Genomic DNA, 72,089 nt, shown 5'->3' on the forward strand with positions numbered 1-72,089 from the left:
GGAATGTTTTTATGCATTCAGTATTATTGAACATAACAATGTCGGGTAAACGTATATGTTAATACGAAATCGTTTGTTTGTTTATTTGTTTTAGGATAAACAACCAAAACGGATGAATACATATAATAATCGATAGGCCTATATTATGCCGCTTACGCGCACTCTAAAAAGTAAAGTGATGTTCCTGAGGTGATATTGGCTTCTTAAAACCCAAATTAATTGAGCTGATGTAAACTATATCACCCAGAACACCTGCAGTTATCAGTGAAGTTTGAGGAAAGCTGGACAATCCTTTCAAAGTATAGAATTCAACGCAATATGACATTGAATGTTCAATAGCATAATGAAAAAGCACTTAAGAGCTTCTTGCAGAATTACCCTCCACATAATCATGTCAGTATTTCATAGCAAGACGGTAAACCAATGTAAACTGTAAGGAAAATGAACCTCCCACTGATGAAATGAAATAGAAGATGAAATTTGGTGGAATTCTTTTTATATTTATCATTCTCCTTTGACATGCACGAATAATCAATACTGATAAAAAAGTTTAACAAAAGTCAAATAAATCAAAGCTTTGGAACAGATCGACCGAATTTCCTCAACTTTCACTGGTGTGTTTCAGTATTTTGCATTCACTCAGTCGACAGACATCTATTTGGGATTTTATTCCCCCTCTTTTTAAGAGTTAGGAAAACGTGTACCCAAGCAGGGTTAAAAGGACTGTATGGTTGAGGTGAGGATTCAAGTTTATAAAATTTTTGGTGATATCATTGAGAAACCTCTTACGAAATATGAGAGAGCATGTAATTTCAAAAAGAGTTCAACGTTTATTTGATGAAAATTGGCCTTGAATTGGTTGAGATATTAACAAAAAAGGCAATCCTAATAAAAATTGACAGGCCACGCTTTTTTCTTTTATAGGATCTCTTTGTTTTTCCTTATTTGTAGATATCTCAGTCATTTCAAAACCGATTTTCATCAAATAAACTTTTGATTCCTCTTCGAATTGTTTGCTCTTTAGCATTCAAAGGGATTTAGCAAAACTTCAAAGCTGAGTCCTCAACTTAACTAGTACTGTACAGTCCCTTTAATCAGGCTTTGTTATATTGTATTTTTGTTTTGTCACTATGTTTCTTTTCGTGTTGTGAATGCTATCTTTTGGTTTGTATTATATTTTGTTGTTTCATACCATGTAAATTGATGATATTTTCGTTTCATTTCATTTATTTTTTCCATCTCCAATAGAACTTGTAAATACATCTTTCCTTCCACTAATACATATATGAAGAGTTTGTTTGCAAAAACCGATAAGTCCATTTTTGAAGATTTTGAAGTACGGTCTCTGTCATAAAGTACAAAATAATACCTTTTAATGATATATTGGTCACTACATATAAAGGTACATTTTTGAAGTTATGGTCAAAAGAAGCAAATTTTTTCTTATTATTCTCTTTATTTTTCTTGACCTTTAATCGCAAATGTTCTAGTATGTTTACATTTAAACAAAAATTGAAATTAATGTTAATAAATGAATATAATCAGTCTGATTAGAATATTTCAATGATTATGTTATATGCGCAGTATTCTCGTTCAATGTATATTTCTGGTTTATGCTCCCGTTATATAATCACTGCACCCGTATTTGTATTAACATTTTGAACTCATTATGAAGTTGATTATAGATAATGTGCACGTATATACTTGTGTACCTAATTATATATGCCATATTTTCATTTAGTTCTTATTCTTTGGGTTTTTGTTTTTTGTTTTGTTTTTTTTTCACTTTTTCTTTTTATTCTCTTATTTCTTTTTCCCTGTGTACTTTGATATTTTAGCTTTCATAATCGTTTCGTCATTATTACTTTGTGTCCTATCTCCATTGATTGCATATCAAATTTACACCGGTATTTTTTCATGGAACCTGCGTTTACAAGCTTTGCTTTTGCGGTTCCATCATATTTCGCAAGTTATAGAGAATAGTCTTATGTACATTATATATGCTGACACACTTTTTCTGTTCATGTCCCGACGTATGACATATTTTGTATCTTACTTGGTTTGTATTCTTTTTTTTGATGTATTTTGATGTCAAGTGAAATATGAAAATAAACGTGCTGGAACTGTTCACTGTGTCTTGAGTGCAAGACCAGTGCAGTTTCAGTTATTCAGTATTCAGTAAATATCTCAATTTGACAGATATGGACTTATCGGTTTTTGCAAACAAACTCTTCATATAATGTGAATATTACAAAATGTGATAAGTGGAATCAATGTAGATATACAAATGACAAGGTAAAAAAGAAAAAAGCAAAAAAAAATATCTGAAATTGCGAAAATGCAGGAGATGGGGAGGAATGCTGAAAAAGCAAAGCTTATATATACGGACTCACAGCCCTGAGGCCGATAGTGTTTTTTTTAAACCGTATTGAAAACAAACAAACAAAATGAGAAAATGATCAATTCTTATTAAGGATTGTCTGTATGAATGGAATCCCATTTTCCTTGCTCATTTTTCCACTAATAAAAAAAGAAGAAGTTATAGTTGCGAACCATCTTTGTGCCAATTAACCCGTTTGCTTACACTTATAATATTAGTTTTATTAATAAATATATTATACTAATTCTAATATTTTTTGATATATGACTTTGATGGCTAAAACACGACCCAGAATATATAAAGAGTATAGTGATTTAATAAAAAGGCACATTCAAGCACGAAATGTTGAAGTGTCTGTCGTACAGAAGATAAAGAAAGTATTTTTTTTCCTTATCAAAAGTAGAAAATAGAACCAAACATTGCACCACAAATCCTCCGAATGATTTTCAGGAAGTTACGGTACACGCCCCCTTTTTGGCGGAGTTTCTAGGAATACAGTAGTCTTTTTAACTAGTTGTTGTTGTGTCATAAAGCCTTTGAAAGAATCAATATCTGCGTACAAATCAACTTTCAATATTTCTCAATGCATAGATACGCTTTTTAGGGGATATTCCTGGGCATTGATAATGTTTTCTTTAGTTTACTGCTCCATAGTTACATTCTGAAATAGTGATTAAAACAGTTTTTCGGAGTTGAAGAGATCAGTATTGGCCCTTTTTCTACCACCTGCTTGCGAGCTCACCACCATTGCCTATAATACGGCACTGCTGGATGTGCGCCGCGCCGCGCACGCAGTGTCAGCAACCCAGTACGGATAAAACATGCACTGGTTATGCCAGAGGTGCCCGGGCGGCGTGGGTTGGGTTCTGGAGGATCGGGTAAACGGAGCGAGGTTCGGTACCACCAGTCGCTATAGCACGCTAGTGTAGATGCTGCGAATACGCATACAACGTATCCTGTCATTGCCCCCATACGTTTTACCTCAACCTCTATCGCCAATATCGGAACTGTTTCAACAGATACTTGTAGTGTTGGGTAGATGCCACAGTCCTGACTTGTAGTGACAGACTTTCTCTTTCCTCGGAAGCCAGACAGAAATATGACGTCCGAAAGGTAAGCATTTTAGAGCTCTACTATGATTTAGGTGATGCCAACAATAAGGCTAGACAAAGTTCTGTCTGTGACACTGCACTGTACGATTCCCGTAGCACGAGCAGACTCCGTGTGGGATAGTGTAGTGGTGGGCTGTGTGTATTCCCGGGGACCAGCTACACACCCCATCGACCTGTATCGAATACATACCTGGTACACATTTCATTAATTCATGATGATGTCTTCTATACTGGGGCCTGTCTTATAAAGACTTGTGATAGAAATCAATCACAAGTTTCATGTGAGCTTCAATGCAAGTTGCGATTGATTTGGGGACTTGTGATTGATTTGAAGGCTTTATAAGACGGGGCCCAGCTCTGCTGCATACGAGTGTATTCAAACGTCTACGTTGTATGGTTGGTACAAGCCTTTGGCACCCGAAATCAGTTCGTTTTGCAAATTTTGCCATATAAAGAATTGAGTATAAAGTCTACACTAAACTTAATATATTTTGTAAGATTTTTTAGCTTGAGATCCAACAACATTTTGTGCTTTTTGTTGTGTAGGTCTGCAGATACAAGTTAGAGTGTTTCAAGAAGTCGTTTATTTTTCTTTGAGATATCAATCCATACACACAGTCAATGAAGGACTGATGTCATGATTGGAACGGAGGTGAGATAATGTAGGAGCAACAGATGTCCTATAAAAAAATGATAAATTGTTGAAGCATTAAAAGTTTCTGTTTAAAAGTGAATCAAAATCAACCAGGAAAACTAGTGTTGATCACAAGAGATGATGCAAAGTCTAGAAATATTAGAATTGAAGAAAGGAAAGGGTGCTTCTTTTCATTTAGATGCTGTTTCAACCCAGCTAGGGGTAGCCTTCCTACTAGCCTGCTTAGACAATGTTGGGTAATCTTAATGTTGACAGTGCTCCACCACCACCAGCGGTAGAGGGTCCTGCCATAATTATCAACGTAATGTTGTCAGTTACTCATAATTTTACCAAACTGGATCACCAGGAACCTTGATATAGGGTAAAAAATCTTGCCCATTAGTGCACTTGTTGGTAGAACTTTAACTCCAGACCCCCACTTCAAAGTCAGTGGTGGTTTTTTGTTTTGTTTTGTTTAACCTTTTCTCTCCATATTTCTAGACATACATTATAAATATGTGAGAGATTAATAAAGCAGAGTTTACTACCCAACACTAAGTGTGCGAGTACCATATGAGAGTATCCGGCTTGATACACTTTTGTGCATCAAAATTCAATTGTTGGAACTTTGGGCAATGTGAAATGATATGCTGTGTTGATTTGCTGATTATAACTTTTATACGCTGAAGGGCCCTTTAGTTTATTGGTATATCATGCCAGAAGTGATTAAAATGTCTTTAACATTCTATCTACATCTAGTGCCAGTCAGAACCTGTGAAATGTAAATCACAGGCCTCCGAGGGTAGCGTCAGGAATGTGGGGTCAAGAGGTCAACACCAAACCATAGTCCTCTCTTCCTCCTAGCTGCTTCTCCCTCGCTTTAACCCTTTTTGTGCTGTGAGTGCTGATGTGGCACAGAAAACCCAATAGTATTAACACACACTGTCCAAAGTCCCTGGCACAGAAAAGGTTAAACCCAATCTTCTTATCTCTATGTCTGTTGTTGTTTATCTAACAGTGTGATAATATTGTCTACTTTTTACCTCTTCTTCTTATCTCTCATTCTCTTTCCTTTTAGGTACCGTATCGATGTTGTCGATCAGCTTATTAAATATTTTGGACCCGTCTTCAAGTTCATGTAGTACATAATGTACATACACGTAGAGCCTGTGATAGAACTAGTTGGTGTTCGTTGTTCTGTACATCTATCTGCAATTGTTGATCTACACAAAGTATCTTTGTGAAACTAGATATGTTACAGTGTATCCAGGCAATAATGTTACTTTTCAAATTTAGTTTAAAAAACAGTTTTGATCAGTGGGTTAATACTTTCAACAAAGTTCTGTACAGTCCTATGTAAAAAAACCTGCTACACGCAAGAAATTTTGTATAGCAGTCATATCATAGTCAATGATCTGAATGCTTAGCAAACTGAGATGCGATACCAGGAAAATTATTCCCTGTGTTTACGTACCTTTTGTCATCTTTATCTCTCATTCTCTGTCTTTTTGGATGAGATGTTACCTCGTAACCTCAATCAATTTATCCCCCATTTCCAACCTGTCTATACAATGAACACAGGTCTGATGTTCATTGTTTTGTGTATTACATCTCTCTGCATTTGGTGATCTATCTTTCTAAAACTAGATAAACTAGATATGTTACAGTGTATTAAACTATCAAGCTAGAGATTTCTCTATCAAGTCACGATTACCTTGTATTGCAAGTCTGTTGATGTATCTAGATAGCCATCTTGCTAGCTGTACTTTTCAGAGATCCCTGTGTTGTGAGGCTGATCATCACCTTTAAAAGAGAACTCCACACTTATGTGATCAACAAGTCTGAGAAATTCTAGAGGGAGCTCATTACAAGCTGAGAACATAATGCCGCAACATGACTCTCCAGCGGTGATATCTAGTTTGCACACAAAGTACTTAAACCACTGCCAAATGAAAAGAATTCAACAGCAATTCAAACTAATTCATCACAGACACAATAGGCAGTGATAGTTGTCGGCACTTAAGAGTCTGGGTGCAGTCCTGGTATTGTAGCACATTTAGCCAGTTATTTTTTAACTCAATTTTTTCTCTTTTCCCCCTTCTTTTCAGTCATTTATATTTTCCATGCCACAGATGATGTCATGTGCACTAAAGTGTAGTCCCAGTAAAATTTGTTGTTGCTTTCGAGTGTGAGATTAAACAGACTTAAATTTTAATATGTGTACTTCTCGAAGTCCCCCAGTCTCTCCCCCTCCCCTCTCAACCCCTCCTCCCTCCCCCACCAACCCCCCCTCCCCGACCCTCCCCCCACCCTCCCCCCACCCCCCTCACAACTTTCCCTCATTTATGCCTTTCTGTAAGTATTAGGGAATCTAATCTAGGGGAATTGACTCCATCACTAGAATGATTAAAAGATTCAGATATGAAACATTTGAAGTATGCTGCTGAATGTCTTGTTTCAAATTCTTTGACTTTCAGATAATATCGAGGTTAACTGCAAAAATATGGCCCTCCCGATCTCAGCGTCCAAGCTGTTTTGGTCAAGCTGTAGGCTATTTCCCCGCCTCCCAAGACTATTTTCGGCTCCATCTAGATTTTATGTGTCAAGAGAGGGAATGTAAGTGCTGGCAATTTTTCCTGTTCTTGTGCAAAATGCATATTGATGCACAATGTTGATGAAGCATGAATTTTGCTACCTCAAAGTCCCTCAACAGAGACAATAGTCCCCATGTAGTTAGGAATTTAGTTTGTTTGGCTCCTTTGGTGTTTTGCAGATTAAAGCCGAATTCCACTTGACTTTCAAGGTGACTGATCATTGTACAGTGATAAATTAAGGAAGCAGGAGGGTGGATGTTTTTAAAGAATTAATAATGACTTAGATACTTGTGAAATTTTAGAGTCACTCTTGCAAATCTGAGCCCTGTTTTATGAAGAGTTATAATTGATTATATATGTGATTTCTATGGTAAGTCTATGGCAGCCTGTGTGGTAAGGGAATTTATAATCGATTATATCTTTTGATAAACAGTGCCTGAATGAAGAAAAAAAATTATACTTCGTAATCATCATTTATTGCCTTACAAGTCTTGTGTTCAATTGGCTACAAACTGTCACTAAATTTCTTTAATGGCATGAATGTAGAAAGACTGCATTTTAAAAATATGTATTTTTTACAGTAAATCATTGATAAATCAGTAACATTAACCTCTGTGACTTCTGCAGTTGTAAATGTGAAGGGGATGTAGTTGCTATGGTTACTAACACCAACCAATGGGAGAGTTGTAACATCATCAACTCGTGTTGTATTCAGGTTGTGACTGACGCTTGATCCGTACAGTCTCCAGGCAATGTAAAGCTTTTAAATTCCATAACTTGCTTTAACTGATCAACCTATTTCACTGCAGTTTCTACCATTCTATAGGAAGGGCCATATTCTAGTCAGCAAAGTCAACTTGAAAATCGAGTGGCATTAAACACTGTACAAATGTACATTGTGGGCTCCATGCTTGCTACAATTTCATTTGAGTGTACATACAGAGTGGAATGCTTTTTAGATCATGTACAATGTGTAGACCCTTTGCCTTTTATTTGCCACTAGCATATTTGGATACTTGAAACAGCCATACAATTATTTTGAATGTATTTTTATAGTGAATAGTGAAGCATGCTGCATGCACGTACCTACTCAAAGTTCAAAGTCAGTCCAAAGTATGCTTCTATCTCTTTTCTTTCTCTTCACTCTCTCTCTCCCTCCCTATCTCTATCTATTTATCTATCCATCTATCTATCCATCTATCTATCCATCTATCTATACATCATAGTCTATCTATCTATCTATATCTATCTATCCATCCATCTATCTATCTGTCTATCTATCTATCTATCTATCTATCTATCTATTTATCCATCCATCCATCTGTCTGTCTATCTATCTATCTATCTATCTATCTATCTATATATCTATCTATCTATCTATCTCTTTCTCTTCATCTATCATTCTCCTTTCTATGGTCAGATCCAAAACTGGATCACAACTGTATATGTCAGTCAGTCGCCACACTAGGTTGTGACCATAGCCCTTAAATTAGCATCTGCTTGAAAAAAAAGAAAAAAGAAGAACAAAGACGGGTACCAGTATCTGCAAACCACAAATTATGTGAATTTCTCTTTTATGATGAATGATTATCTTCAGTCTTAACCTAAAAAAAACAACAGTTGTAATACGCATTGTATCTCATTTCATCCAGGGTAGTTAGTATACCTTTAGATTCTGGCGTGTACTCTGCATCTGCATTTACGCTGTGTCCTGACTTCAGCATCCAAGTTTGGAACAAAAAAAAATATCAGAAGAAGAAAGAATTGATGCAACTACACTAATGGAATGGCATCATGCTTTTAAGCTGCATTTACTTTGCTTGCCTTACAGAGAAATGTGATTAAAAGTGTGCAAAATTACTACTTCTCCTGATTGTTGGCTAACTTTTTAGTGTCAGGTTGCATCCCAAATCACCTTCTCTGATTTTATTAAGTTTTGTTTTGTTTTGTTTTTCTCCAAGGAGTGTTTAGTCCTATAGATGTATAATCTGTATAACATCAGTGTGTAAGGCTTGACACCTTTCATGGGTTTATTGTTCGACTTTCGTAATCTCTGCACATAGCCTATAGGCCACTCCCATGCAGATTCTGTAGTTTCATTTGTTTTTTGTTTTATTTTTTCTAAATAGAAAAACCTGATGCCTACTTACTGTGTATAATATAAGTGCAAATTAGTTTGTTGTCACTACTTGCTGTGTGTGTAATTGTGTGTGAAGAGTGTACACCTTGTGACAGTTCTTTTGTGCCATCTACATATCAAGTGCTTTTTACTAGCGGTTTACATTCATACATTTCTGCCCTACCCTAAGGCCAAAAAAAAAAAAGTATGTTGTATTGGCGTAACATGAGATTTTCAAATAGGGTCGGGCGGGCGGATTTTTTTTTTTTTCTTTGCTACCTGTATTTTACATGTAAAACTCATATAATTTAACAAAACCCCATTCGATAGAGAGGGTCTGTTGCATCCAAAGTTTGTTATATCACCGGTTTAAAAGCCGTCACGACATACTGGTCAGAATACAAACGAACAAATTCCTGGGCTAAATCACCCAGCGCCACAGACAAATCGATTCTCCGAATAATATTAAATAAAATCTTCGAACCGGACTTGCCGGTCGCCGACACGCTGTACTGCGCGGCCATTTTCTGACACCAACTGTTGTTGTTGTTGATAATTCGCAAACCCGTGTTGCGCCCTCTCTCGGTAAAAACGATGTATTTCCTTTTCTTTTTCTGAAAAGTTCAGGGTCGGGGTTTTTTTTAGGGTCGGGCGGGTTACGCCAATACAAATTTTTTTTTTTTTTTGCCTAAATGTATAACCTGTCCTCTTTGGTCTGTGGCATGGCACGGTGTGCTCTGTCAGTAGCCCAGTTCTAGATCTATAGAAAGAAACATTCATGATACAATGTACTGTATCTGTGAAGGAAAGATTGTACTGGTCGACCTGGGCACTTCCCCCGTGCTTGCCGATCAGCAGCTTTTGTAGTACTTGCATGATTCCATATTGATGATTATCTATGTTTACAATCTGAGGGAATATAGAATATGATTCCTGCATCTAGGGTTTAAAATGCTGTTTAAGAAAATTTTTAAGAATTTGCATTAATGGACTTGTAATCCCCTGAAATAGCACATGAAATCCTATTCTGTATGTTCCAGACAACAGTATGCTATTAAATGTGGATTAGTGTTACAACTTCTTCAGGAAGAGTAGCACATTTCATATAGAAGTACCTGAAATCTTTCCAGAAACTATAAAGTCAAAAACCCACTCTGCATTGATATGTGCATTGTGTCCATGCTCAAGACAGGCAAAGGCTAGTGTTTATTCCTTTGTACTTGCCCAACCATAAATTTTAATTATTGCCTCTAGAGAGCAAGTGCGCTAGTAGGCTTGTTGTAGCACCAATCTGCTTCGTTACTATGATATGTGTGTGCATGACTGCATGTGTGTTCATTTAATTAAGGTACATCAACTGCTCAGGCAAATTTGTCCCATTCTATTTACTGACAAGTTTCTAACCTATACCTACACATTCCCTTTGGGGTTCTTTTGTAGTGACTACAGCACGGTAGCAGTTGCCGAAGCCGAATCTTTCATGAAGAGATGTATGTTGGCCACGGGGGCGAATCCTGACCACTGCGCCGTCCTAGCTGAGGTGCTGGCCTGCGCTGACCACAGAGGGCACTATAGCCATGGCATGAACAGACTAGGTAGGTCCTCACTATATCATTTCTGTACCAGAGACTTTGGACAGTGTGCATGATGTTTAGGGTTTTCTGTGGCAATTGCACTCAAAGCACAAAAAAGGGTTAATATCATAGTCTTATCACAAGCCACCAGCTTCTTTTTTTTGTGTGTTTTTTTTTTGCAGTCACTCTTTAGTAGTCAAGTTTCATATAATTGAATTATTTTGCAACTGATTGATAAATTTGTGGTAGTTTATCTAGTATTAAATAAGCATTCCCTTTGCAATTTGCTGTCATGTACCACATTATGTTCAGCCACACTGATGTTAAAGACTCATAGTAGGGCAGATATGTAACAAAATTTGGCCGAGATGCTCACATCCGGCGGAAAGTATGAAATTTTGCATATAGGGGTATTTTGGGGCGCTGATTTCAAATATTGCCGGATCCAAGAGATCTGGCCACGGGGTCGGCCGCCATTTTGAATTCCAATATGGCCACCATCACAAAACAAATCTAAAGATCCCTATCTTCAGTTCTGAATGACCTGTGGCACCAAAATTTGGTACACATGAGCGTTTTGACATATTGAATTTGATAACAGATTGATTTGAAGTGTCTGACAAACAACGAATGGCCGCCACTTTGAATTCCAAAATGGCCGCCTCGACGAAATATTCAAAAACCTTATCTCGATTTCTAAGTGGTGAGTGACGCTGAAATTAGGTGTAAACAAGTATTTTAACATACTGAGTTAAAATACTAACTAATGTGATGTGTCTGACAAACGCAATGCCTGCTATTTTGAATTCCAATGTGGCTACGAAGACAAACACCAAGACTTAACATTCACGGGCATGTCAAAAAGTGCAGCAAAAAGGAAGCATAATGCACCTTTCACTGACGTCACAATGTAAATACAGCAGCGCGCACTCAATCAGTTACAAACGCGCGCTCAATCAGGTAGCCTAATTTACAAACCCGAGATAGAGATTTTCAACACTCCAACATGACAACTTTGTATAAAAATTCAAATTGGCTGCCGTGCAGCTTGTCAGACATATGAAATAAGTCCGTTATTGAAGTCATCATATCACCATGCTTTTATGTATCAAATTCCAATGCCATTCAGAACTGAAGATAGGGATCATTGACGGCGGCCATATTGGAATTCAAAATGGCGGCCGACCCCGTGGCCAGATCTCTTGGATCCGGCAATTTTTGAAATCAGCGCCCCAAAATACCCCTATATGCAAAATTTCATACTTTCCGCCGGATGTGAGCATCTTTTTCACATATCTGCCCCACTATCACAGTTAGTGGATATGCTACATACACCCTGCTATTTGTTTGCTTGTCTGCAATTTGGACAGGGGGCTCATATCTGTGCTAAGCTTGCAGGGAATAGTGACTGATTTACCGTCAGTTTCCGATTGCTTGAACCCTGTGTGAAGTTTAATAGCTTGGGCTGGATCGCAAACATTGCATGTACATTGCGTTACTCATAATCCCTGTTACGCATATATGTCAGTGACAAATAATGAGCTTAGTCAATGAAAATGAGAATTTATTTGCATTCATAGCCTTACGTTCATTATTCCTCTGTACGTTTTATGCAAAAGTTGAATATTGCTTGAGTTGATGCATTTTCTTCAGTCTTGTCATATTGTTTTATGTATTTCTGTAAAGGGAATGACAGCCACTGGCTCTACTAGCCACTGGCTTTTAGTGGTTTCCTCGACATTTGATTAATGTACATAAAATATTGGGCTGTATTGCTTTTATGAAATCAATAAACTGAAATTGAATCAAATAAAAAAAAAATAAAGATATTTCAAATGGGGTTGACTATATTTCTATTGCATATTAAGATTTCCGCATCCGATGTTTACAATACAATGAAAATGATATAGACTGGAGGAGTAGGAGCCATGAGGTGTCAAAAAACCTGCCATTCATCTTGTCTCACATTCCCATGTTTTTGAAATGAGGAACTTGCCATTTGAAATATTTCATGTGATCTTCGGTATGAAATTCTTTCTTCCACATGTACGGCAGAAATGTACGTCAACGACGTCGAAGGAGGCATGACGGAGAAAGACGGACAACCAGTTGTGCTGAAAGTGAGGAATTGTTCTCCTTTTATTTCACATTTTATCTGCACAGTTTTCAATCCATCTCCTCCATATATTCTGTTCTATTCAAATAAACATCCTTCACTCAGAAAAAAAGAAATCATGGAAAAATATCCCACGTAATATAATGCTTTCCAAGGTCAAACATTTCTCCAAAATGCTGGTAATGAGTGTGATAGCTTGGTTGAGAATTAGCATATTGAATAAGTGTCATGACAAAGTGAACAACAACAGCAGTGACTACTACAGTAATAACAACAACAATAAAACCAAACAACTAAAAGAGCATCAACAAGACACACAGTTATGTGCAAAATGTATGGAACCACATGTATGAAATTGAATTAAATTGCAATTGTCCTGCTCTTTCATACTCATGTTCCAAAACAGTACTTGATGCATTGTGTATTTTTTCTCCCCCTCCTCCCCAATTCTTTATCTCACTTTCTCTGTACAAGCACCGCCTCATTATACTTTCTACCTGTAATACCATAGTAAAAGGGTAGAATGACATCATTTTGTATTTAAGTTGTTTGATCTATTTGCTTATGTTGGAATGTATTATGCATATTTATATAGACAGATTGGTTGATAGCAGAGGCCCATGACATTGCACAAAGAATAATTACAAGAGATAGAGAACTCCTGCAACAAGGATTTTATCAGAGCATGCATTTAATCAGGATTTTACATGCATTCTACAGCTGTTTATAAATGATTCCTACTGTTAAAGTGGAAATTTTCATGCATTTTCCACCATCCAGAAGCTAGCGTGAAAATATAAGCGTGCGAGTAATTTTGCATGCTACATGTTCCAATAATTAATGTCCTGATTACGAGGAATCAAAAACGTGAAATTTGTCTTACCCAGCTGAGTGCGAAAAATTTCTCATTCAAAAATACCCACTTTTACAGTACCATTTAGTATACAAGAAAGCAAAGAACAATATCCAATTGCCCATTGTGTAGTACATTGACTTGTAGCCCTATTTGTTTGGCTTGGCTTGGCTTGGCTTTTGTTTCTGAAGGAAATGGCGGGCACGGCTTGGGTTGATGGACGGAACCTCCTGGGCCCCGTGGTGGGAAAGTTTTGCACGGACCTGGCCATACAGAAAGCAAGAGAAGCCGGCATTGGCTGGGTCGTCGCGAAAGGTCTGTATGCCCTCAATCCGTGTAATACAGTCACACACGGCCGGATTTCGAACCGGGTCCATAAGGAATTAAAACCGTATCGACCCTGTTCAAGCTGTAGAGATCCGCATTGACCCACGTCGTATCCCATGTCAATTCCTGATGGATTCCGCGGGCTACAATACGGCGGTGCAAATTTTTTGGTCATGTCCAAAATTTTCTCGCGGATTTGAATTCTGTATTGATATCCGAATTGACGCGGTTCGAACCGCATTGACTCTCATTGACTTGCTGCAACCCACATCGTAAAACTGTCTGGACCCTTGCCGTATAACGCATTCCCTTCATGCAACAGATGATGACAAGGTTTACATCCGGGTCAGTATGGGTCGAAGCAGGTTGACACGGGTCAATAGGGGTCGAAAAGGATTCAGTTAAGGATTTTAAGCGGATTTTTATACGGTTCATAATACGGGCCAATATGCCCGTGCCAGTGTGCATTGTTAGCTAAGTGTTGTCACTTTATGTATCTTTGATATCGTCTACATTTCCCTTTTTTTCTCAAATGGAAAGCCACTCATCGTTCCTGAAGTGTATGCCTTGGCTTGCTTCCCTGCATCTTGCAATTCATTTTTTTTTCTCTCCTCCAGGTTCAAATCATTACAGCATAGCAGGTTGGTACACCTTGAGGTGCATGGAGCAAGGAATGATCGGAATGAGTTTTACAAACACATCGCCGCTGGTTGTGCCGACAAGGGCGCGGAAGGTTAGTGTGATGGCAGAGTGGATGAAGTGTGAACAGATCTGCAAAGCTCACTGTATTATTGCAGGTCATCATTGGTGCAAACTATTTCAAAACATAATAGGTATGGGGAGTGTGAACGCAGCTGATAGACTATAAATACCATGGAGGGTAATGATGCAAGCTAGTGTGATTATAGATAATGTTTGTTTGAACACAGCTATTAAACAGACTTGTAACTGGTCTGCTCGCGGCAGCAAATTCATTCATGCTACAGGACTATCGAACATAGAGAAAAATACCAATAACACAGCTGTATTAGTCCTACCCCTACATTATGTCAAATATATAAAATGATAATACGGGTACATTGTACGTATAATGAGAAAAACATTTCTGCAATTCAATTTCGTACTAGCTTCTTGTCAAGGAAAATTTGTGAAAATTTCCACCCCTCTAGAATTTCTAGTCTTACAATACACTTTTTTCATGCTGTCTGTTTCATTAATGTGTTTGATATTTCCTTTATCTTTGAAGCCTATGTTTGGAACCAACCCCATTTCTTGTGGTGCACCGGCCCAAAATGGTGATGGGTATGTGCTGGACATGGCCACTTCCACTGTGGCTTTAGGAAAGGTAAGTCCCTCTGACAAATTTGAAAGAGTTTTATTGAAAATGTAGACCAAAGTCAAGAAAAGGGAATGCTTTTTTTTTTCTCAGAGTTGAAGGAAAATTTTCCGATATATACAATTATTTCCTCACAATTTATCAGAGAAAGAGAGTGTACTTCTTTCTCAACTATCCTATGTTTGCATATATTGATTTTGTGAAGTCTTGAATTAATATATGATATTGTCCTTTCAAGTCTGATCTATTCCGATCATTTTTTCCCCTTCTTTCATAGAACTATATTGCACGTAATCAGTTCTGCTAAGTCTTTTGTTGTTTACTTTTTCTCAATGGATTGTTCTTGTCAAGTTTTCTTGTTCTGCAAAGAAAGTGGAAGCTTCACTTGATTAGAGCTTGTAGTTCTTCAGGTCATGTATTTGTGTTTAAAAACAGATGAATTGTTCATTTCTGTGTTGGTTGTAGATCGAGTTGAATGCAGTCAAGGAGATTCCAATCCCCAATGGGTGGGGATGCGATGCAACAGGGAGGGTGAGTGAATCATTCTTGGCTGGGAGATAATTCCATTAAGGGGGAGGGGAGTTAAGGTCCTGCATTCAGGCAGGACTAACCCATTACTTTTGAATGTACCTATACACCCAGCTAGCTTTGACTTGCTCAGTGGCGCTCAATGAAATCTCTCCCATATGTGACTGTGCACCTCAAAACGAACATAAAGTCGCACACACTGATTTTGCGTGAGGACTGAAAATAAGTGAAATGGGTCAACCTAGCCGAACTTGACTTTTTCATATTTTCTGAAAGAGCGGGTCTTCTTTTACATTATGCTAAAATTTGGTATCATAAAACCGGTAGGAAAGTGTGTTTTTTAGCAGTTTATCTCGAACATTTTTGGTAGAATAGTGTGATTAGGTGTGTCTTTAGAATCCCTTTTTCATTTCTGAAACACCTTGTCCACACTCTTCACTTTCAACTCTAATAACTTTTGAAAGGATAGTGCTACTGCTTTGAAAGTTGGCATAAATTATGGACAGAATGTGTTAATAAGGCATGCTTAATTTCAGTTTAATCTGATAATCCCTTCATTGTTGTTACTCTGGTGGTTTACTTCCTGTTTTTTGTCCCATTCATCGCACAGCCAGCACGGTTTAGCAAAGATTAAGCGCTTGAATAGACACCGTACTTCAAAGCCTCTTTTCTCAGTTCACACTTTTCCTGAGTTTGTGCTTTCTTTCCAATATTTAGATAGGTTAGGAGAGTCCATTTGACTTGAGTTATACATCATTTTAAAGCTTAAAGTCTGCTCTTTTAGAATATGGTCTTAACTAAAAATTCATGTCTGGCGACTTTTTGTTTGTTTTGAGGTGCAGAGTCACATATATATGGAAAGTGGAATAACCCAACCCATGTGTAACAACATCATTATCATGATAGGCATTGTCATTTTGTTCTGATTATAAGAAGAGTGCGTCAGCCCCATTCTTTGTTACCTGGTAGATAGTTTCTGAATATCTATGCAGTTTGTGGCAAGTAAAACACACGGGCAGATACATGCCAGTAATAGAGGATTTTTATAATACATCCACCACTGTGAATGGTAGAGATCACGAATATGGTGCCTTTGAAGGATGTCTCTTCAGATTTTGTCTGCTTTGTTTTCTTCTCATCACCAGACAGCCTGGCTGATAAAATGCCGGTAGGCTTTTCTGAGTCTCTATCTATGCTACCATTGAATATTTTGCCGAAGTCTTGTACAAAATCTAACATGAGTTGTGAGTGTTTGTACTAATCACGTTTTTCAATGGCAAAAGGTTGAGCATGTCAATCACTTCAGAGTATAAATTTATTTTTCTTTGACTAGAGGCATTTCTGTTCTCACCATCTGCTCATTTTCCTTTTATTCCTGATCAAGCTCATTTTCTTCACCAATATCATTTTTGTTTCCATTTCATTATCCTGTTTTGTTGTCACATCAAGTGTTACGTTTTGCATCATTATCAGCACCATTTGTCATGATCACACTTGCCATCATCAGTTGTACTCTTATTTCAATATTTCATTCTTGTCATCTCCATTGTCATCATTTTGTGATCATCATCATCATCATTGCTGTTCTGATTATCTTCTTTATTACCATCATCATCACCATCACCATCAACATCATCATCATCATTATATTCACCGTCAAATTTACTCTTGTTTGTCTTTATCATCATCATCTTTACATTCTTTTGTTGCTATGACAACTGCATGCATCCCTCACCATGCCATCGTCTGTAACGCTGCTCTTCGTAATCTGTGATTCCTCCACAGGAGTCCAATGATCCCAAGTCAGTTATAGCAGGTGGAGGCCTGCTACCACTGGGCGGGTCAGAGATATCCGGCGGCTACAAGGTGAGTGCAGAAACCCGGTTGGTCAATATCATAGTAGTTCATCTCATATGATCTTCCCCTCTGCCGAGCTAAGTCAAGCATTTTTATGTTATATTATGCTTTAAAAAAATATGTTTAATTTTCTTTATATTTTCTTTACATTGTGGCCCGACTGTGATGTCATGAGTGTTTGTAGTCTTTTTTTTTTTTCAGTGTTGACAACGCATATACAAATTTAAAGGCAAAACATGGTTAACTCACAAGGGCTCAAGATTAATCTTTCACAATTTTGAATTTGGGTGCGATAGATTGAAAGGGTCTCTCAATAAACTTGTCTCATTGATGCAATGTGCATTGATGACGAGTTTTGTTGGAGTATTTTGAGATCAAAGCGTAAAATAAAGGTTTACATACCCGACTTTTATTCCTGAAAAGCCCTCCCATTTCAGTAATATGTAGGTATACAGAATGCTTCAAATGTGATGATTGATCGTGCCGTAGCAATGTTGTTCCCCAACGAGCTGCATGAGATTCACTTTGAATGAGGTCCTTGGTTTTATTCTGAGCCACAGTAGCTTCACAAGTAGCCCCCTCTTCACAACCCACTCCAAGTTGATACTTGCCTCATTCCTACCTTGAGGGTCCGTGCATCTAAAAAAAAATCTGAGGCAGAATCATGATCCTAAACACGTTTGAGGCATTTTCGGGGGTTAGATAAACCTTACCGTGTTTATTTCAAACACTTTTAGAAATGCCAATTTGGTACACCCTTCAAAGGTCGTTTTGAAACGCGTTTATATCTCAAGGTCAATTCCCAGATGTTTCCGGTTGTGTTTTATACCCATTATTTGTGTGTGAATGATGAGGCACGTTTGGTAGTACGCAGTTGACCTTTATTTCTTGGGTTGAACGGTGCAAGCCCTCGAATCGCAATTGTATGATGGTTAGACAAATGTGGCACCTGAGAATTGCGTTTCAAAGCACATTCGCAAACACCATTCCAAACACGTTTTGAAGCATGAATCTGTCTCTGAAGTTCGATATTAAAAATGTAGCCTAAGATTCTCGAGGTATCTTTGATAGAATAAGGATTAATAGGAGAGTTACATAACCCCCTCTTTGATGGTAATTGGTATCGAGAAATCTGGGCTGACTGGCAAGAGGACAGCCTCTTGATAGTTGTACCTCTATCTGAGATTATCATTGACTGGACCTCCTACCTCCATCTTTCCCTGTCCCTTCTCCCTCCTCAGGGGTACGGTCTGGCCATGATGGTGGACATCTTCTGTGGTATCTTAGGCGGGGCACAATTTGGGCCCAATGTCAGGAAGTGGAAGGTCAATGACCGGGTTGCAGATCTCGTGAGTCTTTTTTTTTTTTTTTCCATTGCCTGCATTTTTCCCTTTTCTTCATATATTGAATTAAGATTTAGGGTCAAAGATGCGATCTGCTACATCTTTTTCTGATTTTTTGCAGTGTTCAATTTTTTATTTTTTACCCAAAATGCTGCAGATTTCATGGAAAATACTGCTTATTGCAATTTTTTAAAAATCACATTGTGTCTATTGCAGGAAAAGTAGAAATACTGTTTTTCCACCAAAAATACATTTTTTTTTTTTTCATACTGCAATGTCATTTACAAGGTTGGCATCTCCATGGGAAATAGACACACACACAGTGACATCATGCATGATCAAAGGAATTCATAAAAATTTTCAATCTATGTATGCACACAGAAAATTAGTGATTGGTGCTATGCCAGTTCTATAATCCATTGAAATCAAAAAATGTTTCTGTCTCAGTGTATGTGCAGATCAGTATCACATCACACATTTGACAACATCACTTGATAAGCACTACAGCTTGACTTTATATCATCTCAGTTTTCTATTTTTACTTCATTTCTTTTACCCAAGTGTTCAGAAATCATAAAGAAAGGAAAGGTAGTGAACACATGCACATTTCAGAAGAATGTATTTGAGATTTAGCAACCATGGTAATGTGCACCATCTTCATTTGGAATACTCTGGATTGGTTTTCTCTCTTCACCTGGTCAGGGCCAGTGTTTTGTGGCCATCAACACGGAGGCTTTCGCCCCAGGGTTCTCTGGGAGACTTGGTGAGCTGATGGCCATGTGCAGGGGAGCAGAGCCGGTGAGTAAAATAGAAAGAAGAAGAGGAGGAGGAGAAAGACTAAGAGAAGAAGAAAGGATGATTGATGATGAGTAGAATGAACAAGAGGCAGTGGAGGAGGAAGAGGAGGAGGAAGAGAAAAAGTTTGAAGGGTGATGATGAGTAGAAGGAGGTAATAGGCAAAGGAGAAAGAGGCAAAGGAAGAGGGGTAGGATGATGAGGAGGAGGTAAGGAGGAGAATGGGTAGGATGAGGAAAAGGAGATGGAAAAGGAGATGAATCATTGATGATGACTAGAAGTAAGAAGAGGTAGACCTCCCAAACATTCTGAATTTGGAGGAATTAATCAGAATTCATGCCATTACCACCTCTTGTTCCAGTAGGAGTTTCATATATATCTTGATAATTTTGATACACACTCCAATGGGAGCTGCTCTTTCTTTCCTATTTTTGAGCAAAATCATCAATTTTTTATTTTTCTGCCTCCGCCACGAAGTGGTGCCGGAGGCAGAAAAATAATTATGTTTTCGGGTTGTCCGTCCGTCCGTACGTCAGTCCGCTTTCGTTTACGCGATAACTTGAGTAATATTTACTTTACTTTCCCCATTAACTTGGTCCAAATATGAAGTATGATGAGACAATTATTTGATTAGATTTTGGGTGAAATTGGCTAAAGGTCAAAGGTCAAAGGTCAAATCATGAAATTGTATCCGTTTACGCAATAACTCAAGACTGGATAGAGCAAATTTAACCAAACTTTCTTGGAGGATGATGTATGATGGGACAATTACTTGATTAGTTTTTCAGTGAAATCGGACAGAGGTCAAAGGTCAAAGATCAAGGTCAAATCCTAAAATTTATCTGTTTACGCATGGCTCGACACTAATTTTTTTGCTTGGTGGCCCGATTGGGCCACCGAAATCCTAAATTTCAAATTTTTGGTGGCCCGAGAGAAAAATTTGGTGTCCCGAAAAAAAAAAACCAATGAAAAACATTAAAAGTCCTTCTTTTTTTAATGAGTCAAATATTTAAGATTTATGATAGTAAGAATTAGAAGTTGGACATATCTACTCATAAATAAACTTCAACAAACTTGCAACACTCACTCTCAGGCATTCATTCAGTCCTTTTCATCCATCCTTTGAACAAATTTAACTGCTAATTTCTAGCGCAAACAGTTACAAATTTATTGACATACTTTTCACAAAATTTTAGTGGCCCAAGGCGGGCCACCAAATTTGCCCTTTTTTGAAATTTGGTGGCCCGACTTTCATTTTTGGTGGCCCCGGGCCACCGGGCCACTGTTAGTGTCGAGCCCTGGTTTACGTGATAACTCAAAACTGGATGAAGCAGCTTTCACCAAACTTGGTCCAAGGATGATGTATGATGGGACAATTAGTTGAGTAGATTTTAGTGACATTTGCAAGAGGTCGAAGGTCAAAAGGTCAAGGTCAAATGCTACAAATGTTGCAATTTCCCCCATATCTATGCCCGAAGGTATTTTCTTGAAACTTGGTGTGGACATGTACTACTGCGTAAAGATTCTCCAGAGAGAGTTTCATGTCATAAGGTCAAAGGTCAAAAGGTCAAAGGTTAGGTGAAAATGTTGCAATATCATTTTTCTCGCAAATGGTTCAATGTATCTTCATGGAACTTGGTAAATACGCTTGTACTGACTGGCAGGGATTATCTAGGGAATTTAGGGTCATGGGTCAATAGTCAGGCATCAAAGGTCAAGGTCATCTCAAAATTTTACTATTTCCCTCATATACTAGTATGCAATGCTTGCATAATTAGTTTCAAAACTTAATACATGCATTACCTAATGGAGATTCTCTGGGAAATTTCCAGCCAGAAGGTCAAAGGTCAAAGGTTAAGGGTCAAAGACCAGGTTTCAATGTTCCCCCACCCCCCCCAAAAAAAAAAAAAAAATCCATTTTGTACCGTCATTACACTCTTTCTTCATACCTTGGAAATTAAATTACTCAATGCACAAACTTATAAAAAGGTCTGTCAGAATTCAAGTAAAAAGTCTCAATTCCCCAAATATGTGTACCTGCACTCTTAGAAGATTAAAGCAAACCCGGTTCAAGACATTTCTGACAAACCTGTCATTTCAATATTTTGCCAGTTACAATTGTATGTGAAAATATCATGGATCACACATTGTGAAGACATTGTACTATTAGCCTATTGGGAGAATCATGCATTATGGCGGAGGCATCAGTCGCCATAGCGACATTTCTAGTTTATTTTTTTGTCAGAAAGGTTTGGAGGTCTGGAGAGGCAATGGAGAGGAGGAGGAAAAGAATAAAGGATGATAATGAGTAGAAGAAAAAGAAGCTATGGAGGATTAGGAGATGAAGCTGGAAGAAGCAAAGGACAAGAGATGGAATGAGGATGAATGAGATGGAGGAGATTTAGGAGGTCTAAAAAAGGTGAAAGACAAGATAAAAGAGAAGAAAAAGGATAAGGAATTAAAGCTTTTACCCATTGAGATGCACACAACACACGAGTGTTACCCTGATTGCTGTTTAGAGTCTCCCTGATTGTGATGTGTGAACACTTGCATTCTTGCTCTGTGGTGAGGACTTTTAATCTATCACTGAACTGTGAAAGGGATGAAGTCTTTTAACTAAGATGGCTTCCTCTCAACGTTTCACTGAAACAGGCTGAGGGTGAGACAGAGGTTCTGGTAGCTGGAGACCCAGAGAGGCAACACATGGCTAAAGTAGCCAAGGATGGCGGCCTACATTATCATCACAACCTACTCAAACAGATGGTGAGTAAGGGCATGTTCACACTTCCATTACAACGTACACAGGTATAAAGAAAATTTAATCACACTGAATTTGAAATACTAGTACCGGACCCGAAATTATTGTATATCTATATCTTTATATACTTAATTGTTCAGCTAGTCAGAAATTCCAGTACATTTGCCCTATATTTACTGCTTATAACAATGATTGGGTGAAACTGACTTTGTTGAAAGTGTGGATTGCCAAGCATGGTCTGAGCTGTTTCTTTAGTGTTAAAATTAGATTAAATGTTTATTAGTTTCATTAGTAAGTTGGTGTGTAGTTACAAATCATTTTGTTCTTATTTCTTTGCAACTAGATGGCTGGCTGGGTGCTTGTTATTGCAATTTCTTAGAGTGGATTTGGTATTATGAACTATTTTACAATCAACCTTCCCTTCTTATATCTCTCTCTTGCCATCTCTTTAATTTCCATGCAATCCTTTCCCCTCCATCTGCCCCATCCTCCCTCCCCCTCCCTCCATTGCTCTCTCTCCCTTCTGTTCTCTCTCCAATCTCATCCCTATCCCTTTCCCCATCCACTCCCCCCTCACTCTCACCCCTCCACCTTGCCCTCTCCTCCACCTTGCCCTCCCCTCCCATTCTTCCTCTTATTTCTTCTCCACCCCATCATCTCCCATTCCCCCTTTAATCTCCTCCCCACCCACCCAATCCCTCCTCCCTTAATCCTGTTCCCCGATCCCCTTCCCATCCTTACAACATTTCTTCTCGTTTCCTTCTGTCACCCTCCTCATCTCATCTCTTCCCCCCATCCCCCTCCGCCTCCCCTCCTCCCCCATCCCCCTCCCCTTCAAACATCCCTTCCTCTCTATCTTTATCTTCCCAGGATGCACTGGCTACCAAGCTCAAGGTTGACCCCATACAGAGAGTGACCTCGACCTAAGCACAATCAGCACTACCCGGGGAAGCTGATTCTCCCTTTTTCTTTGTCTGCTTCCTGGGTTCTATGGCAACTGTGAGATGATGTCCCCTGCAAGGAGAAAGGATCTAACAATTGCCTAGAAATCAGTAGCTTAAAACATGATGATTAGGTTCTGGCCTCACCTGCGGCTGGTTTTCATATTCATTGAGTTATAAGTGGTGTGTGGTTTTAATTGACAAGTGGTAATGATGAAAGATGGACTGCTTTTAAATGTGCTCCTCATCAACTCATTTAATATGTGATATAAATGTGATTATGATTGCGCAGAAATCATTGAAATGTATTTCATTAGCCAATATGTGTCTTCCATCGATGTATCGCACAATTTTCCTGTAATAGTGTGTGTATTACTGTTTGTTTTTGATTCGCTTATTGCTGTGTTCTAAATCTCATGAAATGAAGATTTTCATGTAATCGACATGCAAATGCACAATTAGTGTCTTTGGTGGTCCATTTCATAAAAAGTTACCATGATAGCAACTTGTGCTACAATGTAAAGTGCTAATGACAAGAACCATGCTTCCTGATTGGCTGTTGATACAAGATGTTTCTGTTCTAGCAAAAGTTGCTATCCTCACATCTTTTATGAAGTGGTACCCCGGAGATACAGGTGTACGGGTACCTTTAGTCCTATTGCTAGACTTTCATGCTGCCAACGTCAGTGTGTGATGAAGAAGATTAGGGTTATTTTCTCAGACAAATGGGACAGTTATAGCAGTCACAGCATACGGAGGAAAGGGTTGAGTTACTGCCATTCAGGTTTTAGACTGACATCGATATGAATGTGTAGGACCAAGCATTTTGTGAAATCATACATACCATTGCTCATTGCTTTCTGCTGCTAAATACCTCAATCAATTGCTTTCATAAGTTGCCACTACTGGTGAGCAAATACTGTGTGTTGTGAACATATATACGAGAGGTTATTCCAACAAATTTGCTGAAAAGTCAAGTCAGTATCACATATATGCAGGATATGTTGCAACATCTGTGTTTGTCCATTTTCAATTTTTTGTCATTTTGTGTGCATGCGTTTTGAATACTGCTGGTGATTTTTAGAATAAGTTTAGCAGCCAAAGTGATACATGATTTAGATTTGATTTAAAACATAAGCATTTACAGTCTAATTTTATCCTCAAATGTGTTCATTCAGCTTAATTTCATTCACTGCTACGATGCAGTGATTGTAGCAAGAATTATTACTGCAAGAATTGCAAGGCCTGTGATGATTAGTCATATTGTACTCATACTGGAATCTGTGCCTAATTAGTGTGATACAACATGATCACAGAAATTGTGACCTTGATCCCAGAGTCCAGATCTCAGACAAGCTCAGCTAAGTGTTGTCATCCAACCTTGAAGCTATCTTTGATATAAACTGAAGGTAAACTATCAGAAAGGTAGAAATAGAAACACTGTTCTATTACATGGTAACTTTGTACCGATTTTAATGTGTGTGGTCAAATTTCTACTTCTTCTTCTGAAGTATCTAGCAAACTGTGTTCCCAAAGCATAAGAGCAGATCGAACTGGAAGGGCTTTGTAATATCATACACACAAACAAGAAATTTACCTCTGCAAGTTTAATCAATAATACACATTTCAGTGAAGCATATTATTTTTGTTATAGTTTTATCATTGAGGATAATAAGACAACTAATGTGAATGAAGTTAAACTTTTATGAAATACGAAGTGATGCTAAAATAATGCTGAAAAAGTTGGCACAGTGGAAACAAGTGTAACAAGATCCTTTGGATCAAGACAATTTGTTCTTTATGCCAGATATTTTGTTTTATCAATAGTCTAGAAACAATATAAAACAAAAGAAAGAAATTTATTTGGACTGGAGAAATTTGTTTGTTATATCAGGTATTTTGTTATATCAGTTCTCCTTATATTGAGTTTCCACTGTAACTGTATTATCGTTGCACTTTTTTTTTTTTTTAAATGGAAAACATATTGTAAGTAACTTTCAGAGATACCTTGATGGGCAATGTACCAGAAAAGTTTTTTACTTTAATGCTATGTCAGTAGATGGAGTGTGAGATAGTGCAGATGATTAAGTATATTAAAGAGAATATATCTGGACTTGCTGAAAATTTTAACATATTTTCCAAATTTATCCTTTGACATGTTTGCACTCAATTTATTTTCCTTCCTGATTAAGTTCTCCTGCATATTTGTTCAAAAATGTGTACATATATTTTCAACATCACAATCCAGCGTATTAACTCAGCAGAGTACAATGTCTTTACGGTGTTAATTTGAGCCCAGTGCTCACAAAACTGCTTTATTTAATAGACATGTGTCACATAACACAATCGTGAAGTCAACTCGAGTATAAAATATGATGATAGAATTCTGAAATTCTGAAATAGTTGATAGAAGTTTTCTAAAAGCTATGTATGTATGTATACATATATAAAACACTTTCAAATATATGTATATATATATATATATATATATATTCACAAACAGTTGGTATTTATGGAAACCATCAAACTGCGAAATTTTTGTATGTTTGTTATTAAAAGTAAAATGCACTTTCATAAGTGTCATTTGACCTATACAGGGATGATTGATCTTTGGAACGGTGCTCCAATGATGACCTTGTTGATTATGATTTTTTTTTAATGAAAGCCCCCCCCCCCCCCCCCACCACCCCCCCCCCCCCCCCCCCCCCCCTTTACTAAGATTGTGAGTGTTGGAAAGCTAGGGATTCTACTGCTGCATGTCATTCATGTCAGTACTGTTCATTGTCCCCGCCGAACGAGTTCGAGCAGGGGACTATGAAACGGGCTCCGTACGTGTGTGTGTCCGTGTCCGTCCGTCCGTCCGTCCGTCCGTCCGTGCTAACGAGAGTTTGCTTGTGTGGCTAGGAGAACAATAGTGCACAATAGATGGCCTTTATTCCGTCAGGCTTGTGTGGCTAAAATTTTTGCTTGTGTGTCTATTTTAACAAAAGGGAGAACAAAGGGGTAGACACACAAGCATATCACCGTGAGGTCGTGTGTCCGTCCGTGTGTGCGTCCGTACGTGTGTGATCAAAATCTTCAATTTGCTACTTCTCTGTCATTTATGACCCAATTTTGATTCTGTTTGCTTTATATGATAGCACTACATGGGAGCTTTGAAACTTCTACACAGAATTTCAGTCGTGACCTTTGACCTTGACCTTTGACCTATATTGTACATTTTGCTACAAAATGCTACTCCTTCGCCATTTCTAACCCGATTTCGATTCCGTTTGCTTTATGTGATGGCACTAGGTGAGGGCTTCAAAACTTCTACACAGAATTTTGACCTTTGACCTTGATTTTTGACCTGTATGGTACATTTTGCTACAAAATGCTACTCCTTCGCCATTTCTTACCCGATTTCAATTCCGTTTGCTTTATGTGATGGCACTAGGTGAGGGCTTCAAAACTTCTACACAGAATTTTGACCTTTGACTTCTTTGACCTTTGACCTTGATTTTTGACCCATATTGTACATTGGCTACAAAATGCTACTTCGCCATTTCTAACTTCCCGATTTCGATTCTGTTTGCTTGTACATGTGATGCCATTTCTTACTCGATTTCACTAGGCACTAGAGGGCTTCAAAACTTCTACACAGAATTTTGACCTTTGATCTTAATTTTTGACCTACATTTTCTTGTACATTTTGCTACAAAATGCTACCTTTGCCATTTCTAACCCGATTTCGATTCCGTTTGCTTTATGTGATGGCACTAGGTGAGCGCTTCAAAACTTCTACACAGAATGTTGACCTTTGACTTCTTTGACCTTTGACCTTGATTTTTGACCTATATTGTACATTTTGCTACAAAATGCTACTTCCGGCGGGGACATATTACGCACTGCGTAATTTCTACTTTTCCTTGTTTTTTTCTTTTTTGTGTGTGTGGACTACTGCTGCACATTATTTCTCCTTTTTATTGCCTCCATGCACTTTTTGCTCCTCTTTAAGGACAGACTGAATTTGCTGCAGCATGCATTTCCCATAGATACCTGCCTGAGCATACTCTGGACTCATCCTCAACAGGTTAAAGCTTTTTTTATGGTACCCGCATCAAGATAAAACTTTTCGGCCAGATAGGCAGCAGATTTAAGGTGATGAGAGCAATAAAGATGAAATAATATTATGATATTTGCACTGACAAAAATCATCTCACCCCCTCTCTCTCTCTTTCTATATATATATACATATATATATATATATATTTATATATATATATATATATAATACACACAAACATGATATTTATATAATATACATGTATATCCATCATGACATGCACAATATGTTGGCCTTTTGATTGTAGTTGTCCTGATAGGTATTCTGCTGCCATATGTTTCCCAGTAGGTTGACCATCTCTTTATCTCCTGAAATCTGGATATGTGAGAAACAAGAATAAAAGCATAACTATGTGATATCATCTGTCTCTGAGCACTGTCTGTCATATATATATATATATATATATATATATATATATATATTTATGTTTATACATCATTACAGTATATTTATATAATTGAGAAAATGAAGACAGTAGATGCCGCATGATGCTGGCTGGTGGTATAAATTTTCGACCTCGGGTCTTGGCTTTATAGTCTGTTTATACAAATTGGATTATAAGTTTTGAGCTTACCAAACCATATCCCACTATAGTATATATATATATATATATATATATATATATATATATATATATATATATATATATATATATACACACACACACACACACTCAACAAAATGGGATTGTTAACACTTTTTCAAGTTCATATTTCTCATAGAAAATTTGGCTAAATATTAATGTTTTATATACATATTAAAGGTAATTTAATTGGCTGACAACATGATAGTTCAATAAAAAGGGCAAACTTTATGCATAAGTGAACACATTCATTTTTTCTTCCAAGAACAAAAGTAAATATTGCAAAAATTGACAGTTGTCACTCATGTGCTCTTCCCTGGAACTGTAACAACAAAAGACAATGAACAACATCAACAAATACAAATCAAGTTTAAAAAATCATCCTATGATCTCTATAATAGCTTTTTAGCCCGCTTAGATAAAGAAAGGCAAAAATACTAGAGAAAATTAATAATCCTCTTTCAAACCCAAATTCAAATGGCATGAAAGGGGAAATTTATAAGTCAAAAATAGAAATTTCAAATGTTATTTCCCATTATGAAATTTGAAAATGATTATTTGGTCCTTGAATTTGTCTCGGGAGGAGTCCTTACATTCCTAAATTGAAAGAATAAAATAAAGAATTAAAGTATGCTATTTATGTCCGTTTTGTCACCTTTGCAGCTTACTACATGGAGTATTCCCTGTGTCTTTTCAAGAGGGGTGGGGGGGGGGCACACACACAAAAAAAATACTTCTTCTGGGTTTCATTTCATTAATTTTTCACAAAGATAAAGGGGGCGTGCCCCCGGGCCTGTCGGTCGGCACGCCCCCTCTGGATCCACCAATGTAAATACACCTGTAGGCCTACTTCTTACAAAAACTTTACAACAGGTTCCCAGAAAGCAGATCAAAGCAAAACAAGTGACGCGTGACCCTATGCTGGTATGACCAAGGAGGTACAATTTACTAGGCCTATAGTAACTCATGATAGATCAGGGAGCGGGGAAGAGATCAAAGGTCCTAATATAAGTAAAGTACCGTAAACCGGTATACACACTCCATAGTAAAGAGTCTTTGGGTAATGATGCACGACACTGCTGCACGTACCACAGGTACACCAAGGAGGTACTAGGCAGCTTGCCTAGTACCTCCTTGGGTACACGTCCGTGCGAGGTCACCCCACCGACCGCCTGGGCCTCGCGTTCTTTTGTGACTTCTTGTCGGGGGCTTAACAGTCCAACGAAAGAATGCTACTCTTTAAACAGCTCGAATTCTGACCATGAGCAATTGTTACACGTGATCATGCCAAACTAGTATTTGACGGCAGTTTTGCTAGACGCTTGTAAGTATCAACTTTTGATGCATGATGCAGATGTTATGTTATTATAGCACGTCGAGCAATCATCGTAGGTAGCGTTGGTCCAGCTCAGTCGGGGCAATTCAGGGGAGTCAGTCGGTTAGCGCTCGATCGCTGACTGAATTTATGAAGTGGGATGGGCTGCACACAATACTGCATAGATACTGCATGGTGTGCCCCAAAGACTACAGATGCGTGTGGTAGGAATAGGACAGCGGCATTTAGTATATCACGACAAAGGAAATTGAAAGTCGGCCACCACACTTGTGGCAAGATGGATCAGAAAGTTTCACTGAATGAACATTAAATTATGCATATGATTGCGCATGATTATGATATCTGTATTAAACTATAGTGATTGCTTCTCTCTGGATTCTCTCAGAGATAGATTCAACATTTTTGTCAGTATAAGGAGATAAGTAGAAAGAACGTCTATGTACTTTTATTAAATATGTAGATCATATCCAATGCACTCCAACCTAGGCTGGTTATAAAACCTCCTGCTCTGGATATGAAAAAATGACCCTTTGTTTCATTTTCATGGTAGCACACCAAAAATGAATTTATATAGATAGACTCTAGACTTAATCTAAAAAGACCTACAGTACAAATTTAAGTTCATTTACCCAGGCACTATCTTGACTCATCACTGCAGTTTCAGTTACCCGGTAAGTCAAGTGTGCTATAAATTCTTTCAAAACAAACTAAAGTACCTTTCTTAACTTGATAAGATATGCCTGCATTTTAGTGTTTTTTTTTTGTATGTTCTAGAGTATGTACTCTGTCAAATTGGACCTTGTCACCATGCAACTAAAAGTGAATAATTACTACCATAATTTTATCATTTGTAACTGTTGTAGTTTTTTATCGTTATTTGGCCTGATAAGTCCGCTGCACTGATAAGAGATATATTTAGGTGCATGGTGTCATCTTTATGTAGGCGCCTACTAAATGTTAACCTGTTGAGGAAAGACTGGTTTTACTACAACACCCCATTTTCCATAGACGCCTGCCCGAGTATACTCTTGACTCGTCCTCAACAAGTTAATTTGATTTTGTTACCAACATAAAGTGACTGGTTACCATATAAATTCAAGGGCTGCAGCAAGGGGCGGGAGTCCAGCTAGGGTAGTGCTTGTAGTTCCGTCAAGAGGGTAATGGTATCAGAACCCTCATTGATTTCGTTTTGCTTTCTTAAAAATAGTTTTAGTCATAGGGTGCCTAATTTTTTTGTGGTTTCTTTTTCAATTTGTATAGTGTGTTTGTATATATATATATATGTGTGTTTTTCCTTTTACAGTCAACTGTGTGTGTGTGTGGGGGGGGGGGGGGGGGGGAGGCAGTCCTCCACCCCCTATTTCCGGAGCTCTTGTGTATATGATGTGGTACCATAGTCAGACTTTTTTTTTTTTTTACTACTGAACACACGAAATTGATAGTGGCGCATTGTAAGCAATCTTGTCGATTAAAAGAAATTCTACTGTAGCCACTTGATGTGTCCACCCTCTTTTATTCTTCCAGCGTCCAGGAGGTCGTTCAACCTATCATCACCTCCCATTCGGGAATGGGCCACTAATTTCATAGGATTTGCTGAGCAGAAAGATTGGTTCTGAGTGCGGTCTGGGATTATGGCTGAAGAGTGAGTAAAGGGCAACATCAAATTTTGCTCTTTAATTTGTCATGCGTAGTATTGATACCAAAAGTATGTGCTCCCTTTTATCGATAACTGTAGGGCCTAGAGAATTACAAGGATCTCTACATGTTGTCTTCTCCTTCTGTTTAACAGTTTCCATTTACTGATTTTGTTTGAATGTGTACATTTATTTGGCTTGCAAAGTACCTGTACATGTAACAACAAAAGGATGGAATAGGGAGTTGTGGAGACCCTCTAAGGGTTAAAGGTAGGGAATCCATTTGCATGAAGAATTGTATAAATACAGTGGTATGTTGAAGAGAGTATCATTTAAGAAACTCCCATAAAGTATTGAAAGTGGAAGGTAACATTTAGTACACTTTTATTGGCCATTAGATTTTAAATTGAATTTTTTTCGGGGCTCACCGTAAATTCCAGTACTTGGTACATTACTAGGCTACCTTTGCAGACCCATGAACTGCATGTGTGTCCATCCTGTATATTTTGTGAAGAAAGTTCATCAAAACTTACAAACATTTCTATATACATTCTTGCCACACACTCTATATGTAATTACATTCAGCTCTTATACTTTTAGATTTGTGTTTATAGATAAAAAATACAGAAGACTGCAACAAAAAGGCTTAAGTGTGGCTGACATACAGAACTACTGAGTAGTTGAGTTTTGTGCATTATTCAAAGTGTAGATAACTGTTGACTTCCAAATCTCTCAGCAGTGGCCTAAACAAGTCCCCTGAGGTTCATATTTAATGTTTTGCTGCATTTTGGGAGGTCTGTAAAAGGTATCCCCTACCTTTAAAGGAAGTGTAGGGCAATGTTTTCACATTTTTTGTTTGTTTATATTATATGAAATAAACAATGTATGTTACATGAAAGACCTAGGATGTCTTCTGCATTTAACAAGAGACACAAGGAAAAGACAAAGGAAAATACAGTTGAACCTCTATTATCCGGCCTCCCTTTATCCGGATCTCTCTATTATCCGGACGCAATCTCGCCGTGATTTTTTTTAAATAATTGCGGGAAGAAAGGGGGATTCCCAACTCCTTGAGAACTCCTACCCAAACACACATGAATTACATATTACTTCCAATATGATTAACATACATTGCATCAAATTTCCTTCCAAATTGCTTACCTTCAGACATTTCAACATCCCGAAACATCCCCAAATGTAACAATGAAAAGGTTGCAGTATACACATTACTACATGTGGTACTACAATGGGCTACATCAGTAACACGTTTCATGTGTATGTATATGTACATGTATAAAGCATTGAGTCTCCCGTATCCGGCCAAATCCCTTATCCGGATGAGCCCCGGTCCCGACTTGTCCGGATACGAGAGGTTCAACTGTACAGAAAAACATGTGAATACATCTTACATGATAGCACACATTCAACAATTACAGTTTCATAATAATATGAACAAATTGACCAAAAATAAAAAAAATACACAAATTAAAACATGCAATATTTGATTCTAAAGCATACATTTCTATTCCACATTTTAGTACAACTTTATCTCATTCTATTTTTCTTCCATTATTTGAATGGCTGAGACATCCTAAAACAAAGTAAAACAAAGCGATCTTATTAAAAAGTGGGTCCCACCTTTACATCATTAGGATTGCACTTTCATCAAATGGGCAATTCCGCAGTTAGGTGGACATGACATGGATAAAAGAAATGTGCCTCTTTATCATACTCTTTAATTTAGGTTTCAACTAATGCCATGGATGTTCACCAATCATTAAGGTCTTTCAAATTCATTAGATTTTATTTTTCATATTTATTGATTTTGCGAGATCTAAAACCATCATTGAAAATGTACATGTGGGACTGGGGACGCTGAAATGCACTTAAATGCAAATTACAGTGGGTTCCTTTGAAATTTTTTCCTCAAAGTTTTGCTAAAGGGTAAAAGATGAATACATTTAAGTACAGTGTACTCCAGAAGTCATGTGACATTTTGTCAATTACAAAAGGGTGAAATGACCTGCGGAATTACTCCGGACAAATGTAACGTTACTAACCGTAACGTTACTAACCATACTTCTGGGGGTCTAGCTAAGAAATTATTGGTCGAACTGCTAAAAAAATTTGTGTGAACATTTGTCATGATGCGATAATTGAAATTAATGCAACACTTTGTTTGAAGTAACTTTAATTTTTGCACACTTTTTGTTACAAGACATTGATTTTTTTGTCATGTCCTTTTTTCGTAACGTTACTAACCAGCCTTTTAAGTTGCCATAGCAATTCTAATATTTCGTGGATTGTATCCATTTTTTTCTGTATCATAAACCTGGGAAAGATGAACATGTTTTTGTCATAATTTTGACTTGAAATGAATAAATGGTAATTTAGTAGTAAAAACAAATATCTAAATTTGTTCAAATGTAACGTTACTAACCGCGGAATTGCCCAAATAGATGTTGAATTTCTCTTGGAATTTACATGCTGTTTCATATTTTATTAGAGGTTTTTCATCTCACCAAAAAATGTTAGAAACCTGAAGTTATATTGGAGGTCTCAACCAAAACTATATGATCCCTGTAATTGGGTGTGTTATTGGCTTTATCTGCCGTCATGCATAGGAAATCATCAGTGGTAATGCTAGTTGTTGAAGACTAGGCCGCAGTATGCAAGCACAGTGTTTATGAAATCTGCATGATCTAGCAAAATCAGCTTCTCCTCAGTGGGTTCATAAGCAAATGATGCCAAAGGCTGAATATGATGCACGTGTCTTCAAATACAAGTGAACAGAATTGCCAATGATTATAAGAATGACAATATTGTAAGATTTCCACAATTAAGGTATTCACCAACAGAAAATAGCTTTGTGATCGAACTGAGATGTAAAAATACATGTAAGAGAGTGAAAGAGAGGGGTGGAGACAGAGGATGTCAGGAGAAAGAAGAGTTGTAAAGTGTGTGAGTGAAAGAGGGGACAAATGAAAACAAGCAATGATGTGGAAGAATTTGAAGATGAAGATGGTGAAGAAATGGGGGCTTGTCTGGGAAATTTTGAGATGGTAGGTGAGAGAGGAGGAATAGCATGAATAGTGGTCTGGCTTCCAGACTCTCTACTTACACTAATTTCTTTCCCAGAATATTAGTGCGCTAGTTGACAAATGAAGTAGCAGGTTCAGCTGGATGGTCCTGCCTTCGGCAAATGCCGCGATTTTGACGTCGCGGAGGGCCAATTTTATAGAAGGTAGTACAGTTGGCAAAGGATCTTGAAACCAGACTAGATGAGGAGTGAATGAATCCATCACTGAAGTTTGATCCTTTTCTCTGGTATCACAGTGATTATGTAATGGTCACTCTGGAGGAGTCGCGTGCCTTCATGGAGAGAATTATGGTTGCCACGGGAACCGACCCCACCCACGCTGCTGATCTGGCGGAGCTGCTGGTGTCTGCTGATCACAGGGGTCACTTTAGCCATGGTCTCAATAGAATAGGTTGGTATAGGTTGTGATTCACCAGGTTATGAATGTAATTATTCTTGTTGCTCGAATATGGTAGGAATCATCTATTGAGGTCCTTATGCTACAAATCAAAACTTTAAAAATGAAATATAAAAAAAATGGTTGTCATTTATTTCAAATGTAGGCATTGAGTTATTCATGATTTATAATTCATTGTTCAAGTTGATATCAAACCAATAAGTTTTTATTTTACTGTAACCCCCCCCCAAAAAAAAAAAGACAGAAAAAATTTCAGTTTTTTTGTGTTACATACATACATGTACAAAGATCCTACTTCACTTTCTGAAAAAGAACAGGGTTCAAAGTTCGAGTACTATACACATAGTTCTATCTCTCACACTCCCCAATGGAAAGATGATTGAATTTTACTGACCCCATCTTTCCTCTTCTTAAGTGACCAGCAATAACTGGCAAACTAGAATTAGCCACACACATCCCCCAGAGGAAAGATGTAGTATTGGAGTCCAAACTTACCCATATGTGTTGTTTCAAACTGCTTGTTGCCAAACCAGGGGGTGTTTTATAGCTGTTCTTAAAGGGACTGTACAGTACTAGTTGGGGTGGGGATTCATGTTTTGAACATTCTTAAGTGAGATAATGAGAAACCTCTTACAAAATATGAAAGAGCATGTAATTTTAAGAAGTATTCAACGTTTATTTGATGAAAATTGGTTTTCAAATGGCTGAGATATCCAAAAAAGTGATAATAATAAAAGGCGACATGCCACAACTTTATTAGGATCTCTATGTTACACCTTGTTTTTGGATATCTCAGCCATTTCAAAACCGATTTTCATCAAATAAACTTTTGATACCCCTTAGAATTGCATGCTCTTTGGCATCTCATAGAGTGTTTTCTGAATATCTCGCAAAACATTAAAAGGTAAATCCTCACCTCAACCAGAACTGTACACACCCTTTAAAGTTATGAATGACGTCTGATGATCAGTTCTAATGGGCTATACTTGTCAGAATTTCAATAATTCAGCACAGGAACTGATTACCAGTCGTTCTTAAGTCGTTCTTAACGTTAAGAACAGCTTTTTGAAACACCCCTCAGATGTGTACATGAATGGAGTGGAGGCAGGGATCATCGCCAAGAGCGGCCAGCCGACTGTCCTGAAGGAACTGGCCGCAACAGCCTGGGTGGACGGAGAAAATCTCTTGGGACCCACAGTGGGGAAGTTCTGCACAGATCTGGCTGTGCAGAAGGCAAGGGAGGCTGGTATTGGGTGTGTTGTTGTTAAGGGTAAGTCTTAGTGATGCATGTATTGGTGTACAGTGTACACCGTACCATATATTCACCAGTCGCTGGGGCGACAAGACCTCATATCTAAAAATTTGGTGAAAATGACTTTTTTAAATAAATGGTCAGATAATCGGTTTAGTGATGTTCTGTCCAAATCTTAGCTGTTACTCCAAAAATGAAGCCACCATGGCATGTTAAAGGAAAGGCAATCCCATTTGTTCTAGTTCTTTGGCTGCAATGTTTTTTTTCGCTCTCCTGAACATTTGCCATTTTGTAGATATGAGGTCTTGTCTCCCCAGCGATGAAATATCCTTGTAAGTCATTCATGTATTATGTCTGTATTTAGGGAATATTTTGACTTTGAAGTGATCAGAGTTACAGATATAGTTGGAGACGGGTTATCACTGGTGCATATCACTTGTCTGCAAAAGAGGATATCTGGTATGATTAAATGAAGTTGCATGATGAATGTTATGATTGTTATTTTCAGCATGTATTTTTTCCATCGTAACAATCTTTTTATGCAGTTAGCCTGAAATTGAAACTGCCAGATGTGAGTATACATTGTAGTTGTTATACATAAAATGTATGTCTACATCACCAGTGGTTTGAGACATGTGGGAATGTTATAGTCAAATTGAAAAATTTTGTAGGAAATGGAAGCATTTACTCTTTCACTTTGCTCTGGCATGTTACTTGGGCGATTGTTTGTATTCATGCATTAAATCAGTAAGTAACTTCTGTTAGATGAGTTTGAAGTGCCCAAGATTTGCACCGATGCATTATCAGTTTCAGATTATCACATACACATGACAGATGTGTTATTTGTAACACCACTTTATTTTTATGTGTTGTTTGAAGGTTTGGGAAAATTTTGACGTTGAGACACAAAGGTGTGGATGGGTGTGTGGGTGTTTGCTTGTACACTGCAATCAAGCTTACAGATCATATGAATGCAAAATTCACAGAGAGTAGCATTCATAAGATGTACAAATAATGGTAGTGTATTAAATGACATGTCATGGTGCTTTTCTCTTGATAGGCTCCAATCATTTTGGCATAGCTGGCTGGTATTCAATGAGGATGATGGAGGCAGGCATGCTAGGGCTATCCTTCACAAACACCACACCGTGTGCTGTACCAACCAGAGCCAGACAGGTAAAGTGTCTACACCACACAACCTCTGATGGCAGCAGCAGGTGGTGATGCACTCCAAACTGATTGTAATGTGATTGCACTAAGATTGCATTCAAACTGCAATCAAGTCATTCATAATCTGATAACAATAAGATTACATTTAGACTGCAATTGCATTCATCACAATCTGATGGCAATGGGATAGCGTGATTTAGAAAGTAATCACATTGACCACAATTTGATATCAATATGATCATTTTCAGAATGTAATCACATTCATCTCAATCTGATAACAAATTGGCATCCAGACTGCAATCACATGGACTGCAATTGGATAACAAAAAGGTTGCAATCAGACTGCAATCACATTGGTCATGATCACAATCTTATTGGAATAAAATTGTGATTGCACATTGCACATTTAATTGTCCCCGCCGAACGAGTTCGAGCAGGGGACTATGAAACGGGCTCCGTACGTGTGTGTGTCCGTCCGTCCGTGCGTCCGTCCGTGCGTCCGTCCGTGCGTCCGTCCGTGTGTCCGTGTGTGCGTCCGTGTGTGATCAAATTCTTCAATTTGCTACTTCTCTGTCATTTATGAGCCAATTTTGATTCTGTTTGCTTTATATGATAGCACTACATGGGAGCTTTGAAACTTCTACACAGAATTTCAGTCGTGACCTTTGACCTTGACCTTTGACCTATATTGTACATTTTGCTACAAAATGCTACTCCTTCGCCATTTCTAACCCGATTTCGATTCCGTTTGCTTTATATGATGGCACTAGGTGAGGGCTTCAAAACTTCTACACAGAATTTTGACCTTTGCCTTCTTTGACCTTTGACCTTGATTTTTGACCTATATTGTACATTTTGCTACAAAATGCTACTCCTTCGCCATATCTAACCCGATTTCGATTCCGTTTGCTTTATGTGATGGCACTAGGTGAGGGCTTCAAAACTTCTACACAGAATTTTGACCTTTGCCTTCTTTGACCTTTGACCTTGATTTTTGACCTATATTGTACATTTTGCTACAAAATGCTACTCCTTCGCCATTTCTAACCCGATTTCGATTCCGTTTGCTTTATATGATGGCACTAGGTGAGGGCTTCAAAACTTCTACACAGAATTTTGATCTTTGCCTTCTTTGACCTTTGACCTTGATTTTTGACCTGTATTGTACATTGGCTACAAAATGCTACTCCTTCGCCATTTCTAACCCGATTTCGATTACGTTTGCTTTATGTGATGGCACTAGGTGAGGGCTTCAAAACTTTACACAGAATTTTGACCTTTGCCTTCTTTGACCTTTGACCTTGATTTTTGACCTGTATTGTACATTGGCTATAAAATGCTACTCCTTCGCCATTTCTAACCTGATTTCGATTCCGTTTGCTTTATGTGATGGCACTAGGTGAGGGCTTCAAAACTTTTGCACAGAATTTTGACCTTTGACTTCTTTGACCTTTGACCTTGATTTTTTACCTATATTGCACATTTTGCTACAAAATGCTACTTCCGGCGGGGACATATATTACGCACCGCGTAATTTCTACTTTTCCTTGTTGTTATATTGTGCCAGCCAAAGGAGGGGAAAGGGAACCAAACAGAAATAGATTTGTTCCAAATCCATATTGAAATTAGATAACATAGTGATATCATGACTTCAAAGCTCCGCAAATCTTCACAGAGATTCATTCTCTGACATGAAATCAAAAATGAGAAAAAAGGCATTCTTCTACTAAATTATTTTTGTTGTGTTGTAATGACATCCCATTGATGACTTTTGATTGAAATGGTTTTTGTTATCAAGTTATTAACCAAAATATGACTTTATGATATTTTTGGTTATAAAACAAATAATGGGGCCATTGCAAAGTTTGCTGCCCATCAAAGCAGCACATGATATCGTTGTTTCTCTTTCAGAATTTGATATTGTGATTATATTTTGTTAATATCTGATTTTCAGAAAGTTTGTATGATTAAAAGCATCTTTCTCTTACCCATAAAGAACGTCACCGAACACCCACCTCCACCCAAAAAACTATATCCTGAATGGTATTGAATGGAAAGGAGTTATAGATAGTCATGTATGATTTCTTGAATTTTCAAAATTATTATACAATGCGCATTTTGAAAAAAGTCATACAGTTGTCTCCTGATTGTGTTGCTTGAAGATGACAAGTGTTTAATTAAATTGTTGTTAATGATATGTGGCCAACACACTCAGTGAACAGCTCTTGAAAACTTACAAAGGTTTCTTCTGAATGATTGTTATGTCTTCCTCTGGTTGTGCACATTTCCTGCCAAACTGACCATAGAACACCCTCGGGACCCATCCCATAGCTTGTGCTGCCCCTGCCCTGTCGGACGACAGCTTTGTACTAGACATGGCCACCACCACGGCCGCGTACGGCAAGGTGAGTGGACAGTTGTCACTAGCGACCCAAGTGGACTTACTTAACAGGGGCAGATAAGATTTGTAACAAGCCAAAAACCCTCTCTTGTTTTGCAGTTCCCACATTAACACCTGCAAAAGAGGAATTACCCCAGATAGTAGGCCTACACGTATGAGTATTCAGTGAGTGCAGATACAGTAGGAGAACACATCAGTGACATTTGAGGAAAATTGGGCATCAGAAAAAGTTTTCATTATTCTTGCAGACAGTATATGATGTGTCAGTAGCACAGGAAGTACATGAATGTGGAGATATTTAGTGTGATTGTAATTGCGAGCTCCGATTAGCCATGCCTGTCTGGAGATATGTCTGTAATGTCTCTGTCTTGTTTTTTTCTTTTATGAAAATGTGATTTGACCTTTGACCTCTCTTGTCTCCCCCTCCAGGTTGAGATTTGTAAGCTGAAGGGTCAGTCAATCCCAAATGGCTGGGGCTGTGATTCAACGGGCAAGGTCTGTTTTTCTTGTCTTTGTTGTTCTTTCTACATCTAGGAGATATATTCACCTTCAGTGATACTCATTCCTTAAATGGATCGTACAGTTTTGGTTGAGACCTCTTTTCAGGTTTCCAACATTTTTGGTGAGATACTGAGAAACCTCTTATGAAATATGAAAGAGCATGTAATTCTATGAGGAATTCAATATTTATTTGATGAAAATTGGTTTTGAAGTGGCTTAGATATATCCCAAAAAGAGTTATTCTAATAAAGTGTGGGACCCGCGCTTTATTACAATCACTTTGTTTTTACTTTGTTTTTAGATGTTTCAGTCATTCCAAACCCGATTCTCATCAAATAAACTTTGAATTCCTCGTAAAATGGTATGTTCTGTACTATATCATAAGTGTTTTCTTGGTATCTCGCAAAAAGTTAAAAGCCCAATTCTCATCTTCACCAATACTGTATCATCCCTTTAACCCTTTATGTGCTTTGAGTGGAAGCACAGGGAACCCCCATAGTGTTATGCACACTGTCCAAATTTCTGGCACAGAAAGGGATAAAGTCCTTTGCACACGATGTTCAAGTTAGCTGGAATAAAATCTGACAAACAGAAAGGCAGAATTTCATCAAAATTAAGTTCTTGGCTCATAAACTAGCAACTCCAACCCCAACCCCATAACTCTTAAAATAAAAGTCATTTTCTTATGTTTTATCATTAGCAATAAATTTTCAATTTGATATAAACTGCGTTGTCTAATTGTCTCATGCAGAACTTCAAACTTAACAATGCTTTATTCACTATTTAGAACTTGTATTGGATTGCTTTCTGTGCGGAATAGCTCACAGTCACATCTGGAAAGTAACTGTCATCAAATAGCATACAAATAATGAACTGCAATGGACAGAATATTTCATGAGGTGAAAGATGAAATGATCCATTCAACAAGGGATTGAATGGATCATCAAATGAAATATTCTCTCTATTGCATGAATTAAAAACAGTTCTTATTTGTTTTATATAACACCTGAATATAGATCCTTGTCATTTGATGTTTGATGAAATTAGAAACAAGAGAGAATGTGCGTGATATGAGATTGAGAGGGTGCTAAGTGCTAGACGCTATAGCGCGCTGTCTGTCAGTAATGTTTGGTCTTACTTACATGGAGTGCCAAGCTCTCAGTGTGTGTGCAGTGGAGCAAATCAGGTGGATCCAAGATTGCAATGTAAATGGAGCCACAATAATAATAATAATAATAATAATTGCATTTATATGGCACTTCATACTGACGTTTCTAAGCGCACTTTGCTACTCATACAAATAAACTAGAAAACACAATAACATTAACAAAATTAACGTTAACAGTAACAAAAGAAAAAAAATACATGTGATACAATGGTACAATAATTGATAACTGTGTGCGCCTCCAGAAAAAAAAAAAAAAAAATTACAGCTGATTAAACAGGTGAGTTTTAAGAAGAATTTTAAATGATTCGACAGATGAGGCATTCTGAATATAAAGAGGGAGTTTATTCCAAAGAGTGGGAGCAATGGAAGAGAAGGCTCGGTCACCATAACGGGTTTTTGTACGTGGGCCATGAAGTAATTGGAGAGAGGAAGATGAACGGAGGGGTCTGGCAGAAGAGGAGGAGCGGAGAGAGACTAGGTTTTGAAGATATATGGGTGCAAGATTACGTGTGATTTTGTACGTCAGAAGTAGGATCTTGAAAGTAATACGGGAATGTACTGGAAGCCAATGGAGTGAGCGGAGAACAGGAGATATATGGTCATGTCTCCTACTAAGGGAGACTAATCTAGTGGCTGAATTTTGGATACGTTGGAGAGGGGATATGTGAGAAAGAGGGAGGCCGGCAAGGAGGGAGTTGCAGTAGTCCAGATAAGAGGAGACGAAGGCATGGACGAGCCGCTCAGCTGATGATTGATCAAGCAGACGCCTGATCTTCCCTATTTTGAAAACACCCCATGATGCAGACTTACAAATGTTTGTGATATGGTGTTTAAGAGTTAAGTGTTTGTCCAAAGTAAAGCCAATGTCTCTAACACAGTCAGAGACCTCAATAATCCCATCCCGAGTAGTTAGATCTGGTAGAGGAACTGTGCTCGTAAATTGTGATGAGAATTGCATGAATGATGACATAATAATAAAATGGGACAAGTGATCGATGTCAAACAACCAATTAAATGACAAGGATCTACTTGGGTATTATATAAAGTTACCTCATGTCTCCTGACCCCTTTTATACTATCAAAATATTCCTCTTGTACTGAGTCTGTGTTCCACTTGTGTGAGCTATCTAGCATAAGATGAGATATAATGTAGAGAAGTATGGAAAAACTTATACAAATGATAAAGCTTGGAAAGTGTTATTTCAATACTTTTGTAAATAGAAAACACGGTTCATATAACTGGGATTTGTGGAGTTTCACCAACAAAGTTCATTAAACAAACTATCAAACTACAATGCAAGAACATGCTTAAGAGTGAAGTTTAACATATGAATGGAAAAGATATTCCATTAGAGCGTACCTCTACATGTACATTCTAGTCTACACACGTACAAAGTATTGTATAAAAGTTGTAAATGATTGCGGTCTTGGTACTTTGTGCCTTTGCCCAATTTTGATTTACTGATTATCTGGTTTTCTCCATGGCACACTTGGTAAACAGGTTTCAAGCCTGATTATTAAATTCAAACATGCATATTCTCGACTTGCCCATGGTATAATTAGTCTTGATCTTGTAGAGATATGCAGAATCTGTGTCATGAATTATATTCTGCATTTTTGTTGAGTCATATTATGATTTAGGGCAACCCCACCCCTTCCCTCCAAAAGACTAAGAAATGACAGAGTTCTTTTTTTCCAGTACTACTTGCTCTGCTAACTTTATCTCTGTTTTATTCCTTCCAGGAGACAAATGACCCAAAGGAGGTAATACATGGAGGGGGTCTCCTTCCCTTGGGGGGTAAGGAGATCTCAGGGGGGTACAAGGGCTACGGACTGACCATGATGGTGGAGGTGATGACCGGCATACTCGGAGGGGCTCACTTTGGCGGCAACATCCGGAAGTGGCTGGCCACTGACCGGGAGGCTGACCTGGTTAGTGTGTGTGTGCTCCCGTATTGTCAGGACTCACAGCACTCTTTCACCCATTGAGGATGAGTCTTAAGTATACATGGGCAAGGGTCTATGGGAAATGCATGTTGTAGCAAAATCAGTCCATCCTCAAAGGGTTAAAACGTTTAGGTAATAATACAGCGTATTGATACGAGACCATTTAGACACAACGTCGTGACATACGATCATATGGCGGCATGAGACCTTGAGACATTGTCATGTTTCATGAGAAGCTCATTAATATGTTTGGCTCCTCCCTTGAGCAGTGCAAACTTTGTCCATTGTATTTTCACATTACGCTGGATTCATTTGGTAGTTCATGAAAATATCCTGTCCACTTTGATGTCATGCATATGAGAGCATCTAGACACAAATGTATGTGTCATATGAATACATGTCTCAATATAGAGCTATTCAGATGCATCCCATATTTACATATGCACATACAGTGTATAAGCAGTATATGCTGAGGAGAACTTTCGAGTGTGAAAGGGGTGTCAGAACAATGTCATTTATCCAGGGGAGTTCCTTCAGTGTTATGACTATTCCTCAGAGGGCTTTGCCCTTTTTCTCACCCCAGCAGTGCCAGCTTTCTATTATTACACCTGGGTAGAGAGGGACATCGTGCCTAAAACATCTCTTCCAAGAACATATAGCACTCTGTAGGCCTTGAACTTTAAACCTGCATATACAAGTGTATAAGTCAAAAGTCTCATCCTCTATACTGTGTACTCCCGTTATAAAAACATGGTTGTTACGAAATTACGGTTACAACGAAGTATAAATTCAGGGCCACAACATTACATGTATCTGCTTTCTGTTTTGTTTTGTTTGTTTTGGATTATTTGTTCGATAATAATGAAATTTGTACATAATGAAAGAAAACTACTGGTCCCAAGGACTTTGTTATAACAGGAGTGCACTGTACCACAGTGCTCCCACAACCTTACATAATTTTATTTATAGCAGAACAATGTACTGTTCTAATCTGTTTCAATAAGGGAAGAGTATGGAATGCATTTGATTTCTTTTTGCTTTGTTTTTAATTTTGAATCATTCTGCCATCGTACCACGACTGATATGCTGGCCAAAGTGCATGAATCTGACACAGTCTGATCCTTATGGTATGTCCACTTTCTGTCTTTCTGACCTTCATTCAGGGCCAGTGTTTCATCGCTATCGACCCCGAAGCCTTTGCCCCAGGCTTTCGTGATCGCATGAGCCAGCTCATGTCCATGTGTAGAAATGCAGAACCGGTAAGTGAATGATCCAGAAGAGGAAACTTAATCATGGACATTGCTTTGGTTCTTTCTTTCATCATCATCAGATGGTGAAGAAGGTAACATTATGATCTTGTGAGCTTCAAAGGGCCCTGGTCCTGCTGGCGGTTAGGAAGATTTGCATATATGCATTGCTCACAAAATTTGTTTATATTCGCTATACATTCACAACCAAAATTTTGTGCAATCAAATAATCCTGGCAACACAAAAACGTGCCTCTGCGAATAATTGCGAACGTGTGCGGTTGTTGACCATCTCATACAATGTACAAGCATGTGTCACCAATATTGCAGATGATTAGTGAATCTAGACAAATTTTGTGCCCAATTCACAAGCAAATCTTTCTAAACGCCATTGGGACCGGGCCTGTAGTTCAGACCCTATACAGCAGCCAGATAGCCCCCTAGTAAAAGTCTTCATGGTGGCTTTATTGCAGTTGACAGATAAACTCTTCTTTCATGGATGATTTTGATGAAACTGCTGCAACTCTGTTTTTATTTTACACATGTATGTGTTAACCCTAACTAGGCCGGGCTCTTAAGGTAGATGATGGGGGGGGGGGGGGGGGGGGGGGGGGGGGGGGGGGGGGGGGGGGGGCCTCTCAGGCCCCCCTCCGGATCTCGGCCGTCGATCGTGCGATCGCAACGAAAATTGGCACACGCATTGCCTATGATGTAATCTAAAATACCATGAAGTTAATTTTTTCAAAAATTATCATTTACACTAAATTATGCTAATTTATGCATAATGATGCATGAAATCAGACAATTTGGTATAAATCACTAAATAAAGCTCAAAACAGGTGCATTTTTTGTGTACATATTCTTTTTAGTGTCCTTAGCAAATGTAAGAGAAAAAATTGCGCAATCAGAAAACATTTCCTAAGTATTTTATTGTTTTTTGAATTTCTTGTGTATTTCTTTGCTTTTTCGACTTTTTGTTTTTCATTGTCCTTGACATTGTTCTGAACAAGAAAATGCATTATTAATTGATTTTAATCAATAAAACCCCCAAATAATCATGCTTTTATGAAATTTGCCTGTAAACGCAGTTTGCAATGAAATTGTACACAAATTCGCGTTTTTGAGCAATTTTTGGTCTGACATGCACGTGCATATTTATGCGCAACTTCGGATCGCGCGCCCGGGCATCGCAAATTTGTGTCAAAAGATGCGGGAGACTTGAAAGAAAAAAGCCATGAAACGTCGGGGCGATAGCTTCTCGCGATAGCGATACATCGCCCCCCGCCCCTGGCCTAGTTAGGGTTAAAGCATTCGTAAGAATTTATTTTATATGGTCAAATAAATACTGTGTGCGGTGTTCTGATTGGTCATAGTGCAGTTGCAGTTTCAATGGGATTAATGCAGTGAGGAACAAAACTGTTATATTGCCTGCAGTGACATCCGTCAATGCTGTTTGCTTTAGAAAACAAATAATCTCTTTTTGATAGGAAAATGTAACATCCTATGGGATGTCAAGTGTTATATTAATTGTAACTCTGATCATGCAATATCTGCATAATATGTTACTGATTTGAATATGGCAATTTACATGCACTGCATGGACTCTTCTGTTGGCTTCAATCATTCATTGGTCCTGTATCGTCCATCTGTGATGTACAGGCTGAAGGAGAGAGTGCAGTACTGGTGGCGGGTGACCCCGAGAGGGCGCACATGGAGAAAGTGGCCAAAGAGGGCGGCCTTCGGTATCACAGGAACCTCTTTAAAAAATTGGTGAGTTGCCCCACCATGAGTAATGGTGTTTCCATGTTTTATTGATCAATTGAAAGCATTTAGTGCATTTGTTTGATTTGCCGGTTTGTTTCAGTTTATTGTTGTTTTTTAGATGATGAGGGGTAAGAGTGTTTAATATCTTTAAGGATATGGGTCCTTGGGTTTGATTCAGATTGGTTTGCTCATTTCATTGGGATTTGATACGTATATTAGTGAAGAAAATATTGAAGAAGGATGATACAGGTGTGACACGAGTCATTCAAGAAAACCTAAGTACACATTAGCTGTACACATCCCTGTCACTGCACAGAAGTCGTGACAGCTTTGCACGGCATGTGGTTGGTCAATATACAGATACCAGCTGCAACCCACACACACACTCCCACACTTGTAAGAATGATACTAACAAATGGTTCAGTGATTTCTGAGAGGGTTGGTCTCAGTTTAGGGGCTGAAGGGTTAAGGGTTGATTGTCAGGGCCAGAGCTCATACAAAGTAAGGCAACTCCAGGCATGCTGTTATCATTCAAGTGTATAGTTCATGCATTCAAGAAATGAAGTAATATCATATCTATTGATGCCTTTGTCTCTCAACCCCTCTCACCACCACCACCACCACTATCATCACTACTTCTACCGGCACCACCACCATGGGCCATCATCACCACCATGACCAATACCACCATGACCATCATCATCATCACTACCACCACACAACCATCATCACTACCACCATCACCACCATCATCACTACCATCACTGCCACCACAACCATCATCATCACCACCACAATCACCACCATCATCATCACCACCACCACCACCATCACCATCACCACCACCGTCACCACCACCGTCACCACCACCGTCAACACCACCGTCATCATCACCATCATCATCAACTCCATCACCACCACCATCACTACCACCACTGCCACCATCATCATCATCATCACCACCACCATCATCATCACCACCATCACCACCATCATCACCACCACCGTCACCACCACCATCACTACCACCACTGCCACCATCATCATCATCATCACCACCACCATCATCATCACCACCATCACCACCATCATCACCACCACCATCACCACCACCATCACTACCACCACTGCCACCATCATCATCATCATCACCACCACCATCACTGCCACCATCACCGCCATCATCGCTACCACCACACCACCACCAACACCATCACCCACATCACCACCAACATCACAATCACCACCACCAGGATGATTTAGCCTTGCATCTTGGAGTGGAACCAATCAAGCGATCATGAGATCATGGCAGCTTAGGGTGATGCTCGGCAGTATATGGTTGTGACTGCTCCCAGAGTGACAGGATAGATTTCTGATTCTTGCTGGTTCCTGAGGAAGCTAGTGATGGATGCAAACTGTAGCATTCACCTGTGGGAAGTCCCGACCAACAAGTTGGCGGTGGTTCACCAGCCTTTGACCCTGTCAGTACTATTCTGAAGGCACTCAAGAAGAACATTCTGTAATAAAATGATTGAAGGCAGAAATCACAAAATTTTGTAGTGGGTATCTTGCTTTCTGCAAGATGGGATTGTCTTGGTAAGTCTTTGGAGATTCTTTCTTTTTATTTCAAAATGCATCAGCTATTAAGGAGATATGTGCATTCAAAGTGTGCTTATAGATAATGGAATACCATGCTCATAAGGTACTCATTGATTAGATGTTTAAATGTTGATTTCAAAAAGTATGCAAATAGCTGACAAGAACTGAAATTGTAGTATTTTGTATATGACTTGTACTCAAAGTAATATGACAGATTTCAGAAATGTGTCATGTGCTCATGTGTCAGTAAAGAGAGAAAAGGCACAACAGCTAAAGAGATCACTGGTGTACATGTATGTATGATGGTCTTTCATGAGTGTGCTGCTAACCATGATAATATGATAATATGTCTCATTCACCCAGGGTAGCCTCTTCAGTGTAAATACTACTAGTCTATTAGAGGGCATTACCATCATTGTTACCCTAGCATTGCCAGGTAACTATTACACCTGGGTAATTGTAGACAAAACATCTCTTCAAACAGGTTGTGAACTTCAGACCTTCTTATTACAAATCCACATTTTTATCCACTGTACCACTGTGGTCCCACTACCGGGAGAATGTAGTTGTACAACGTTCTGTTAAGAGTTGTAAAATCTATGTATCCATTTTTGTTTTTTTCAGTGACATTTATGCTATGCAAGTCATGAAAATATTTTAAAGCAAAAAATATGATTATCATTTTGGCTTGTGTCCATGGGAAAATTAGGATGAGGTAGGATAAAGTCACATATCTTAAATAACATGGAAGTTTTGCATCTCCTGTTCTTTGGAATACATTTTTTTGCTGTTATCTCTAATGTATTATAACGAGATACTCAACATAACTAGAAAATTTCAGTGGTCCTAAGAAGCTTGTTTTAACAAAGCTCCCTCTACCATGACCGTTACACTTCATTACAGTGCACTCCCATTATAACGGACACAGTTATAACGAAATTCCGATTACAACGAAATAAAAATTTAGGCCGTAACATTATCGGCTCTATGTATTTTTATTATTTATTTGTTCGGTTATAACAAAATTTCGATATAACAACAAAAACAAAAACAAAAACAAAAAAACAAAAAAATAAAACACACGCACACACACACACACACACACACCAAAAAAAAAAATAAAACTGCCGGGCCCAAGGACTTCGTTAAAACGGGAGTCCACTGTATTTGCTCTTCTCATTGAGGCTCTCAGTTCTTAAAGGGATAGTACAGTTTTGGTGGAGATGAGAATTGGGTTTTTAACTTTTTGCGAGATACCAAGAAAACACTTATGATATAGTACAAAACATGCCATTTTAAGAGGAATTCAAAGTTTATTTGACGAAAATCGGGTTTGGAATGACTGAAACATCCAAGAACAAAGTAAAACAAAGCGATCGTAATAAAGTGTGGGTCCCACACTTTATTAGAATCGCTCTTTTTGATATCTCAGCCATTTCAAAACCAATTTTCATCAAATAAACGTTGAATTCCTTATAGAACTACATGCTCTTTCACATTTTATAAGAGGTTTCTCATTATCTCACCAAAAATATTAGAAACTTGAAATTAGGTCTCAACCATAACTATACAATCCCTTTAAATCCAGCAAAATCCTGTTGAAATTTTCTATTGTCGTTAGATTGACAACTCTGAATGATAATGGGTATCATGATATTGGAGAAAGTTAGATTAAGTCTTCCAGCATGGGAGTAACGAAATAGTGATTCTTATATATTTTATTACAGATACTATGCAGAAATACATGTTCAACATATCTCCGTCCATGTATTTCGTAGTACATGTACAGTAATGACCAGATGTGCTGTGCATTTTGTGCAATGAATATCAGTTTGGATGGACAGTGTGATCAGTCACCAAAGAAATTATATTTTATCAACATTTCTGTTGTCTCTCTGGAAATGTCATTATATCTAGAGTGCAGTGTTTTGATAAAATAATTTTAGGATGAAAGGTGAAAGAGAGTACATGTAGATGAGTGGAAAGGTGAGAGATGATTCCCGAGTGGAATTACAGTGAGGAACGAGGAGAGATGAAAGAAAGGTGAGAAAGAGGGATATTCTTTTGCTGTAAAATTAATTCCGAGCGGAACCAATAAACTAGGAATTATAGAGGACAAATGAGTGAAAATATGAGAGTAGAGGCATTTTTTTACATATAAAAAATGAGACATCTTTAAACCTCCCTGACAATAATCTCCAAGAATTGTTCGTTGTTTGATTTTGATCTGGTTAATCGTCACCTATAAAAGAAAAATACTGTTTGTTCTATTTCCTTTATAAAATGTGCTGGTGTAGATAGACGGTAATACTGGAAAGGGAAAAATTAATTCTGAAAGGGCCAATGATGTTGAATATAACGATTTTCCCAAATTTGGTTAATTATCTTCTCGACCAAATTTTTCAAAATACAGTGTATCCAAATTTTTTGTTTGTATATAATTCAACTCAAATATATAATTCAAGTTGCGGCGAACATGATTCCGAGTAACCTGAACGGAAAGAATATAGGCCTAAGACATGTGAATCAGCACATGGTATCTGAAGAAGAACAGCGCGACAAAGATTTTTAGTACAGTGTAATATCTCCGCACAGCAAACTATGCAATATGATCTATGATTATGTAGGCTCGTAGGGAAATGCGTTGATAGTCGCTTTCAGAGTCTGGCGTATCGACCACTAACGCGCTTGCGCAGTCAAAGGACATAAGAGGGCGATTAAAAAGAAAAGTGGAGACATGAAAGAAAATGCACACGCAGATAGAAAAAAAAAAAGAAGGAAAAGGAGCCTGTGTTCTTCACACTTCCCTGATCTAATCGACAACTGTCCCTGTGCTAGAAAGTCAACAAGGAAGGATTCTGAACTCAATTCGCTTCGTGAACACAACCCATAAACTTATCGGACGGACTCGCGGCGTGTCCTTCAGAGTGCAACAGAAAGTTTCTACTTCAACATCATGAATCCATTGTGTCAAGTTATCCTTATTTTGGTAAGTTTGAATTTGACATAAAGATTTCCATAAGATATGCTGATCCTTTGCAGTTTGCATTGTCAGCGTTTCGTGAATGTGTTTTTCAAAATTATGATGAGATTTTACGTTAGGCCTATGTAATTTATATCAGCCTGGTATTTGAGGCAAACAACGTGTGTGCAGGGGTGATGCTAACTCATCCAAATACAGATGGAGTAAACTATCCTGTATCTTTTTTCTCCAAGAAGTTCTGAGGGATTCAACGAATGTATTTTATACGCCATATATGTTGGAAAGGAAATTCTAGAGTGCTGATTAGCGCTTTTGCCACTTTAAGCTGTATATGTCAATAGATCCAATCAAGGTGTTCACTGACCACAACCCTTTGAAATTTCGCAGGAAGCACAAAATAAAAACCACAGACTGACGCACTGGACTTTCATCTGCAAGAATGCGACCCGAACATTCATGAAGTGTACAATAAAAACAAGGCAGTTCAGATACGTCACCTTTCCTAAATGTGTACATTGTGGAAGCAATGAGTTTGAACACACAAACATGAATATTTACATAATACATGTACAATTGTGCATGTAAATTAAATTCTGCTTGAAGTGATGATGAAAAAGTGTAAACCTTTCAAAGAACCGAGTGTTTTCAATCATTGTGGATGATGTACATACATTTACGTGTATAAGCATTCCTAGCTCAAAGCATATCAGTATTGGCTTGCTTTGAAAGGAAACACACAAAAGAAAAGGAAAAGGACTTTTTTTTTGTTATCATGTTTGACACATACATGGCCGGCGGAACCGTTGGGGCAATGGGGGCTCGGGCCCCCACACTAATACATACATACACTTACATACAAAGGAATACGTAATGTGTCATCACTTTGGGCTCCCACAGTTTTTTTTTTTTTTTTTTAATAACCTGGAAGTACATAAGTGGCACTAAATAGAAATAGATAGAGATCTCGAAGTGTGAGCGCGGTGAGGTGATGTTTTTTCCACTGTACAAAGCCATCCCCCCCCCCCTTTTTTTTTTGCTTAAATGGGACGGGAGAGATGAGCTGAGGACCTTTTTTTTTTTTTTTTTTTTTTTTTTTTTTTTGCTTATTAGCTCATGAAACCAGGAAGTGGGCCCCCAGATTTTTGAAACGCTCCGCCGGCCCTGACATAATTCTGCTAGTATATCGATCAAAGATATCTTCAGATTTCACAGCATGCGAGTTACTGTAGTTACATTCGGGGGGGGGGGGGGAGGGGGCGTTTCATGAAGCGTTTCGGGCGGATATTTTTCTGACAAACTGTTAATAAGCTACTGAAATCCTTGCATCTGACTGGCTGAATGCAAATTTGTCCGAAAAATTTGTCGGACAAAACCCTTCATGAAATGCCCGTGATCCTTAACCTTGAGGATAAGCTTATTCTCGAAGTTAAGGATCACCGTCTGAACGTAACTTGTGAGGCACATCCATGTAAAACAGTGTTGTCTAAAGTGCAATGAAATGGTTAAGAGAATGTTTTAAGGAATATGAGTCCCTATTCCTCATAACAAAGCTCCTTGAGAGTCAACTGAGATACTCTAAAAACTGGAAACACAATGTATTCAGCAGTCTCCAAGACCAGATAAAGATATCAGTTTCTTTGTCTAACTAGCTCTAAAACACTTAAAAGGTCATTGAACCCCCCTAAAAAAACAACAACAAACAAACAAAGCAATTTTCTAGGAATATGGGACCTGAAGATTGCCAAACGTAACGGAGAGCCCAAAACCGGACTAGGCCTATCTACAGATCACTGAAAGATCATCTGACATAATAGGCCTTTAAACTTCCTGAGGTCTTCAAAAGATCGATCAGGATCTCTTAGAGACTGATCGAGACCTCTGAGAGAACAACTGAAATCTCTGAGAGAACACTGGGATAGCAAGTGAGATCTGAACAAGACTATATATGTGGCAATGCTTGAGAGCCTGTTGAAAGATAATTGAACAAAACAGTAAAGTCATTGAGCGTTCAATGAGAGATCGCTGAAAGACTGGTAAAAGACCCCTGAAAGACCATTTTCATGAAAGATTGCCGAAAGACTATTTCTTTCTTTCTTTCTTTTTAGACCAAAGAGACCATGAAGTTCATTTAAAGTCATAATGAAAGATCACTTAAAGGGCCCCTGAAATGGAAATGCATATTGATTTATGATGCCCTTAACATCACTTCTGGGGTGAAACGAATATTTAGAAGCATTCCATATATTTTTAACGATTTTTTTTCTTCTACTTTTCTTCAGATTACTTAGGGACGCCCACAAAATTCCTTCCAAACCAATATTCCTGTTGTGACCTCATCTGTCAATCATTGCTAAAGTACTGATATGTTTAACAAAAGACATTGGAATGCACTTTCCCCTCGACTCAGCATAACTTGCATGTTTCTGTGATATTGATGTGACTTACGAAAGACATGGCGAGGGAACGTGTAAGCTCAAAAAATCGTTTAAAAAAAATCGTAGTTATGGCCATGAGAGTGAATTTTGGTTTTGAACCATAATCATAAAAACATGAACAACTTACGCAGATATTACGAATGATAAGCAGAGTTGCCCAGAAACATCAAAAGTAGCCTATTTGCAAGAATTTTTTTGTACCTCTCCCTATTTTCAGTTGTGCACTCGAGTCGGAATGCAATTTGTTGTATGGGGCGCCAAGTGTTGCATGGAGGATTTCGTTACGAAATTTGTCGTCTAGTCGACGAAATGGCCATTTCGTCAGGAAATTGGTCATGACAGTGACAAAATTATCATTCCGTCACGAAATCAGTCATTTAGTTAGGGCCTATGCATGTATGCGAAAAAGACAAAATAAAAGACGACAAAATGAAGAGTTCGTGACGAAATTAGTAATTTCATAATGTAAAAATCACTTATTTCGTAGCAAAACTAAATACCCATTTCATAACGAAATTGCAGTCATTTTGTGACGGATTCACTCATTTCGTCGACGACATGAACTTAATTTTCAAAATAAATTTCAGACCTTCAAGAAGCTAGTTCATCTTGTGTCTGCAGAAGTGGCTTGTTGACAGTGGTTTTTCCTCTTTTTGGGGTGGGATGGGAGTGGGGGTTATGAACTGTTTTTATGCCTCCGCCACGAAGTGGTGCCGGAGGCACTACGTTTTCGGGTTGTCCGTCCGTCCGTCCTTCCGTCCGTCCGTAATGAATTTTGTGGACAGCGTAACTAAAAAACCTTTTGAGGTATCCTAATGAAACTTGGCATGTATGTGTACTAGGGGATGAAGTTGTGCTTATCAACTTTTGGGTGCACATGCTCAAGGCCAAAGGTCAAAAGGTCACGGTCAAATAAAAAAAATTCATTATTTCCACAATATCTATGCAATGCCTGAAGATATTTTCTTGAAACTTAGTGTGTACATGTATTACCCAATTAAGATTCTCTCGTGAAAGTTTGGGTCATGAGGTCAAAGATCAAAGGTCAAAAGGTCAAGTAAAAATATTAAAACTTCGTTTTTTTTCTCCGTACCTTGGAAGTTGTTCAAGGTAACTTCATGGAACATAGTATATATGTACTGACTGGCAGTGATTATCTAGAGAATTTAGGGTTCATGGGGTCAAAGGTCAGGGGTTTAAAGGTCAAGGGCAACATTTCAAAATGTTACTATTTCCCTCATGTTTATGCAATGCCAGCAGGATTATTTTGTTACACTTGCATGTATAACCTAATAGAGATTCTCTGGAAAGTTTGGTTTTTCTTTCTTTTTTTTTTGCCTCAAAGGTCAAAAGGTCAAAGATCAAGTGAAAGTGCTGAACTAACTTTTTACTCCATATCTCGGAAGTGGCTCAAGTTATCTTGAAACTTTTTTTTTTCATTGAGGTTTTATTGATCAAATTAACTGGATTACAAATACATCACATCAAAATTCGAGATAACAAAAATACTACTACTAATAAATGATAAGAAAAGTCAACAGATTATAAAAAAGCAAAGCAGCATAGAATAAAATTAATAAAAACGTTGTACATATGCAATGGTACATTATTTGAAAAACGGCTTAAGAAATAACAGAGAGCATCAAGTCGTCCTTGGGACGCCTTCAGGAGAACCCACTAGATTCCACATGAGACAATCAACAGCATATAGAAACATATACATAAGAAATGGCTAAACCATTTTATATGTGGAACCAAGCGGATGCCCCCAAACGCCCAAAGGGGGTCCACACCCACTGTCACTGGCACCACAAATCAGCGCATATGACAGTGTCATTAACAATATATTGCTTCAATATACTAAATTCAGAGTGCTCATCGCAATAATATACATTTACATCATATGTCAAATCTCCTTTTACGGAAGTGAAGTACAAGTTTTCCATTCTTATTAGCAATGCGATACTCAAGTTCTTTACATGTTTTTAAGTGCACCTTAAATCCTTGAAATGAGGGTTGGTTACCTCTGAATTTACACAAAAAATGTAATATCTAAAGATGAGGAAAAAATAAGTTATAAATTTATCATCTTTAAACCCGATTTTTTTTTTCAAAAACGGAGGGGTTTTAGTTTTTTATTATTTTGATTTATTACATTAATGATCTCATCCAAAACTTTTTTTTTTACGTGATGACATGCAATAAATATGTGAATAACAGTTTCTGGCAATCTCTGACAGAATGTGCAGTTGGGGGAGTCCTTCCTTTTGATTTAGTGCAAAAAAATCATTTAATGCTATAACTCTATGATATAACTTGAAATAGAAGGAACGAACTCGAGCGTCGATAGAACTTTTAGAATTTCTCAGATGGATGTTATCCCACATTTCTGGGTCTGGATTTAACAACAGGTCTTTCCAAAAACAAATTTGTTTTGTTGGAGCACAGTTCTCTATCATAATTGAGTAAACATATTTAGGAACTTTCTTTGCTACACACAAGTTATTTACTATTGTGTCAAAGATTTCATTGTGATCCCAATTTGACATAGTTAACCATGGTTGAGGAATATTGCTCATTAAAAAATAAAATTTCCTCCTTCCTTTGAGCGAAATACCGAAATCAAGAATAAGTTCTTCAAAAAGTTTGCTTCCAGGGAGTGGTGAATCTAAACGGTCACTGACAAAGATTATATCCCTATTAAACCACTGTTGATAAAAAAGAATTGCTTTGACTTGGATCTAATATTTCTGTTAAACTATAAGCATTGACATGATCCTAAATCTGAAAATTTCACACCAAACTCCCTATTTTTGGCTTTCTCCCTGAAAAAATACCAAGTTCTAATAGAGTCAGATGATTGAGAGCATGGTAGCTAATTCAAAACAGATTCAGGTACATGGGATTTCCATAAAATGTCATTCATCTGATTAAAACCTTCTAATACTGAAAGTTCAATTATCTTCCATAAACTATTTTTTGTCCAAAAGAAGTTTGACCCAAGTCATTTTCTGTAACATAACAAAAACATATATGGATCAATCATTCGCAGCCCACCCGAGGCAAAATCATTACAAAAATATTTCCTTTTTACTCTATTTCTTCCACCACTCCAAATAAATTCATAGAATATTCTATCTAACTCTTTGATTTTTTTTTATCTTTATACATAATACTGAAAAAAAGATACAACAGTTGAGGTAATGATAAGATTTTAACCACACAAATCTTTCCAATTAAGAAAAATTTCTGGAGCGCCAACAGTTTAGGGTTGCTTCTATAGATTTCAATTTAGGTTTGTAGTTAAGAGCAAAATCTTTGCTGACATCTAGTGAAAAAAACAACTCCAAGGGTTGTGAATGTATCTGTTTTCTAAATCAGACCATTTTCAGAGTATGGATTTATTTGAGAGCCTCTTTTAGCGCCAACCCAAATTGCTTCCGACTTAGATATATTTAATTTACAACCAGAACATGCTGCAAAATCATCAAACAAATAAAAAAAAATATCAATAGAATTGAGTGAGCCGTCTAAGAAACACGTGGAATCGTCAGCTAACAATGATATTTTTACTTCTTTCCCTTCTACAGGAATACCCTTGATATCATTAGTATGTCTTAGAGGAGAATGGCACCAGGGATGACATGACTTTCTGTAGATTCTATTAAATCCATAATCATTCTAATGTTATTTCCAATAATCCGTCCTTTAAAAAAAACCAGGTTGGTCCGAGTGAAAAAGTTGATTAATGCATCTTTTCAATCGGTTGGCCAAAAGCTTTGCCAAAATCTTATAATCCACAGTCAACAGTGATATGGGCCTATGATTTTTTAAATACTGCTGGTATTTATCTTTCTTTGGGAGAAGAGTAATAATACCGTTTCGTTGTGATGAGCCCACTGTCCAATGAAAAATTAAATGAATCCAATAACAAGTCAGAAATATCTGGCCAGAAAACTACATAAAACTCCATCGGTAAACCATCATACTCTGGAGTTTTATTGTGTTTCATTGAGGTGAGTGTTTCATATATTTCTTTTCTTGAGAAAGGTTGTTCCAAAAATAATTTATCATTCTCTTCTAATTTGGGCATTTCAAAAGAGTCTAAAAAATCTGTGTTGTTGTTGTCTTGTCCATCTTGATTTTTATACAAGTTCTGATAAAAGTTATGAATGTCTTCTAAATATTCTTATGGTTCGAAATCATTTCATCATCAGAATTTTTTATTCTATGAATGTTTTTTTTTTCACCCCATGCCTTTTCTCTAAATTACAAAAATATTTGGAACTTCTTTCTCCTTCAATCCAACGCATTCTTGAGCGGATAATAAGGCCCTGAGTTTTATATTCTAAAATGCTATTTAAATCCGCTTTCAAATGTTCAAGGCGTTCAATAAACTCAACATTATCAGGGTCACTATCTATTTGCATCTTAATATCATCTATCTCTTTAAACAATTTATTTTTAGTGGCATTCCTTTCTTTCTTTTTCCTGGCACCATACTCCCTGCAAACACCTGTTATTGTACATTTGAGAGCATCCCACATGATATTAGGATTACACTGACTATCTTTTTTATCAATCTTAAAATTATTTATCTGGTCTTTAATTAATTTTACAAAGTCAGCATCATTATGTAAATAACTACAATTAAGTTTCCAAAAACCAGGTCCTTTCTTTGGTTGATCATCCTCAAAATTCAAAGAAACCACAGAGTGATCTTATTGAATCCCTGGCATGATTTTTGATTGCAAACAGTTATTAACAAAGTTATCTGAAACAAGAATAAAATCTAGTCGGGATAAAACCTCTGGATTAATTTGATGCCTGGTATATTGTTTTAAATTTGGATGAAACTATCGCCAGATATCACACAAATTGTATTCTACTATGAAACTTTGAATAATTTTAAATTTGAAGAGCTCATTTGCAAAAGGGGTTAGATCCATTTTTTCATCAAATTAATTTTTTAAATCTTAATGTGTTGATTTTTAGTAGCTCTTTATGATGATACCAACGAAAAGTTTAAATTCTTATCAAAAGTTTAACAAAAATGGGAAAGAAAATTAACTTTCTTTGCAAAAGGGATAGATCCATTTCAATTTGTTTGCAAAAGGGGTTAGATCCAACTGACCAATACGATTAACACAGGCTTTTTGGCTGCCAGCTTTCTATGATCAAGGCGTTTGTAAGGTAAGCTGTTTCCCTCAAATTACATTTTTTTTGGGATTGAACTGTGTTAGTGTGCGTTGGTGTGGGTGTGTGTGTATGAGGGTGTATGTGTGAGAGGGTGCGAGTGTGTCTGAGGGTGCGTGTGTGTCTGTGCGGGTGTGACTGTGTTAGTGTGTGTTGGTGTGGGTGTGTGTGTATGTGGGTGGGTGTGTATGTGGGTGTGTGTGTGTGTTTGAGTGGGTAAGCATTTGCGTATAGTGTGTGTGTTTGTGTGTGTGTGCGTGTGTGTGCGTGTGTGTGTGTGTATGTGTTTGAGCGTGTGTGTATTTGTGTTTGTGTGTGTTTGAGTGTGTGTGTGTCTGTGTGTCTGGGACACAAACAAAATCAAAATGGAAATGATAGATTCTTACAATGGGGGAAATTTCAGTTTGAAAAGAAAAAAAAAGCTAATTATTATTATTATTATTTTTTTTTTTTTGGGGGGGGGGGGGGAGGTAACCCTAGTCACCCACTATCCGAACAACGATTAAATGTCACCCATCATAGGCAAAGATGTAAGAACAACTCATAGGTCACTAGCTTTGGTCAACTGTTTAATGTTTTGTTTGCAAAAGGGGTTAGATCCACAAAAATATTTTTTTGAAATATTATCTTTTGAAAATGAAGACAGGTAGATTTTTTCTATAATCGGTTTTGCACTCACATGGTAGGGTAGTATATAAACACATATTCATTTTGTGTAAAATCTTTGCAATTTGGGAGAAATAAAAAAGCTTGATTTTCTCGAAATGGTATAAAGTGGATCTAACCCCTTTTGCAAACAAACTCTTCATTTGAATGTCTCTGTTTAGCTCCTCGGTAATCTTGAGGGCCCAACACAGCATTAAAGTCACCAGCACATATTAATGATGTACAATTGAATTGTTCTACTTTAGCAAAGATATCAAGAAAAAAAATTCAGGGTCATCATTGTTAGGTCCATATGAAGAGTTTGTTTGCAAAAACCGATAAGTCCATATTTGTCAAATGGAGATATTTGCGATTAAAGGTCAAGAAAAGTAAAGAGAATGATAAGAAATATTTTGCTTATTTTGAACATAACTTAAAAAATGTACCTTTATATGTGGTGACCAATATATCATTTTAAAGGTATTATTTTGTACTTTTTGATAGAGACCCTACTTCAAAATCTTCAAAAATGGACTTATCGGTTTTTGCAAACAAACTCTTCATATATATTAACAAGTAAAAGAGATAAACCATTAATAGTGACATTATTTATCAAAAATCTCCCATTTGGATCGGAATATGAAGAGTGAGTTACGGGTGAAACATGATTGCGAATCAAAATAGCAACACCACGAATATTGAAAATATGGCTCGAAAACCATGCATGTTCCTCCCATTGGTGCTTCCAAAATTTTTTATCTTTAACAGAGAAATGTGTCTCTTGAAGCAAAATAATATCACTGTCAATTGATCTTAAATAGTGAAAAATCTTTTTTCTTTTTACAAAATCTTGAATACCTCGAAAATTAAATGTACTTAGTTTTAGTGCCATGGATAATCATGATATAATATCACTAGTTGCATTTACCAAACACTCGAAGTATCTGCATTGCAGAACATGGTGTAGCCTGGAGATAACATACATGTACAATGAAACTGAAACTAAATTTAGGAATAGAGCTGCTTGATATAAAATATCAAATATTACATGTACAAACATGAGAAGAAACAAAAGAAAAACACTCGTTGCTGCTTTGAATTCAAACAAATTGGAAAAAGGTCAGTATATAAAAAAAAAGATAGATTGAGCAAAAACAATAGTGGGGTGCCATTGCACCACGATAGGTGACCAGTAGCTTCAAATCAACCTCAGCCCTGGTCTGAAAGTGCAAACAACAACAAGAGCAACTTTGAACAAACACCGTGTGGCTAGATAAAATACTATAGTAGGCCTCTTTTGACACATAACAAAAAAAAAATCGACAGAGCCAAAACAAAAAGGCACATATATACCATACATGCAATGCAATGTCACAGTGCTACAGCAGCATCCTGAGGAATTAGACCAACATAAATAACTCTAGGGCATGCCATCTGTATGAATAATAGTACCACCCAAAAACAGACGACCCTCAACTCCCCACAGTAAAATACTGTAATGAGACCCACCCCCCCCCAAAAAAAAAATACCTGTATGACTTGTATACTCCCCTTCTCAGAATAAAACGGAACATCATCGAAGTGAGCATCATAGGAAACCCAGATATAAAAATTAACTGGACCATGCAAAAAGTTATAACTAAAGTTAAATTATAATGAATCTCCAAGGTTCAAACATCTTTCTTACTTTTTTCCCTTTTAACCAGATCACGTACCATGTTGAAATTATTGCTAACTTGGTAATAAACAATATAATAAAATAAATAATAATGAACCCAAAATAGTACATTCAAGTTAATACTTTTCTTTCAGCAGTTACAGCTTTCAGCTGTATGGTAATAAACTTACTATAAAACCTCGAAGTACACTCCATTGTCTAAATGTTCAATGTTTTTATTTAATAATTTCTTTCTCTTATTAGTTGATGCTTTGAAGATTTTCTTGAAATCTTGAACTGCGCCGTAGTATATGCCTGGAGTTAGTCCACTGAAACAACTTTCCCGGAGATTTGATCCCTGTATCGAATCTTATCAGGATAAGCGAAAAACGGCCTTTTGCCTTCGTCTTTTAGGCGCTTGAATATTTCCTGTTTCTTCCTGCGTAACTGGAGAACCCTTTGCGACAAGTCCTCTGCCACAAAGACCTTGAGATCATGGTACATCGAGCTGGTCTCCTTTAGCTTCTTGATACATGCTTTCCTGACCCGTTCCTTAGTTACAAATGTCGAAAACGCAACATGGATTCTTCTTGGTTGCTTGGAACGAGTCCCATCATTGCCCACGTACAGGTTGGTGTGTGGGCGTTCGGTGGCATCTTTCTATCTTTGAGAGATCTGTTTCTGGAATATCAGCGTATTGCAGGAATTGAGTGACAGTTTTCATACAATCTTCCGTTGTTGGGTTTGAGGATTCTGCAATACCAAAGAGTACGAGATTCTTTCTTCGTCCCATGTTCTCAAGATCATCAAGCTTGTTTACTAGGATCTCTTTCTCCTTCTCTAACTGTTTGACTGAATCTTTCAGGACGCCCATTTCAAACTCAATGTTATTCATCTTTTCCTCATGATCAGATATTTTCAGTGAAATGTCTTTGAGCTTTTTATCTAGCAAAGCTTCAATGCGTGAGTCAAATCTTGATTCAAAGTCTTTGAAAAATGTGACAAACCACGATGGCCCGGTGCTTCTGAAGATAAGTCTAGAGATCGTCGTGTATTGCCGGTGGGTCCGGCTCCGTGCAACGGTGCGCAGCTATGTTGCTTTCGTACTGACCTTGGATTTCAGCTACGTTGTTTGTTTCCATACGGCTACTGCAAACGGTGGGACTACTGTTAGACGTTTTCGGCTTCTTAGTGGACGGGGACGATTTGTTAGGAGTGTTTTCCAACTGATGAGTTACTTTTGGAGGGTCCATTGTTGAACAAAATAATCTTTACCGCATTAAAAGTCCATTGCAAGAATCCTGGGGAGTTAATCACTATATCACATGGTAAAATTTTGCTTCAAAGTAAGAGAAGAGAAAATCACATTCTCCCCGACAATGCCTGAAGAGCGCCCCAAGTTATCTTGAAACTTACTACATATTATTATGCATGTTCTGCCTGACAGTGATTATCTTATGAATTTTAGGGTCAAAGGCCATATGAAAATGGTAACAATTTACTATTCAATACAGAAATTGTACTTTTTCTCCATACCTTGAAAATTACTCAATACATAAATGTACAAATGGGTCAAAGTCAAGTTAAAGTCCTTAAATCCCCAAATACGTGCTCTCCTATTCATCCATTTAAACCTTGATCAAAGAAAGTGAACATTCAACACATTTGTGACAAACTTGTCATTTCAATATTTTGCCAATTTTGTGAAAATGTAATCACACACTGTCCACATGTACTATCTAGACCTATTAGGAGAATCATGCATTATGGCGGAGGCATACCAGTCGCCATAGCGACATTTCTAGTTTTGTCATGTACCTAAAGTTTTAAGAAATCGAGTTATTATTATCTACTAGTATGGTTTATAGCTCTAGCTCTATAATACAATATAGGTAGGAGTGGACATGTACTAGGGTCAGTGTATCAATACATTCATGATGAAGATTCGACTGTCGATCAGTCCACACTTTAAGCCATACTTTAACCATACAATGCAATGCCACTCTGGACAACGATTCTGGAGAAACAAGGAGATAACGTGGTTAGTGTTTTATCGAGTAGGCCATCCATTATCATGTTTTTAAATCACTATTTCGAGGTGACAGCATAAGGTTCTGAAGAAATTTTGCAGTCAACAACACCATAGACTTACAATTTAACCAGTAATTATATAATGTTGTTCCAATACATGTCATGGAAGGATAAACGTTTCTTGAGTGTGTGCCGTTCTGAAATAAAGAAATGAAATGAAATGAAATGAAATGAAAAATGAGAACAACATGCTGATTACCATTTTGAGATCTGTGATGACACTGCATGTACAAAGTATCATTTTATTGTATATTGTGTTTATCTTTTACCAGAGAGTAACTCCCAATCCAAGTGTGAACAATTAGGAAGCACGCATTTATAGTGCACATTATTTTATATTAGGCTAACACAGCCAGTGAAGATTGTTTTGCTTGCGAGAGTTAGCCATACAGTAATTGTTGTTAAGCTATATGAAGATTACGATAAAGGCTTCCTGGATGTTGATTGAGTCGTGTGCAAATCATAATACCAGGAACATTGTTTATTCCGATTCAATTTCTTACTTTGAAGAGTTTAAATATAGAAACAAATATGAGTACGTCGTGCATGTTTACACTTTCCAGTTAAGTGTTCCATGGGTCCCACTCTTGGTGACACAGAAGAATGAAATAACATCTCCAGATATGATGAACTCTGGCGTGGTTTATTCTTGGTAACGATCTTAGCCTTTTAGTAGACAAGACCTCGCGAGCTGTTTGTTTGCCGAGCGTTGTCTGAAAATAGACTAACACAATGTGCTTTAACAGTATGGAGTGATCGCTGGAGGTTCAAAACCACTAAATATGTACAATTCAGTGAAATACTTGTCGCAATAGTTTACCAAAGAAAAAATAAAGCAACGACCGATTGTCGTAAGTTTCGGGTAATAGTTACCGTTAGTACATTGTTAAGTAGAACTGCCGAGAATTTGAACATCCAGTTATGATTCTTTTGGAAGTTATGCATTCATAAAGATGGTAAACCCGCCAAAAACAGCATGTCGCAAATTGATAGTTTTGCCGATATGTTACTATTATGCAAATGAAAGCACGATCTTTTTTCCTTAAAACTTGTTCTAAGGCAAATTAAGCCATTTGCCTACACGTTAGAATGAAAAGAAATATAATTGAAAACTATTCAGTTGAATTATTTTACAAGTCAAATTTGTCGCAAAGGCCTGTGAAACATACGTTACCATGATTTCAAGTTTTACTTTAAAACATTCCCTGGGGTTGAAATTGTGAATTATCCATCCTAAAAACTTAGAAAATGTCTCGTCCAATGCTGTAAACAATAGTTGTGCCACCTGGTTATCTGCTGCAGAGAAAAAGCTTCAAGCACTAACATGTTTCAGACCGTATGGTTAAGAAATGAAACATACGTTACCACCGCTATGGAAAATGAAAAATGAAAATGTTACAAGGAATATACCAAACATAGGCATACGGTACCCCAATCTCTCCACTGAGTTTTCAATTAAGAGCCATTACTAATCGCTTGAAAAAGTCACATCGAAGGTCAGATGTAACTTACGTTACCGAAACATACGTTACCCCCGAAAAAATAATCTTGATTAGATTCACTAACATTGCAACCATTCATCGATAACAAGTACTATCTAGAGCCATCTCACTCCGTAGTTGCTTAGAAACAGACCTTGCGACAAAATGGCGCATCACGTTGACGACTCACAGGGAATGGACTGCACGAGATCTTTCTCAGTATCTGAGCGAACGGTATACATATTTTCAAAGTCATGATAAGCGTAATTACATTCAAATATTGGTACTTTTTTTACTATAAGCAAGTACTTTGGTGCTTGTTTTGTCAAGGAGAATAACAAGTTTACATCTCACTCAGATATTTATACAACATTAAGGTACCTAAACATAGGGTCAATATTGTAACGTAGGTTTCACTTAAGGTAACGTAGGTTTCAATTTTACATCTGCATGTACACTGTCGTACTTTTCACCAAAGCTTTATCCTGAAAAAGACTAACATCCATAAATAAACAAATGAAAAACATATTTCAATTTTACGCTCGCACTAACCATTCTTTTTGGCGATAATCATTGTCAATGAGGCCCTGAATACCCTGGTAACGTAGGTTTCAATCACTCTAAATCAATCCAATATGTATGTTAATGATATTATGAATGATGAAAATAATGGTTTTAATTTTAACTATCATATCATTTACTTCAAAGTTATAGTGATTGTAGTCTACCAGATTCATTACGTGACACTTCATTCCTTGTAATTAGAGGTAACGTAGGTTACGCAATTATGTAATACACGTTGTAATATCTTATTACTGATTTGCAGTATGGATTTTCTCATTTCTCTGTTAAGGGAATCTTATCATTACTACTTGGTTTCCAAGAGGTCAAAATGGGAAAATCAAGAGCCAAGATTCAGGCCGATTACTGAAGAAGGAAAAAGGAAATGATTGGAGAAGAAGCCTTCCTTACTCTCTTAAAAAAATTGAGTGAAAATATTCACTCTTCATGGAGTGAATACAAAAAAAGAGAGTGAATTTAGAGTAAAATTGGAATGAATTTTGAGTGAAAAAAGTTCATTTTCACTCACTTTGGGGTGAGCTCAGGGATCACTCGAAGGTTTAGGAGTGGTCCCTGAGGTCACTCTAAAAAGAGTGAAAATGAACATTTTCACTCTATAAATTCATTCTTTTTTTTATTCACCCCTGTGAATACTTTCACTCGATTTTTTTAGAGAGTAAATCCGAGAAACAACGTGTAAAAAAGTATTACGTTCCTGTGGAAAATCTTAAGAGTTGAGAAAAACAAGAACGCAGAAAAAAAACACACGAAAGAGTTAAAAAGCACAGAGCCTTCGGCAAGAAAATAAAAGAAGACTTAAGCCGATCTCAGCAAAGGGTGAATGAAGGTGATAAAGTCGACTTGATTGACAAGGATTGACAAGGAAATTGATTCACAAATTTAAAAATTTGCTAATGATGTATACTTATGTATGCTTTACAATGAAAGGTATACTGGATAAAAGTGTTGGCTTGTAGATATCAAAATGGAAAGGATTAAATGTATGTAAATTTCTTTGTTTATGCACCGTAAATCATTCATAAAAAATTCTACCCAATCAAACTCTTCCGAGATATTAATGAAAATATGAAGTTTAACCAAGAAAATAGAAGAAGGCGTCACACTAACGCTCTTATACAAACTTTTATAATTATCATTTCACTTTAATACAACTCGCCATTTTTCCATTATTCTCTCCTACACTGGCTCTTACCCAGTATACCTTTTATTGAAAGTTGCCTTTTGCAGAAAAATACCAGATTGTGAGTTTACAGTTGTCTTTTACAATGATGTAATATACATTGAAGACATTTTATATGTCACAGAACTTTTATTCTATGTAATGGAAATAGAAGAATTGCAATTTGTTCTTCTGACATTTCTATGTCTTTTCCATTGCCTCCCCCCCCCCCAAAAAAAAAAGGGGGGGGGGTATCCAAATTATGAAAGGTGCGCCTTTTTGTGTTTATCATTGTTGTCTTTATAGACTAGTATGTCATGGGTCAGTTATACTCTCAATCTAAAACCGTGAGAAAGCTGTCTATTTACGTGACCACTCTTAAATTATTCATAATTCTGTATTTTTGTGACTATTACCCAAACCATGCATTATTGTTGCTTAAAACGTACAGATTTCTTGGCACATTATTGAATAATGTACCAAGAAATCTGTACGTTTTAAGCAACAATAATGCATGGTTTGTTCATTAATGAAACTCGTGATAATCATGCATCATTAATCATAAAGCAGTGCTGGTGTTTGCATTTTAAACTTCATAGGCGCGCTGTGATTTATTTCACATTTTTCACTCTTATGCCTGATATACCTTATTGATGTAAACTTTGATATGCTAAACAGTTAAGTGCTGACCAGTTTGAGCACTCACACTGTGCAATGTTGTTTAGCGATGCATCATTACTTTTTAATGCACTTTCCAATGCATCTCCACTTTCGAGTGATTAATATTTCAATCTGGAAACATATGAAACATACGTTACAATTGTTTATAATACACACTGATACATTTTAGGGGTTCTTGACAATGTCTTTTGTGACTCTTATACCAGCATTCCTTTGGTTTTAAACTGGGCACTTCAACAGGTAACTTTGAAGTGAAACTCATAATATTCAGACAAAATAAACTCTTGAAATTTAAATATTTTATTCAAATTTTTCATTTTAGGCCAAATGTATATACTATAAGGACGATAACATCAGACGACAATTAAATAAATCTGCTTCCAGAAGTACTGAAGGTCTTGCAACGCTGGTACTCTTGATATTTATTAGAACTCTTAAAATTTATCTTCTTTTTTAGTGTTTAATACATTTATGTAACATACGTGACTAATATGCGTAACAAACGTTACCAAGGTTTGAACAGTCACATTTTCATTTGTCATATGGTGACTGAGATTGTTTGAGAATATGTGTAGGACAAATCCATCTAAAATCATTTGGCAGTTTTCTGCAAGTAATATGTGTACGAATAAAAAAATATAGGTAAAAATCTAACTTTACATAGTTAACAACCTCTATAATATATATCAATATCTTAATTCACGGTTACAGTAACTCATCAAATGAATGAAAAATAAAGCAGGCACATTGAAATAAGAATGGTCATATCTTCGAAACCATCCACCAATAGAAGGATAGTTGCATTGTCCATCCCTAAACAGAATGAATATGGTCAAAGAAAAATAAGCGCAGTAACGTAAGTTACAGTGGTGAAATTTTCATGTTCAACTTCAAATCTCAGAACATAAAAAGTTTGCAACATTTGTTGCTCATTTTTGTTGAAGTTGAAGTTCAGTGTATCCTCTAGCAATTTTTTGTTGTCGGAATGTTTTTGAGAAAACTTTATTTTTTCAAAATTTCAAAACCTGAATTGTACATTTTTAATGGTTTTGGGCCTGGACCGAGCCGCTTCTGTGACGAGGCCGTTGCGAACATGCGGAGTTCATCACACAATTATTTGCATAATACAAGAGGGTCTTACATATTCATGAGCTAATGACAATCTTGGCCAATCGTATTTTGTTTTGACCGCCGTGTTTTCCATGGACTCGTTTACTGAGTGATGGAGGAATTGGTATCCAATTATGAGTACTAGTAAATACTGATCTAGCCCAATTTTCAATAAAACATGGGTTTAGAAAAGTTCTTTTTTCCTCTTCCAATGAACAACAGCAATGAATTACCTGCAAAAAAAATTAGCTAGAATAGAAATATCTTTACCACTTGTCCAAAAAGAAATTACAACGGGACCCTCTGCAACGATACTTTAAAGATAGAGAATCAATCCATTACAATTTCAGGGTATGAAACCATAACATATCACCCACATCATACAGAAAACTCCATCCGATTTACCTCAGTGGTCAAAGAGAAACGAGGATCCTTGTAACCATGTCAAGAATCTCTTCCCTTCAAGTTCTGTCCATTAAATGAGTTCAAACATTGAAATGCAATTCGAAGAACATCCAAGTACTGAACCTAATTGAAGAAACGGAAGCATGACATGCTTTACAACGAATCGCATTTCCTTGCGACCACATATCCAACTTAAATCGGGTTTTCTGCAAAATATAGGTGAGATGTTATATTTTTGTAGACCCTGAAGTAGCATTCAGACAGTTTAATCATACTGAAACTTATCAAAGCGGAAATCCGATTGCATTTTTCTTTTTAGATGGGGGGGGGGGGATAAACTGTGAACTGTGATACTGGTTGATAAGGCCTAGATATGTGCTTGGTTGGTATAATTCTAACTTGAGTGTTAATGTAGGTATATAGGGTCAACCTAATGGGTGCCAAGTAAAAATGGCAAAGGTAAAAATGGCAGAGGTAAAAATGGCAGGGGTAAAAATGGCAGAGGTAAAAATGGCAGAGGTAAAAATGGCAGAGGTAAAAATGGCAGAGGTAAAAATGGCAGGGGTAAAAATGGCAGAGGTAAAAATGGCAGGGGTAAAAATGGCAGGGGTAAAAATGGCAGGGGTAAAAATGGCAGAGGTAAAAATGGCAGAGGTAAAAATGGCAGAGGTAAAATTGGCAGAGGTAAAAATGGCAGGGGTAAAAATGGCAGAGGTAAAATGTCAGAGGTAAAAATGGCAGGGGTAAAAATGGCAGAGGTAAAAATGGCAGAGGTAAAAATGTCAGAGGTAAAAATGGCAGCGGTAAAATTGGCAGAGGTAAAAATGGCAGGGGTAAAAATGTCAGAGGTAAAAATGTCAGAGGTAAAAATGGCAGGGGTAAAAATGGCAGAGGTAAAAATGTCAGAGGTAAAAATGGCAGGGGTAAAAATGGCAGAGGTAAAATGGCAGAGGTACAAATGGCAGGGGTAAAAATGGCAGAAGTAAAAATGGCAGAGGTAAAAATGGCAGGGGTAAAAATGGCAGGGGTAAAAATGGCAGAGGTAAAAATGGCAGAGGTAAAAATGGCAGAGATAAAATGGCAGAGGTAAAAATGGCAGAGGTAATAATGTCAGAGGTAAAAATAGCAGAGGTAAAAATGGCAGAGGGAAAAATGCTCGGTCAGAGGTAAAATGTCAGAAGTAATGGGAGCAATTTCGTCAGAGATAAACGTATGAAGAGGTTTTGAATGATAACCTAGCCTGTATTTATCGAATCATCAAATCCAAACTGCAGATTTGAAGAATATTTAGGGAATTATGTTTTAAAAAGATTAGAGCACTCTCATTATTCTGAGTTTGATTCAAGTGCAGTGGCGTAATCTGTCTGTTCAGAGGAATAATAAACCAGCTAAGAGCCTAGTATGCCTATGGGAAATTATTCTTATTATTCCGCATTATAATTATGATTACTATTATTATCGATATTATTATTGCTATTATCTATCATAAGGGGGTTCCGACAATGCTGCAAAGCCGTTAAACAGTATAATCCTACGTTGTTTCGCGCAATGAAGTTATCACACACACACGCGCGCACGAACCCACTTTTATACTCCCACATACACACTCTTACACAAACGAATTCCGCTCACGTCCAGGCTATAGCATTGTCATTATTTTTCATTTTTTGAACTGTTTAGTGTAAAGAAGTGAAGTAGACATAGTCGAAGCAAACCGCTAATTTTTCACCTGTTCTACATTATTTTCTCACATTTAGGTATCGTGGGAGCCTATTTATCTCACAAGGCCTGATCACGACATAATGTAGAAGTAAAAATACAAAACGCAAAAAACAAACTACAGCAGACGTATCGGCAGACATAAGTAAGCTCTTGCAAAATATTGTATTACATTGTTCAAGTATCACATGGCGCAAAAACAAATATCTCGAAGTGTAATGAACACTTTGTGGTCACTTTATAAACTTATGCCTATTAAAACTGGAGTCGAACTTTAGCAATAAACTGTTCTACTGAGAGTAAAAACCGATAGTTTGCCATGGGATTTCTTTCAATCATTGTTGAACGAATCTGCAGGCGAAAAAATGTGAATGTTTGATGTCTTTCAAACTTAGCTGTTGCTCCAAAGTCAGATTCCATTATGTTTAACGTAATAAATTTATCAACATGGTGTGTTGCTAAAGATTGGTAGATTCAGCCACCGAAAATGACGTTGTTCCCTCGTTATACAACAAAAGTAAGAAAATCCAATCCAATCCCATCCACGTACATTGAAATCACCGCCTATGACTACCATATGATCGCGATTCAATTTACACAGGGATCGCTGAAGCTCTGCAAGACTCTCTTCGTCATTTTCATGAGGCCTGTAGTACGCAGCCATATACATGGAGAGTCACAGACCCCGCCATATTTAATTTACACCAGAGAATTTCACAATCCGTTTTTTTTTTATGTTCTATGGAAGGACACGATCAGTGGTGGAAATGAGCTGCATGCTAGACGGAGGTCTGCGCTCTCAGAGTGCTTTTCTAGTTTGTTAGTTACCTCCGCCAAGCAGTGGCGTATCAAGCGCGAAAATTGCGCCCTTAATTTCTAAAAAAGTGTTCAACCCCAACACCATTCCGGCAGGGACTTAAAAACAAAAGTCAACATGATATGCTTTTTCAAGCACTAAAAAGGGGTCTTTTGAGGGTGGTAAAATGTAATAAATCTTGATAAATTTTGCCGAGCGCTGCGAGCGAGCCGATTTTTTTTTTTTTTTTTGGTATTTCAGCTTACAAAACATGGAATTCTTGTCATTTTTGCTTATTAAATCTTACAATTCTAATCAAGATATAGTGACGGCCTTAGAGATCAGGGCCGGCGCAGCCGTGGGGGCCATGGGGGCTCGGGCCCCCACACTTTTTGTGCACCATACAAAGGACTACATAAGATGTCATCACTTTGGGCCCCCACACTTTTTTCAACCTGGAAGTGCGTAAGTGGCACTAAAGTAGAAATAGATAGAGATCTTGAAGCATGGCGGCCGTAAGGTTATGTGTTTTGAAGACATTTTTTTTTTTTAAATATAACAGCCGGAAATGGGAGGGGAGAGAATGAGGTGAGGCCCTTTTTTGCTTCTCAGCTGAAGAAACCCGGAAGTGGACGGGGAGAGATGAGCTGAGGACCTGTTTTTTTTTTTTTATGCCTCCGCCAACGAAGTGGCCGGAGGCATTATGTTTTGTTTTCGTCGATATCTCAAGAACCGTGTGGTGGTTTTACATCAAACTTGGTATGAGGGTATATCCTGGGGGGATAATACTTTCTTGTTTGGATTTTAGGGTCACGGGGTCAAAGGTCTATAAGGTCACAGGTTATTTTGTGAAAAAAAAGGTTGAAAATTCATATTTTTCTTCATATCTCGCAAATGGTTCAAGGTATCTTCATGGAACTTAGTATATATGCTTGTTCCCATAGGGCAGTGATTATCTAGGGAAGTTGGGGTCATGGTTCCAAGGTCAGGGGGGGGGGTCAAAGGTCAAGGTCAACTCCTCAAAATATCACTACTTTCCTTATATTTATGCAATGCCTGAAGGTTTTTTTTAAAACTTGATGTATACGTGTATTACCCAATATATATTCTGTGGGAAGTTTCTCGCCAAAAGGTCAAAGGTCAAGTGAAAGTGCTGAATTGCACTTTTTCCTCCATATCTCAAAAGTAACTCAAGGTATCATCATGAAACTTACATATTTATGCATGTTCAACCTAACAGTGATTCTATTTGGAACTGTGAGGTCAAAGGTCAAAGGCCGGGTTTAGATAATGCTATTTTCCCATTTGATACTGAAATCATACTTTTTCTCAATACCTTGAAAATTACTCAATGCATAAACTTATAAAAGGGTCAAAAGTCAAATAAAAATCATCAGTTCCCCAAATACCTGCACTCTGACATTTTAATCATTCATCCAATTGAACCTAGTTCTAGGAAAGTGAACATTCAGCACATTTGTGTCAAACCTGTCATTTTAATATTTTGCCAATATTGTGTGAAACTGTCATCACACATTGTCAAGACATTGTAATATAGACCTATTAGGAGAACCATGCATTATGGCGGAGTCATATCAATCGCCGTAGCGATATATCTATTTTTTTTTTTGGGGGGGGGGGGGGGGGGCTTGTTAGCTCATGAAACCCGGAAGTGGGC

At 37.5% G+C, this 72,089-nt stretch overlaps 2 protein-coding genes and 1 pseudogene across 2 annotated transcripts; 2 read left to right on the top strand and 1 right to left on the bottom strand.

Moving 5' to 3' along the window:
• Nucleotides 1-9,531: 9,531 nt before the first annotated feature.
• On the top strand, nucleotides 9,532-23,487 carry LOC139727679 (uncharacterized oxidoreductase YjmC-like). The gene is made up of 12 exons (XM_071638659.1): nucleotides 9,532-9,569; nucleotides 10,280-10,434; nucleotides 12,469-12,533; nucleotides 13,574-13,697; nucleotides 14,327-14,442; nucleotides 14,956-15,054; nucleotides 15,511-15,576; nucleotides 17,359-17,439; nucleotides 18,672-18,779; nucleotides 19,476-19,571; nucleotides 22,221-22,331; nucleotides 23,197-23,487. The coding sequence occupies exons 1-12, from the start codon at nucleotides 9,532-9,534 to the stop codon at nucleotides 23,251-23,253; spliced, it is 1,116 nt and encodes a 371-aa protein (XP_071494760.1). The 3' UTR covers nucleotides 23,254-23,487.
• Nucleotides 23,488-29,174: 5,687 nt separating this feature from the next.
• On the top strand, nucleotides 29,175-47,173 carry LOC139727674 (uncharacterized oxidoreductase YjmC-like). Its single transcript, XM_071638656.1, has 11 exons — nucleotides 29,175-29,279; nucleotides 30,816-30,933; nucleotides 34,262-34,416; nucleotides 35,504-35,692; nucleotides 36,735-36,850; nucleotides 39,151-39,249; nucleotides 39,675-39,740; nucleotides 42,658-42,846; nucleotides 44,025-44,120; nucleotides 45,768-45,878; nucleotides 47,126-47,173. Exons 2-11 carry the CDS (start codon nucleotides 30,923-30,925, stop codon nucleotides 47,171-47,173), a joined length of 1,080 nt encoding a protein of 359 aa, XP_071494757.1. The 5' UTR covers nucleotides 29,175-29,279; nucleotides 30,816-30,922.
• A 13,535-nt stretch (nucleotides 47,174-60,708) lies between these two features.
• Nucleotides 60,709-61,640, bottom strand: LOC139727675 (uncharacterized; annotated as a pseudogene).
• Nucleotides 61,641-72,089: the final 10,449 nt, after the last annotated feature.

The sequence above is a fragment of the Diadema antillarum genome, unplaced genomic scaffold (assembly GCF_040938485.1).
Source record: "Diadema antillarum isolate AM-2024a unplaced genomic scaffold, OU_Dant_1.0 seq00000142_RagTag, whole genome shotgun sequence".
NCBI classification, from domain to species: Eukaryota; Metazoa; Echinodermata; class Echinoidea; order Diadematoida; family Diadematidae; genus Diadema; species Diadema antillarum.

Bases quoted from the DNA above. Each gene is read 5' to 3' on its own strand.
- LOC139727679 (XM_071638659.1), top strand. From the start codon at position 9,532: ATGTATAACCTGTCCTCTTTGGTCTGTGGCATGGCACG. The intron at 9,570-10,279 runs GTGTGCTCTGTC...GTTCTTTTGTAG, and splicing joins TTGGTCTGTGGCATGGCACG to TGACTACAGCACGGTAGCAG. The intron at 18,780-19,475 runs GTGAGTCTTTTT...TCACCTGGTCAG, and splicing joins ATGACCGGGTTGCAGATCTC to GGCCAGTGTTTTGTGGCCAT.
- LOC139727674 (XM_071638656.1), top strand. The intron at 35,693-36,734 runs GTAAGTCTTAGT...TTCTCTTGATAG, and splicing joins TGGGTGTGTTGTTGTTAAGG to GCTCCAATCATTTTGGCATA. The intron at 45,879-47,125 runs GTGAGTTGCCCC...CACCACCACCAG, and splicing joins GGAACCTCTTTAAAAAATTG to GATGATTTAGCCTTGCATCT.